At 39.9% G+C, this 71,917-nt stretch overlaps 1 protein-coding gene, 1 long non-coding RNA gene and 2 pseudogenes across 4 annotated transcripts; 2 read left to right on the forward strand and 2 right to left on the reverse strand.

The window, feature by feature from the left end:
* Positions 1-2,971: 2,971 nt before the first annotated feature.
* LOC139440276 (uncharacterized) lies at positions 2,972-16,978 on the reverse strand. 2 transcript variants are annotated; one of them, XR_011650365.1, is made up of 4 exons: positions 16,631-16,978; positions 10,552-10,650; positions 5,000-7,328; positions 2,973-4,265 (listed from the first exon to the last, which is right to left on the reverse strand). It is a non-coding gene; the product is annotated as an uncharacterized lncRNA (long non-coding RNA). The 2 variants fall into 2 exon arrangements; XR_011650364.1 differs by having other exon boundaries at positions 2,972-7,328.
* On the reverse strand, positions 9,083-9,610 carry LOC112308890 (GTPase KRas pseudogene; annotated as a pseudogene).
* A 168-nt stretch (positions 16,979-17,146) lies between the features above and the next one.
* Positions 17,147-48,531, forward strand: ZNF286A (zinc finger protein 286A). 2 transcript variants are annotated; one of them, XM_045199179.3, is made up of 6 exons: positions 17,147-17,794; positions 18,709-18,797; positions 22,137-22,251; positions 24,292-24,384; positions 40,746-41,999; positions 48,501-48,531. In XM_045199179.3, exons 1-5 carry the CDS (start codon positions 17,761-17,763, stop codon positions 41,975-41,977), a joined length of 1,563 nt encoding a protein of 520 aa, XP_045055114.1. In that variant the 5' UTR covers positions 17,147-17,760; the 3' UTR covers positions 41,978-41,999; positions 48,501-48,531. The 2 variants fall into 2 exon arrangements, with proteins under 2 accessions (XP_045055114.1, XP_071075388.1); XM_071219287.1 differs by lacking the exon at positions 48,501-48,531 and having other exon boundaries at positions 40,746-45,454.
* A 730-nt stretch (positions 48,532-49,261) lies between these two features.
* LOC112308651 (vesicle transport through interaction with t-SNAREs homolog 1B pseudogene) lies at positions 49,262-50,443 on the forward strand (annotated as a pseudogene).
* The last annotated feature ends 21,474 nt before the right edge of the window (positions 50,444-71,917 follow it).

The raw sequence follows: 71,917 nt of genomic DNA on the forward strand, positions 1-71,917 counted from the left end.
TTTATGTGTGGTCGTTAATAACTGTGAGTTTGCTGTCATTTTTACTGTTCCTATTTTTTATCTTCTTTTTCTTAGGTAAATCCCTTTAACATTTCATATAATAAGGGCTTGGTGATGATGAACTCCTTTAACTTGACCTTATCTGAGAAGCACTTTATCTGCCCTTCCATTCTAAATGATAGCTTTGCTGGATACAGTAATCTTGGATGTAGGTCCTTGCGTTTAATCTTGGGTAATGTAATTATGATGTGCCTTGTTGTGTTCCTCCTTGGGCCCAGCTTCTTTGGGACTCTCTGAGCTTCCTGGACTTCCCGGAAGTCTATTTCCTTTGCCAGATCAGGGAAGTTCTCCTTCATTATTTGTTCAAATAAGTTTTCAATTTTTTGTTCTTCCTCTTCTCCTTCTGGCACCCATATAATTCGGATGTTGGAATGTTTCAAGATGTCCTGGAGGTTCCTAAGCCTCTCCTCATTTTTTTGAATTCTTGTTTCTTCATTCTGTTCTGGTTGCATGTTTCTTTCTTCCTTCTGGTCCAGACCATTGATTTGAGTCCCAGTTTCCTTTACATCACTATTGGTTCCCTGTACATTTTCCTTTGTTTCTCTTGGCATAGGCTTCATTTTTTCATCTAGTTTTTGACCAAATTCAACCAGTTCTGTGAGCGTCTTGATAACCAGTGTTTTGAACTGTGCATCCGATAGGTTGGCTATCTCTTCATCGCTTAGTTGTATTTTTTCTGGAGCTTCGAAGTGTTCTGTCATTTGGGCCTCTTTTTTTTTTTTTTTTTTTTTTTTTTTTTTGTCTTGGCGTGTCTGTTACTTAAAGAGGCAGAGCCTTAGGTGTTCACCAGGGTGGGGTAACGCTGGTTGCTGCGCTGTGATGCTGTATGTGGGAGAGGGGCCGAGAGGGAGCAATGGTGCTTGCTCCACTCTCTGCTGGATTTTCAGTCACTCCCTCCACTACCCACAATCAAATTGGGCCCCTCTGGTGCTGGTTCCCGAGTGGGTGGGCTTGTGCACACTCCAGGTACCCGTGGGTCTCTCCAACAACCTCTCCTGTGAGGCTGGGAGTCTCTCCTGCTGCCGCCCCAACCCCCAGGGGCACTTTCAATCAGAGGTTTGTGGCTTTATTTCCCAGAGCTGGAGCCCTGGGTTGTGCAGTCTGCTTCGCTCCCCGCCACTCGCCCAGTTTATCTGTGTGCGAATGTGGGGCCCCGGGGTGCTACCCACTGCTCTGCCTGCCCCGCTCTCTGCCACTCCGAGTCCGGCCCTCTCGGTTTATCTGCACAAATGTAGGGTTGCAGGGTCTGCTAGTGCTAGGACTGCCTGCCCCGTTCGTCCCACACTCCACCAGTCTCAGTCCCGCCACGGCCACGTGAGTCCTCTCCACCCCGGTGCCCGTCTCCGCCCCTCCTACCGGTCTGGATGAATGTTTATTTTGTATTTCCTTGGTGTGGGACCCCCTTGCCGTTCGATTTTCTGTCAGTTTTGGTTGTGCGAGGAGGCGCAGTGTGTCTACCTACGCCGCCATCTTGGTTCCTGTTGCTTTTGAGTCTCTTTTTGTGCAGCTGCTCTACCTGGTTGTTTCTTTCCACCTTGTCTTCCAGTTCACTAATTCGTTCCTCTGCTTCATCCAGCCTGGTTGTAATTCCTTCTAGTGTGTTTTTTATTTCCAAAATTTTATTTTTTATTCCTTCCTGGTTTTTGTTTAAAGTTTCTATTTCCTTTTTCATATTGTTGTGGTTTTCAATCAGTTCCTTGTAGTTGTGAGTTCCTTAAGCATCCTTAGAACCATTATTTTGAATTCTATATCTGATAGTTTGCTCACCTTCGTTTCATTTAGGTCTTTTAGTGGGGAGTCGTCCATTCTTTTTGATTGCAGGTTCTTTTTTTTCTGTCCCCATTTTAGGTAACTCTTTTTGTTTCTGTGCTTCCTGAAATTCCACTTTGCTAGCTATCTTTGTAGGGTGAACTTCTATGGTAGGAATTCTATGGGACTCAGTGGTATGGTCTCTTTGATCTCCTTGTCTGGATGCTCTAGGTTTGCCCTTTCTTCTGTTTGTGTGGGCTCTCTTGTTGTACTTGGGTTTTTACCTTTTGGTGGTTCCTTTGTTGGTGGGTTCTCTCCCCCAGCAGGTATACTGATATTCACAGCTCCCACCTAATCTTGTATGTGATCAGTGGCAGGGGATAGGTAAAATGGATTAAGACAGCAGGAGAGTATTCTAGGGGATTTAAAGTACAAACAAGTAGAGAAGAGACAGGAGGTCCTTTGGATAAGTAAAGCATTAACCACGATAGTTCTCCCAACTAGCTGCTTTTTATAAAAGGTGAAAGAGAGATAAGACTCTTGTTAGATGGGAGGAGGATTGTGAGCTGAATCCAGAAAACAGAGCGTTTGTGCAAGGTTAGATGATGAGATATAGTGAGAGTAAAGGATAGAAAGTAGGCGTAGTGTGCGAGAGAATAGTTAACCACAACATAATAAAGCTCAGGAATAGAGTGAAGTGGGCTAAGATCCTGGAGGGTTGCTGTGTAGTATGCACAATTGTATGGAACAACAATTATTTACAATAGTACTGGAACAATAATAATATGACAAGAAATATGTGATTTGTATAACAAGAGTAGAAAGTACACAATCAAGAGTAGTGTTATTGGAACACAAGTAAAGTGAAAGAAAGAAAATTAGAATACAATATGAAAGACAGAATAAGGAAAACCAGTCAAACAGTGCAATTAAGCAGAGAAATAAAATGAAGAAAATAAACAGAAAGAAGATAAATAAATACTAATAAAAGAAGTAAATATAATGAAAAAATACAAATAAACAATAAAATGTCAGTTCCATGGGATTGCAAAGTGAAATTTACCTGAGTTTCTCAGTTGTTGGGGTTAGCCCTGTGCTTCCTCTTTGGATCTGCCTCTGGACCTTTCAGAGCTCCAGGTCTTATTGTCTCACTTGGGGAAAGAAAAAAAAAAAAAAAAGCCTCTTGCTGACTTTAAACCCACTGAGCAAGTTCTGCTGGTCTTCCTGGATGCCACTGGAAGAGGGGGGCTGGACTTCTCTTTTCTCCCTTCCTGTGGTTTTGTGAGGATGGGGGCCAGGTCTGGGCTGCAATATTCACAGTTGCCCAGCCTCCAGCCCAGGTCCTCTGTGAGCTGCCAGGCCCCCACTGTCCATCTGCACCAGGCTAGTGCCTTTAATCCACCAATTGTGCCAAGGTCCATGTGTTGCACCTGCTCCTTGCTCTTTGTGAGCCTACCATGGCTGGAGCCCACTCCCAGGTAAGTGGTGCCAGTCAGCCACTGGGAGAGCAGCTTGAAGCAGCCTCCAGTCAAGCGGCTCAAATTAGGTGCTGGGTGGAGCAGTGCGAGCCAGCCACTGTGTGATAGTTCCTTAAAAAGTGGCTGAGAGCCTTTCTTTTTTTGAGTAAAAGCCTCTTGTTTAAGCCCGCCATTCTTAACAAGCATCCAGCTTTTCATACAGTCCCAACTTTCTAACCAGACCAGAGACTATCCAGGTCAGGGTCCAACACAGCCCAACTCTTCTCCTTTCTCACCCGGCTCCCGGCTCCCCGATTTCTCTGGTAATGACCTAGCCGGCTTCCACAGCCCCAGCGGGTGTATACCACCTCTGTGTCTCTCCCACTTCATCTTTATTCCCCCCAGTGACTTCAAGCATCCAGGTCCCTCCTGGTGCCAGGATGCCCTCCCTGCTTTGGTAGGGGAGGGAGCTGATGATCTAACTCTCTTCCAAGTATCCTGTGGCAGGTGCTGGGCTAGGGGCCACAGCAGCCTTGGTTCCTGCACGGATCCTAGGAACCTTAGCATCCCAGCCCAATCTCCTTACCATCTATTTTTCAATGTCCTCTACAATTTTTGGCCTCCAAATTTCATATAAGCTAGGATTCCCTTGGCTGTTCACTCTGTTCCTCAGAAGATCAGCTAGGTGTTCCAGCTGGGCACAGGGAGAACTGGAGTCGGCTCCCACCTACCTCACCACCATCTTCCCCAGTCAAAGTCTTAGTTATTAAAACGATAATTTGAAACCAGTCTTATTTCATGCAAAATAAATTTTATATCCTTACTCATTAAGAATGCCAAATTCTACAGGGTTCAGGTAGGGAGAAAAAAATACAAAGCAAAAAGGAAAATCCTTGTCCTTCTAATATCCACCAAAATTGCATTTCCGTGCCTTAAATCTTTCATTACTTTATGACTTGGTGTGAAATTTTAATTCTTCCTGGGAAATGTCCATTTCTCCTAAAAACAGAAACAAAATAATATCAAAAAAAAGAGAACAGAATTCCAAAAGTAAAACATAAAAAAATAAGAGGGGATAAAAACTAGCCTTAGAATCTTGTCTCCCACCAATTGGTCCCACTAACTGATCACACAGATGATCTTTCTCAGGTCCCAAATAGCATGAAGCCCTAATGGCATAGACATTCCCTCACCCCAGCTGGCTCTAACTGGCACCAGACAACCTTTCCTAGGTCTCAAGTGGCACAAAGCCCCAAATGGCAGAGATACAGGATTCCCAGTGTAAACAAAACAGTTAAAGTCCCCAAGTCCCCAAATGATAAAAAAGTGAGAAACAAAACAAAACCTAAGGCAAAGAATAACTCAACCCAATCACTGAGGTTTCTTTCCTTTCAAAAAGAAATATTCCACACCCTTCTGTGGCCTCTACCACCTTCACAGACCTTCTTACTCACCTGGGGATAACCATAACTCATTTTCTTTTTTTTAAATGGACTTTTCTTTTTTAAATTTTTTAATCATAATTTATTGATTACTGTAATACAGCCGTCCTGATTTTTCCCCCTTGCTCCCCTCCACCTAGCAACCCTTACTCCCTCAGACAATCCCCCCACCATTGTTCACATCCATGGGTCATTACGCCCAAGTTCTCTGGCTACTCCATTTCCTCTGCTGTACTTTACATCCCCATGACTATTCTGTGACTACCTATTTGCACTTCTGAATCCCCTTACCCCTTCAACCATCCTCCCCTTCTCCACTCCCATCTGGCAACCTTCTGGTAACTAACCTTTTCTCTTGCTAATTTCAAGTCTCTTTTTATCTTTAAACTTTGGCACTTTAATTATGATGTGTCTTTGAGTGGGCCTCTTTGCATCCATCATAATTGGAAATCTGTGCTTCCTGGACTTGTATGTCTACTTCTTTCACCAAATTAGGGAAGTTTTCTTTCTCTATTTTTTTCAGATAAATTTCCAATTCCTTGCTCTTTCTCTTCTCCTTCGGGCACCCCTATGAGGCAAATGTTGGACCTCCTGAAGTTGTCCCGGAGGCTGTTGATACTACGTCATTTTTGTTTGTTTAGATTCTTTTTTCTTCTTATTGTTCTATGTGATTGTTTTTTTGCTTCCTTATGTTCTAAATCATTGATTTGATTCTTGGCTTCATCCATACTGTTGTTTCCCTGTAAATTGTTCTTTATTTCAATTAGTGTATCCTTCGTTTCTGACACGGTCTTTTTTATGCTGCTGAGGTCCTTACTAAGTTCCTTGAGCATTCTTATAACCACTGTTTTGAACAGTGCATCTGATAGATTGCTTATTTCCATCTCATTTAGCTCTTTTTCTGGAGTTTTGATCTGTTCTTTCATTTGGGCCATGTTTCTTCATCTCCTCATTTGGCAGCCTGTCTGTGTTTGTTTCTATGTATTAGGTAGAGCTTCTTTGACTCCCTGTCTTGGTAGTGTGCCTTAATGTAGTAGGTATCCTGTAGGGTCCCATAGCACAGCTTCCCCTATCACCCAAGCTGGGTACTCAAGGTGCACCCTTTGTGTTGGCTAAATACACCTTCCTCTTGTATTTGAGCCTTGGTTGCTGTTGGCAGATCAACAGGAGGGATTTACCCAGGCCAGTCAGCTGCAAGGACTGACTGTGACCACTGGCCACCAACCTCTACCCTCTGTGGAGGATCAGCTGTGTAGGGGCAGGGTGGTGGTGCTCTGATGTGGTCTGTAGCTGCCCACTGGGTACACTGGCCCTTGGGCTTCCCAGGTGGTGCAGGCCAAGGTCAGCCCCCACCTGTGTTTTGTCCAGGGCACCCTGCCTGAGCTGTAAAGCAACATGAGATAGCTGCTACTTGTGCTGAGCTTGGAGATTCCCAGGTGAAGCCAAGCTGTGACACTAATCTGCCTGCTGCTAGGGCTCACTGAAGCCAGCTGTTGCTTGTTTGATAGGATTTAGGAGCTAACACCAGCCATTCTTTTGGAAAAGCAGCTTGGGTGGGCTTGTAAATTGGGTGAGGTAGAGCTTCTGTTGATCTCCAATGTAGATAACACAGGGTTAGCCATGTTGATAGAGTCTTAGATATGGCTCCAGCCTACCAGCTCTGTGGGAGAGGGGAGGGCTCAGCAAAGGGACAATGGCCTCTGCTGGCCCCAATGCCAGACACTTCAGTCTCTTCCCTGGTGCTGGAGTTCAGACGGAGCGAGCCTGAGTAGGTAAATCCGTGTGTGGGTTCCCCAAGAACTGCTTAGGGCTTCAGCAGCTTTCTCCACCAACTCAATCCCCACTGTTTTTCACAGCTTGTGGTGACTTATCTTCCTGGCACTGGAATCCTGGGCTGGGGATCCTGATGTGGGTCTGGGACTCTTCGCTCCCTAGATATCCCTCCTGAATTTTTGTCCATGTGGGTGTGGGGCCAGCCCATTCCATGTCCACTCCCCTCCTACCAGTGTGAATGGATGTGGTTTCTTCAATTCTGTAGTTGTCAGACTTCCATTAACTTGATTTCTGACATTCCTGAGCAATGGTTGTTCTATCTCTTAGCTGTAATTTTGATGTGTGTGAAGAGGTGAGCCATGTCTGCCTATGTTGCCATCTTGACCGTAAGCCACAATTTTTCATAACTCACTTTCAATCCTTGTCCTTTTTAACGATGGAACAGACCACCCTCAAACTCAGTATCTGGCAGCTATAAGTCCTTAAATCTGCAAACATGTTAATAAAGGAAAGGAACATTTTTCACTCTGCATTTGGGCCTGCTCTCTTCTTCCAAAATAGAAATTTCGTATCTCTTTCTAGTACAGGTCCAGCTTTCCTTTAGAGCATCAACTACAGCAGCAGGGTTCAAATTCTCCTCAGGAGGTGCCCATTTTATTTGTGTGTGGTGGATCCAAGGCTTAATTCCCATGAGCTGCAGAGAAGAAAGAGTTGTCAGTAGGGCATCATAGGGGCCAGTCCATTGCTCGGTGAACTGCCGTTCAAGTCCTTGAGTCTTCCAAGTCTTTAGTAAGACTCAGTCCCCCAGTTGGAATGGGTGTAAGGGCTCATCAGATGGTAGGTGGACCTACAATGAGCAAATTTGTGCAAAATGGTTAGTGTTTGCCGTAAATGTTGTGCATATTGCTTAATTTTCCACCCATGCTCCAAATCTGGGCAGGGAGGCATTCCCAGAACCGAGATTTGGAAGGGTCTCTCATAAAGTATTTCAAAAGGGCTTAACTTAAGCCCACTTCTGGGTGTTACCCTAATCTGGAGCAAAGCAATGGGAAGTGCCTGGTCCCATTTCAAATGCATTTCCTGACATATTTTTGCCAGGGTATTCTTTGTTGTGTGAATCATTCACAAATGGATTCTACCAATAACTGATAACAATATACCAATATAGCAAAATTATTCACTACGCATCAAATCCATACTAGATGGCAACTATTATAGTAGGCCTTGGAGAGAGAACAGTAACAATGACATCAAGGCAAACGATGAACCATTAATGGTTCTTTTTCCTATAAAAGACTATCAGAAAATTCAGTCTATGCCTTTGTGTAACAATGTTCTAATATTAGACAAAGAAAAGTATTATTCAGTAAGTCAAGGTTTTTATGAATGTTACTTCACTGTGACTTTAGTAATTTGAGGGATGGGATAGTTCTATTATTACTCTGACATAACTTAGGACCATAATCCACTCAGTAGAGAAAACACCCAGTGTGTCTAAAGTTCAAAGCCATGGCATCCAGTCAGGTTCACTGGAGAGTTACACATGATGCAAAAGGTTATTAGAAAAATATAATGACACATATTTTCTGCCATCCTACAAAAATAAGAAAACCACTATCGTTGCAATAACTTATTCTCATAGTAATCACAAATCACAGTATTTTAAAAATCCTGTATGATTTCTCCTTGTGTTCAGTCCAAGTCACAGAAAAGAATTCTCTCTCTTTCAAGTTTGGGCTCCTCCTTCACTCGATTTACCATGGAAAGTGACTCTGACCTGACCTGTATCTATATTCTTCAGCAGTTCCAAAGGTGGAGAAACCTCAATTCAAATGGCTAACTTTCAAAGTTTGTAAGTAAACTAGATAGTCCACTGGAACACCATTCCCGCAGGGAAGCATATTTACAAAACAGTATTTGATTTCCATAGCAAATATAGCCAGAAGGGTATTTACAGCCAAGTTATAACACATATTTTGAAGTTTCCCCCAGAAAAGAGCATGACCAAAGAGCATGATCACTGGTGTTGCCAGTTTATGGCCCATTTAAAATGATCCAGAAGTGGACGCTTAAAACAAACATATGTCTAAATGCAAAGTTATGCATGGTTCGGGGACCAACACAGAACACCGACTGGAAATAATAACACTCCCTTACATAAACTTACTTGACTCTTTTTTTTGCTGCAAAACATTTAAATTTGTTTACAATTTTAAAATAGTATAGGAACAACCAATAAACATGAGACATTATATTTCTGTTTCTCAGATTCAAGTAAGGAAGTAATCAAAGGCATGCACCAAAAACCCCAAGAAAGAAATCTCAGGTATTCAGTTTCTTTTCTTTTCTTTTTCCCCCCACAGTCATTGTTAGTTCAAAAACCAAAATTCAGAGGATACTGGCACTTAAAGGAAAAAAAATCTTCCACTGTCATTTTAAAATACACATTCAAAATAAAAGCTAGCAGGTTGGGTGGTGCAGAAAGAAAATTAGGTAATGCTAAAACAAATACTAATAATTTAATGTAATATACAAAAAATTACCACTTTTACTTAAGCATACCTTTTAAAAATGTACAAATTGTATTTACATAATCATATACTATGTCTTTGATTTTTTTTTTTTACTATCTTTGCTCATCTCTTCTTCATGTTTCTGAATTTCCTAATGTATAGAAAGCATTGTCAATACCCTATCTTGTCTTTGCAATGTTTCAATAAAAGGAATCCTGTAAACTCTTCCTAAGTCCAGAGCCTGTTTTGTGTCTTCTGTTTTAGGAGGCAGATCACATTTATTTCCAACCATGGCCATGAGTACATCTTCAGAGTCTTTAACTCTTTTCACTTCTCAATAACAGTGAATATCTTCAAATGATTTAGTATTATTTCAGGCAAACACACAAGGAAAGGGACTCGTGCATGTACTGGTCCCTCCTGTCACTGAGCTCCTCTTGACTTGCTGTGTCGAGAATATCCAAGAAACAGTTACTCTCTGTTATTACTTGTTTCCTTCAGGAATCCGCATTGTAGGATCATATTCATCCACAAAGCAATTCTGAATTAGCTGTATCATCAAGGCACTCTTGCCTAAGCCACCAGCTCCAACTACCACAAGTTTATATTCAGGCATTTTCAGCAGGTCTGGGAGCTGCTGAGGCTCTAACCCCTGCCAGTGCCTTCAGTGCCTCTCCAGAATTTGGCCAATCCTCACCCAGATCCCAGTTCACAGCCCTAAAACTCAGCTGATCCTTCCTCCTTTCCAGAGTCCATTCCCTTCCCAGACTAGTTTCATTTTCACCACCAGGTGTGTTTAAAGCGCAGATGCCCCAGTAGGTGTGCACAGGAACTCCCAACAACTGGAAGCCCCACAGCCCCACTCCCTTGTGGCAGGGGTGGGATTTGACCTGCCACAAGCAGCTAGGGATCTACATTGGGCGCCACTGCCATAACCAAACAACCAGTGAGGTCCCCTTGCCTGCCACCCATAGGCAATAACTCTACAGATAGATTCCGGTGAAAAGGAAAATGTAATTTTTGTTTATATATATACAGTAGATTACTTGATGCCCACCCCACCCCCAAAGCGACTGGAGGAATGAGCAGGCTGCTGGCTAGTGGCCATCGCAGCTTTTCCCACAGCTTTGCCAGCGGGGAACGGGTGCAGGACTTGTCGCCAACCACTTCCCCAGACCTATCCATGCTAATCTCCTCACCCCACCCCGAGATCCCCTTCTTACTGGCCTTGCTCCCAGCACTGGCAGTGTTCCTGGTCAGGCCTGAAGAGCTCAGGGAGGGGCATGGGGCCTGATCCTCCCCAGCTACACTGTGGCTGGAGCCAACTGGCTGGCACTGGCATGGGCTACAGACAGACAACAGCTACCACAGCTTCACAGCTGGGAAGGGGCACAGACTTGCTGGCCCGTGCATCTGGGCTGTGGGCAGTCTGTGGGCAGGCTGCAGCCAAGTGATTTCCCGCCTTGGGGAGGGTCTCAAAGCTTGTCAGCCAGAGCCTAAGGCAAGGCCCTGAGCCTCCCCACCCCACCCCACCCCACCCTCCTATCCCAAGCTCACTGTGCTCCAGGCCTGCCCTGGGGTGATCAAGGAAGTGCTCCAGTAACATCCCCAGGTATCCAGGACACAAGCTCTGGGCCCAGGAACTCCAGTCTGTGTCTGTCCAGAGGGGAGAGAATCAGAGAGAGAGAGTGAGTGGTATTTCTGCGTGCTCTCCTTTGAAAGGATCTCCTCAGAATCTCCACCATGGCAGAAGTGGATGGGAGGGTATGTTCCTCCCATTTAATCACCTGCCTGGCTTTTGTCACCAGAGTAGCGTGCCCCTTTTTTCGTGTGTTATGCGAGTGGCATCCTGGCGCCCGGGGTGACACACATGCGCCATCTTCCATGCATCTTCACCCTTCGCCATTTCTGGGGAGATGTTCCCCCCAGTTACAAAATAACACGTGATGCAGTCAGCAAATTCCAAAACAAAGCTACAGGACAAACACTGTAAGGTTTTCACAAAAACATTGCAAGGAAGAAATTTTCCTCAAGATGGCAGAGTAGGTCAATGCTGTGCTTACCACCCCCAGTACTGCATCAAAATCACAGCTAAACTGCAGAACAACGCCCCTGGAGGACAGCCTGAAGACTGGCTCAACAGAAGTCCTATGACTAAGGATATTCAAATGAAGCTGCAATGATCCTAGTAGGAGGTTTGGAGAAGAGGGAAGGGGCAGGCCCCACACTCAGTGTGGCAGTTAAGAAATGGTGGGGAAGGTTAGTATCTGGGCTGCAGAGGTTTCCAATAGAAGAGCAAGGAGAGGCCCCAGCCCGTCTGGACACCCTCAGCACAGGGTCCCAGTGACAGAGAGAGCACTCCCCATGCTTTCTGGCTGTGAAAACAGGCAGGGACTGCAGCTGAGTGAAAGGGAGGGCTGTTTGCTGGAGTCCCAGGTGCTCCCCTTAAGGGGCCAGTGCACAGATTACTCACTGACACTCACTTGCTCTGAGCTCCAGCACTGGATCAAGAGCTTGAACGCCAGCAACTTAAACAGAGGACCTGCATTGTCAGGCTTCACAGCACAGGCAGGAGGAGCAGCCTTCTCCGAGAGAGAAGTGCGGGCAGAAGCCACTGTTTTCTTCTTCACCCTCCCCCACCCAGCTTGTTACCTGTCAATAATTTCTTCCCATGTAAATGGGTGAAATGCTCCATTCAAAACCCGAGCTTCCATTAATACACAAATAAATAAAAGGAATCATGGTCCATATTTACAAGGGAATATTACTCCACCAGAAAAACGAATGAAACCTTGCCATTCACAACAAGGTGGACAGATGGACCTAAAGAGTATTATGCTAAGTGACATAAGTCAGACAGAGAAAAGCAAGCACCATATGGGTCACTTACATGTAGAAGGTAAAATAGAAAATAAATGCACAAGGAGAACAGAAACAAATTCATTGACACAGAGAACTAATTCATGATTACCAGATTGGGGTTGGGGGTGGGGAAATGGATGAAAAAGGTGAAGGACTTGAGAAGTAATGAAGAAAGTGCCCATTATAAGATTAGTCAAGGAGATGCAAAGTGTAGCCTAAGGAATGGAGCCACTAGTATTGTAAACACTGTGTGTGGTATTTCAAGCCCAGAAGGAAATAGCCTGTTTTCAAGTGATTTCAATTTGATTTCAAGGAAAGACTCTGTCAACCATGAATTGAATATCCAGTGAAACTATCCTTCATGTATGAAGAGGAAACACAGACATTTTCAAGTGAATGGAAACTAAAAGAATTTGTCGCTTAGCAGACCTACCCATAAAGAATAGCTGAAATGCTCTTTCAACAAAAAAAGAAATGATGATGGATGGAATAATCATGGAGCATCAGGAAGGCAGAACAATGTAAGAGCAGCAATATGGCCAGACGCAAGAGACTGTACTTCTCATGAGTTTTACAAGTTTATAAAATACGTCTTCTGTCTGTTATGACATTTTTATCCTGAATCTAATTTTATTAATAAAACATTGTTATCTGGTCATTCTTTTAGTGCATATTCATCTGGTATGTCTTTTAGTGTCACCTGTGTTGTTTGGTTAACGATGTATCTTTGTAAAGAACGTGTTGCTGCGTCCAGCGATTTTGTTTGGATTGGTTTGGTTTGTTTGTTTGTAATTCATTTAGAGATTGTCTGACTTTGATGTGTGGGCTTGACATTTATTGTGATAAATGATATAACAGGTCTTAGTCTGTTTTCCCTTTACCATTCTTTCTTCTTCCTGCATTTTTCTTGTTGTTTCTTGTTTTCCTGTTGTCTGGGTTTCCACTGAATAATTAGGTCTTTTCTTCTGGTTTGAATGTTATACACCCTATGTTTATTCTCATGATACTCGTACCTAACTTATTAAAAGACACACCTATGTTTTCTCCCTGCCTCCCCCATCCATCTACTAAACTTGTGAATACGTACATCCTCCCTCTGATAAAGACAACTTAGCCATGCTCACTGTCTCATTACTACTTCCCACTGGCATCCCCAAAGGCATCATTAAGTTTTTAGTTGGATTTCAAGTTTTAAGTTTTAAGTTGGATTTATGTACATGCAACTGATGTTACCCTGTCTCTCTACCTCTGCTCCTTATTATTAAGATCATAAACTCTTTACTAGATTATTTCTTACCCTTATTTCTTTATATCTTGAAGCATCATTCTGATTATTCCTCCAAAGGACTTCTAAAAGTATTTTGTAAGCATGCACAAGACTATTTTGCCTCATTTATAAGCTACTTACGTAAAATATAAAGCTCTAGATTCAAAGTTCTATGTTTTACAATTTGAAAATAACATTTTCTTCTTGTACTCAGTATTACTATTGACAAATCAGATTCATTTATTCAATTTTTATTTACTGAGGCACCCAAAATGCTAAGCATTGTTTTTGACACTGGGGATTGAGTTTTGAACTATGTTTCTTCTGACAGGTTTTAGAATTTTTTGTTATTTATTATTTTTTAATCCCCACCTGAGGATATGTTTATTGATTTTAGACAGAGAGGAATGGAAAGAGAGAGAGAGAGAGACATCGATCAGTTACCTCCCGTATGCTCCCCAACCAGGAATCAAACTCACAAACTTTTGGTTCACGGGGCAATGCTCCAACCAACTGAGCTACCTGGCCAAGGCTTGTATTTGTTTTTGGAGGCAGTCACCTACCTGTGACTGCTGGTTGATCTGTGAGTTGGATCCAGGCAATTGGAGGCTAGTCATCCCCTGTCATCTCCTGAGAATGTATGTTTTCTGCCCACCATTCCCACACTAGCAGCCATTTCAAGGATGCAGCCTTGAGAATGTTTCATTGAGACAATCTGAACGGAATGTGTGACTGAACCCAGTTAAGGACTCTATATAAACCTTTAAGATTCTAGTGGAAATGTGCAGAGATTTACCCATCTCTCAGCCAACCAAGAAAAGCCATGTGTGTAAGTTCCCTTCCTTATTAAAGTTGCCACCTACTGATCTGGATTGTTCTGCTCTGTCTTCAGTCTCTCACTGCCACCCATAGGTGGGAGCCAGGTTCCAAATTCACCCAGGGAACTCTCAAGACTGTGAACCAACACTTACATTGTTGGATTTTATCATTTGTGGTGTCTTTTCATTTCGTTTCTGTTTGACTTTATAGGAGCACTTTCAATCTAAGTTCTTTAACTTTTCTTTATTTCTCCATAATTCTTGGTTATTGTTTCCTAAAATATTTTCTCCTGTTTATTCTTTATTTCATTCCAGGACTGTCATATTAATATCTAGTATGTCTCCATATTGCTTCACATTCCTTTTACATTTTTTACCTTTTTCAAATTCCCTCCTGATATCTGATTAAACAGTAGTGTTTTTGACTGATAGTCTGGCTTTCAAATTCACTATTCAGTTTTACACATTCTGCTATTCAATGAAGTATTAAATGATTTATTTCAACCATTATATTTTTCATACAGTGTTTTTATAAGTTGTTGCTTAATGTCTCTTATGTCCTCCTTTCTCTCTTTTAAGACAACTTAACAGTGTGCGAATTGACTGTGGGAGTAGGGAGGGGGTGGGATGGATGGAGAAAGGCAAAGGGGGAAAATTTTGGATGACTGTAATAGAGTAACAATCAAAAAATCTGAAAATAAAAAATAATACATATTATTCACCTGTTATAAATTGTTCGGTTTATTTTTATTTAATATCAGTAGAATTCTTCTGATATTTTTTTCCTTGTGAGCCCATATTCCCTACACCCAAGTTATAAGCTGTGATGTGTGGAGGGAAGGGAACCAAAAACTTCAAGGTATTTCCTGTCCTTCCTTTGACTTACCAGGAAGGGCACCAGCTCTGGGTGAAACATTTGTATGTATGTGGGGAGAGGAGGAGAGACTTGGGGAGATTTTCGTTTTCAAAGCAGAGAATCTATGGTGTTAAGATTTGGCATGCCACCCCCTTTACCATCCTCTTTCTACCAGGTGATTTTATCCCCTCAGGGAACATCTCCATCACTATCTCTTTTTTGCAGGGACCATCAGACTCACTGCAGGTATGTGTGCATATGCGTGTATCAGAGTGGGAGAAAGGTGAATAAAACCCTTTGAAATGGGTCCACTTTTATCTATTAGTATCTACTCCTCTCCCAGCCAGGCTCTAAGGCTACACTGCAATGCTGCTAGAGTGGGAAAGATGTACCTAAGGCAATGCAGGGATGAACAGAAAGTAACACAACAAAACGCTAAAAAAAAACAACCCCGCACTCCCTATAGCGCTTCCCCACAGTCCCTTTGTGGCATCTAGGAGTCTTCCATTGTGGTTGTCATTCTCTTACAAACCACACTCATACACACACACCCTAGGACAAACTGTAGCCATGTGTTCCAGAGTTTCCAATGAATTTTTCAATAGTTTTGCAATCCAACAACCTCGCCCTTTTAGAGGATCTCCAGGTTCGGTTTGGGGAAAGGAGGTGGCAACTTAAGTTAGGATACTGTATTAGTTATCTTTTTCTACATAATTACTACTATACACTTAGTGGCTGAAAAAAAGCACACATTTATTATCTCACAGTATCTGTGAGCAAAGGTCTGGGCACAGCTTAACTGGGTCCACTGAAGCTGGCTATCAAGGTCAACCAGGATTGGGTTCTCATGTGAAGGCTCTAGCAGGAATGATCCACTTCCAATCCTATGTGGGTTGTTGACAGGGTTTAGGCTTTTGCTGGCTGTTTGCTGAAGCCCACCCACAGCTCCTTGCCATGTGGGCCTCCCAAGTGTCACCACTTCCTTCATCAAAGCCAGCAAGAAGTCTCCTAGCAAAACAAATACTAGAATATGTCACCTTTGCTGTGTTCTATTGTTAGAAGTGAGTGCCAGATGCACACTGGCTGGGTAGCTCAGTCAGAGCATCACACTGGGTAAAAAAACAAATCCATGTCTGTCTGTTTCTCTCGCTCGCTCTCTCTCTACCCCAACCCCTTCCCCTCTAAAATCAATACTTAAAATTTTTTTTTTTAAATGAGTCAAAGATCCTACCCACACTCAATGGGATGGGAGCACAGGGTGAAATTAAACAAGGGTGTGAATACCAGGAGGCTCACATAATGGGAGCTGGATAAGGGGTGGCATCTCATGAGAACTAAAAATCATCTTTACCCAAATTTTTTGAAATTACAGGGTTTTAGGCAGTAAAGTAACATTATATTCTTGTTGGATAATGACCACTGGCCAGAAAGTGTGGAGAATAGATTGGTGAGAAAGAAAACTTGAGTCAGAGAATCAGTTAGTGAAATGATGGTGGCCAGAAATAAGATAATGCTAGTATGAGAATAGAGGAAGCTGGACACATCGGAGTCATTTGAGAAATAATAAATAGGGCTTGGTGATAGACAGACAGTGAAACAGAGAACAGTTGAGGATATTCTCATTCTTGCTTTTAAAATAGGTTTGTGAAGAGGAAGAGCAGTTGAAACACTTTGAGTCTGAGGTGGGTAGGTTTGTCCACTAACAGGATGAGAGACTAACTATGCTCCTTTGGGACAACCACCTCTTTTGTTTAATTTCAATTAACGGTTATGCCTGCTTGAAAGAATCTTTTGCTCAAGTTTTTTGAAACTGGTTGAATCTTTCCAACTTACCTTTTTCATACGTGAATTTGCAGTGTTACAGTAGTCCATTGACGGAGGCATTAACATCGATTTGCGTATACAACCCCGAGGTTCCTAAAAACACACCTTTCACCTCACTTGAAGGCAAAGGAGTTTGGGGAGGTTAAAAATAAAGAAAAGCCACAGCCTCCTCTAATATATCTTACATTTAGATGAATTTAGGTTGAATTCCTCAGCAGCCCTGAGCACTGGTCTGTAGTCCCCACGTGCAGAGAAGCGCGGGTACTCGCAACGACCCCGCTCCAAGTCTCCGACGGTAGCACTCTCTCTGGTGCTGTGGATCTCAAACGGAGGACGAAGCACAAACTCTCGCGAGAAGGAAAGAGAGGGCTGCTAGATCGCATCCCCCAATTGTGCCACGTGTGCTCCCACCTGCCGAGAAACGGAGTTTGGCAATTCCCAGAGACTTCTGGGAATCGTAGTTCTAGGGCTTTGGGAGGCTCTCCACACTTGCCCCCTCCTTCTTACGCATGCGCGACTCCAAGCTAGCCGGAGAAGTTCGTAGCCTTTGTCAAGCCTGGATGGGAGGTGAGTTGGTCCTTCTGAGGCCGCTTTTCTCCGATTGGCTTCGGTGGTAGCCCCGGGGCATCGATCAGAGCCGAATCGGGGCTGGAGTGTGTGTTGGTGAAAGGGGCCTCGAGGGCAGATCATGAGCCCCATCCCCTCCGGCCTGAATCCCTCCTGCGGGGGCCGCCTCCCTGGGACTCGGGTGCGAGCGCGGTGCCTGCGGAGCACGAAGGGCGGGGCGCGGGGCAGTCGCGGGCTGTGCGGAGAGCCCCGAACCCGGCGGGATTTTTCTACGCGCCTTGCACCTCCGCGGCAGCCCCAGCACCATCTCTCCCAGCAGCTCGGTCCCCTCAGGTACAGCTCCAAGCGGCAGGAACAGGCATCTGAGGATCCAGTCTCAGGGATGCTGTCCCCGGACTTCCAGGTGCCACCCTCGTAGGACCGAGAAAGAAACTGGACCCAACCTGATCCAAGCCTTTCCGCAGATCCCCCAGAGGGAAGGCAGAAGGAGGACTGGGAGGCCCCTGTCCAGACAGGTCTGAACTGAGGGGGCAGGGAAATCAGAATCTTCAGAACCAGGCGGATTGGTGATCATGGAGAGAGATCTGGCCGAAATGCCGAAGAGAGGTGAGAGTTACTAAAGTGTTGACTCGTGTTGTGGCAGGGTGAAATTCTTCTTCCTGAAGAGGAATCATTGTTGCCTCAGGGAGGTGGCTCTTGGCAGACAGCCCTGCCGGTCTCTTTGGCTGGGACATGGATGGGCTCCTTGAGTGAGAAGGGAGAGCTTGGTATGGGAGCATCCCCCTTTACACTGCAGCTGGGTACCCAGTGATCCTTCAAAGTCACTCCAAAATGGGAGCGAAATGTTAGCTTCTAAGGCAGGAGGAACGACTCAATTACTGTTCCTCACACGTTCTTTTTGTCAAACTATCAGTGAGGCTGAGAATTTACCTTATTGGTTGGCCAAAAAAACCCATTTTCCCACGTCTGTTATTTCACTTGGCACAATAATCTTATGATTTCAGTAGTGCAAGTACTTTAGTTTTGCGTAGTAGAAAACAGGCATAGAAGTTAGTAACTGACTAGCCTAGTCTTTCTTGAAGTTTGGTCTGTGACCTCATGTCAGAATTACCCCTGGGTGCTTATTAGATTTCTGGATTGCACCTCAGACTTAATTAATAATATTTAGAAGTGGGATCCAGTAATCTACGTTTTAAGTAAGCTTACAGGGTGTTTTTTGAGAACTGAGCCTACTTTTCTTATATTAATTTAATGTAGATTAAGCTTGGAAATAAATTGACTTATTCTAATTTCTAGGTTAGAGTACTGCCTATGAGTAGGTGTTGTGATTATAACAACAGTGAATTTAATTAAGTCCCCAAGTAGCAACATTCCTGGACATTCTTGAGGATCCATTTGGGCTTCCTTCAAGTTGCAGTGTTTGTAGGGAGCATCATTAGTATGGTGGAGTGATTTTTACCTTGTAAATCTGAATCACAAGATAGATTTAGATCTCATAATGACTGCTTTCTTGCCCTTAGCTCTGTCTTCCCAGGATTCTTCCTTTTCCCAAGAGAAGAGCACAGAAAAGGGAGAAGTGGCAGCTCTGCGCCTCACAGCCAGATCCCAGGTGAGTGGGAGTCTGTTGAAATTCCACCTTATTTCTCAGAGCACAAATGCACTCCCTTCTCTCTGATGTCCGCCAGGGCCCATCTGGAGAGCTGAGTTCTAATTCTAAGACTACTCAGGAGGCTAATGGACTCACTGGAAAATTTGTAACAGGCATGTAAGGAGCAGTTCTTTAGACTATTATGCTGATTTCTGAGCTTGGTGACTTAGGAAACTATTTTAAAAGAAAATGGGACATATCTTAAAATTTATGTTTCTCTAGGGGAAACAACATACACATGACTGTTAAGTAAGACTTTGAGAAAGCACCTTTCATGCTGAAGTGAATTATGAAAATAATAAATACTCAAAAGTTCAAAGGAGTGCTTAAAAGGGAAAGCCTATGGGAGGCTTAATTTAAAGAGTCAAAATCCAGCTCTTTAAGATGGTGAATGCTGAAGTTTAGAATTGAAGCAACTGACTTTCCAATCTGTCCTACAAGAGCAAATATTAAGAATTTTTTAATTTAAGTTCTGGTTGTACTATATGGGTGGTTAATATATTATTCACTTAACTATTTGTATGTTTGAAATTTTTATTAAAAGAAGTTGGGTAAGAGAAAAGGGTTCTCCGTGATGTATGTGGCATGCTACAACCCAAAGATTCCTGAATTAGCCTTTTTCTTTGCTACTGTGATCCCAAGTATAAAAAGTACACATTGAACATCGGTACCATTTGTAAAAGGGACTTCTCAGGACCCTTCTATACTTGCTTGTCTTCATGTTTCTCAGCTACATTACACTAGTGTTGAAGACTTTATTAGTCAAGAAGCTTAAGTTGCAGCTGATAAAAGCTCAATTCAAACTGACGTAAGTAAAAAAAGGTATTTATAGACAAACATAACTGAAACATCCAGGTCTGACTAGAAATAGTTCTCAATAGTAACATTAAAACCTATTTCCCCCATGTCACTGACCTTTTCTTTTCTCTCTATGGGTTTTCCTCTTAAGCAGGTTTTTCTCCTAGCACTGGCCCGTATCGAATCTAGGCTTCCATCTTCCCACATTGAAGATCAGAGACAAAAGACAGCTTCCCTCCCAGTCATTCCAGCAAAAATCCAGGGATTAAGTCTTTAATGGGTATCAGGCCCATTCTTGGGCTGGTTATTGTCCAGATCTGAGTGTATTTCTCTAATTGGGCAGACCTGTGGAACATACCTGCACATACACACATAGAAACGCACACACCACCCATGAGTCAGAGATGGAATTAATACTATCTGAACTACACTGGCCAGGCACGGCAGCAGAATACAAGTGCCAGAGACACTTTGATTCAAGACTGTTAGAGCCTCAGGGTAAATTAAAACCTTTTATGGAAATTTTAAAAAATTTTCTTTGTCCTTTTTGCATTTCATTAGATTTGGTGTGATGCTAATATTACGACGACTTTATTAGATTGGCCTGGACTACTTTTTGTTGACTTTTTAAAAATATTGAAGTTTTAGTTTTTGGTTATTGTAACCAAGTGAACAGCACAGATGTAGATAAATATGAAATATTTAGATAAATATGAAATATGAAAGATAAATATTACTTCCCCCCCAAACTCAGTCCCCTGCTTCTCCCTGAGGATAACAGTTTGATGTATATTCTTCCGTATGCTTTTGCTGAACTCGCACTACTGTATTCAGACATGTGATATTTCCTTTAATTTCTCCAACCCCCTGTCCCTAATTTTGGGGTGTTTTTAATGGTGTCTTTGTGTAAACAGAATTTGGCTTTTTTTCAGTTTTTAAAGGGAAACTAACTCATTCACATTAATATGATTCCTTGTATGTTTCAAATTTTTCTTGTCAGGTTATTTTTATAATTCTGTTTACTATGCTTTCTTTCTTTGTATTTTTTCTGCCTTTTGTGCAATGGTTTGCATTTTCATTCTGTTTTTTTCCTGCTAGTGGCCAAAGTTAATTTCTGTTGAGTGTCAGTTCAGCTGTAGATATGCAGATTGTAAGATCACAGCCATTTTTCCTCAAAATTTCTTGCCTACTTAGTGGCTATGTAGTAATTTACATTTTATTTTCCACGGATGATTCTTGTATTTTTTTAAGTCAGATTATTTCCATTTTGGGAAACTGTTTTTGAAATAATTTAAGGCTTAAAGGAATGTTATAAATGTTAAAAAGATTTTTTGTATACTCTCCATTCATATTCTCTAAAAGTTAACATTTTACCTTACTTTATTCTTGTTTTCCAGAATCAGGAAATTAGCATTGCTATAGTACTATTTTTCTTGTCCTTTCCTTAATTTCTGGTTTTATCCTGTAGTTCTTTGATTTTTTTCTCTAACTTGACTTGTGCGCTTTGTTCATTTACTTGCATTATTTTTTAATGAAATGGAAGTGTTTAAAGCTATAATATTACCTCTGAGTACAGTTTTAGCAATTTGGCATTGGTTTTGCCTTTTATTTTATTATTTTGATATTCTGATATGTTTTAAATAATCAGTTATTGCTTTGTTCTATTTCTGTTTGGGGATTTATTTAAATTTACTTTGTTACTTTTGCAAATGCTTCATGAATGTTTAAATAGGTGTTTTCTATCCAGTTATAACATTTGATATATATTCATTTCAACAACCTTAGAATATTATTCCCATTCTCCATGGTTTTATTTTAAAAGGCATGTAAAATTTATATGTATCTGCCTCCTTACAGTTTTGTATTTCTTTCTTGTCTTCTGTAAACCTAATTCTATGATATTTACACATAAACATGTGTGAGTTTTACCTGTCCCCTTAATCAGTTTGTTGTCATCATTTTTCAATTAGTGCTTTTGGCCTTGAATTAACTCCGAGCATGATTGGATGTGGCACTCAGTGTCAGTCTTTTCATTCCGTGACTTCTCCACTCACAGGGCTCGTACTGCAAGTCATCTTCTGGTCCGCTAGACTGACTCTACAAGTTTTTAGTGAGGACTCACAAGGAAAGTTATACAGACATGTCTTTTTTCCTCCTCTGCCTGTATTTTGTTTACTTTGTCAAACTACATTGTTGAGTCATTGGTTCATGTTTTAACTCTTTATTCTCCAGAAATATTATAGTGTCTCAGTGTAGAAACCATAGTTGTATTTCTTTTGGTTCTCATATTGAACGTAGCACAGCATGCCTGGCACGTAACTGACAGCCAGTGACTAAATATAGAATATTTAGAATCTGAATACTATTAGAACACTTGTCATTTTCCCTTTTGAATGTATTTAATCCCTCTTCTCCAGGGCCACCAGCAACAGGGTGGAGGCGGGGGTGAAAGGGATGCTGTTGAGTGAAAGATGGTAAACGAAAGTATGTTTTGTGTCTTAGGCATCCATGACATTCAAGGATGTGGCCATGGACTTCACCCCAGAGGAGTGGGGGAAGCTGGATCCTGCACAGAGGGATGTGATGCTGGAGAATTACAGGAACCTGGTCTCACTGTGTAAGGATGGGTTCTTTCTGTGACTCTGCAGTCTGCTAATGGGGACATACTACTTTATTGGGAGTAAAATAACTTAACAGAGTCTTCACTTTTCTATTCAGGAGTCATAAAGTATTAATCTCTTTGGTCCCAGAGAAAATCTATTGCTGTTCTAGTTCTTGGTGAACTGTCTGTGCTTGTTTTGTATTAGGATTCTTTGAATTCAAGTGACAGAAACCTAATTCTCGCTAGCTCAAAGAGGAAAAAATCTTTCTTTTCATTGATTTAAAAAAAATATTTATTGTAAGTTAAATAAATTTATCTATTTTTAAAGAGAGAGAAGCTTTCTCCCAACTAGCTTCTGGAATTGAGTAACAGTTGATGGCCTTGATCTTGCCTGATTGTTTTCAGATGGTTCTATGTCAGTTTTCCCCTTACTCCTAAGGTACAGTCTTTAGCCCTAAGGAGAGGAAATTACTTTTAAGGTATTTCTCTTCTTAGAGGTTTTGTTTGGCCTTATGGGTTTTCAACTAAAAGCCCACATTAACAGTTTATATTGATATGGAATAAAGTACAACCTCGGTTTCTAGAAATCTAGTTTCTAAAATCTCTCTTCAGCATTTTATCCCCCTAACTACTGTGTTCTACTGGCTAGCTTTATGTTGTGATTTTCATATGTACAGCTCAGGACTCAAAAAAATTAAATGGTATTTGCATACAGATTTTAGTGGTCTTTCTCTATAAGTACTTCCTGTACTGGCTGTGTTTCTTAAAGCACAGTGATTTGATAGAACCAAATTGCAGCCTCTCCCTGCAGCAGTGAGACTTTTGCTGTTTACTTGTACTGTACTGCCCACACCATGACCTGGCAATACCAAGGTGCATGTGAATACTGCATATGTTTGCTTCTGTCAAGTACCGTAGCACAAAAGTAAGGTATGGCCCATTTATGCCTTCAAAATGTGGTTTTATGAAGTTCATTTAGGTTATTTACTTGTCTTTCCACAAAAGAGTTAATCTGTTAGCATGTTGATAGGAGGTGGGAAAAAATGGGGTGTTTTTGATCTGATTAAGCTCACTCTTAGCTGAGCATTGTGAATCTGGATTAGAAGGTGTGGACTTTATAAATATTTCTGTCTTCCTCCAGTCATAAAGCTGGGCCTAGTGTATATTCCTACCCTTCCCACAGGGGTAAATACTTCTTTTATTTTCCATTCCCTTCTCCCGGCTGCACTGGGTTTCCACCACTGTGCCCAGGTAGCAGTGTGGTCGTCCATCCCCTGGAGGGAAAGGCTTCTGCTAATTAAGAGAGATGGGTCTAGGCAGATGCTAGATTCCATTCCCCAGGGGGAACAAATCTTCATTCAGGGAATCACATATCAGGAATTTATTTTTTTTTAATCACATGGTTTGGCTTTGCCCTGTATTGGCTTTATTCTTAGGAACTCCCCATGTGGCAGAGATGGCCACTAGCAGCTCTATTCTTATATTATCCTTTCAGTTAGAAAACTAAGGAAAAAAAGGTAGTGCTTCTATCCTGGAAGTTTCAGCAAATAGGGTCACAGGTTGATCAGTGAAACACAACTACTAGATCAGGGAAATAGGGTGCTCTGGCCAGTTTGGATCCTGTGACCACCTGCATGTGTATGCACACGTGCATATGTGTGTTTGTATGGGCATGGAAAGTTCTAGTAAATACAGAAGGAAGGAAGAAAAAGCATAGTTCTAGTTACCACAGTCACAACTTGGTGCTGCCACTGAGGTCCTATTTTCTCCAGCTTCTTCCCTAAGCTAGGGATTAATCTTCAGTGTCTTCCCAGAACTTCCTCAGTAAAGAAAGATAAATTCTCTTGTTTTTTGACAGGCAAAAACAGACTCTTGCTGCAGATATTTTAAGCTTCATGGAGAGGCCCATCTTCTCTCACTGCAGATCTTCCTGTAATCCTCTGTTGTCTTTGTATGTCAGGGGTTGGGCACTATGCTCTAGGGTAGATGATTGTGCCTACCACAAATAACCAAGTCCCACTTCTTTCTCTCTTTCTTTTACCTTTTAATGAGCAGGGCTTCCAGTTTCCAAGCCTGAGAACTACAATTTGGAGAGTGGAAAGGACCCATTGATGCTTGAGAAAAAAGTACCCAAAAGCAGCTGTTCAGGTGAGTTAGGTAGATGGGAATCTTTAGAAATAAAACCCCCCGAGGACAATGAAGAATTGTGCATAAGTAAGACTATCACAAGTGCCTACATGCTTTTACTTTTAAAATATTTTAAATTATATAGCAATTTAAATATATACGAAAGTCAAGAAAAAATATATACATATGTTTTACATTAAACACATGCTAATATTTTGCTTCATTTGCCTCTTTTTCTTCCTTTTTTCAATGTAAAGTAAATAAAATTATAACTGTACAGGTCTGTGAATTTTCACAAATTGAACATACCCGTGTAACTAGCACCCAAATCAAGAAACAACCTTACCAGCACCCCTAGAAGCACCCTTATGTCCTCTTTAAGTCACCTTTTTTCTTAGAGTAACCTTATCCTAATTTCTAATACCTCAGATTAGTTTTGACTGTTTTTGAACTTTATGTCAACAGAATCGTATTGTATGTATTCTTGTGCCTGGCTTCCTTCACTGAAGATTACTATGAGATACATTCATGTTGTTATGTTTAGTTGTAGTTTGTTCATTCTTATTGTTGTACAGTCTTTCATTACATCATTATACTAGTTTGTCCGTTCTCCTGAGATGGACATTTGGGTAGTTCCAGTATTTAGCTATATGAGTAGTGCTGCTATGTTTGTTCTGTCTTTTAATGAACACATATATGCATTTCTGTTGGATATATACATTAGGTAGAATTCGTGGGTCAGAGGGTAGGTCCATGTTCACTTTTGGTACATACTGTCATAAGGTTTCCAAAGTAATTATACCAATTACATTTCCACTAGCTGATTATGTAAATTCTAGCTGCTCTGCATCCTTATCTGCACTTAATATTGTCTGCCTATTAATTTTAGCCATTCTTACAAGTCTGTAATATCTTTTACTTTCTAAGAAATAAGAAATATTACAGATTTAAAGTCCTTTATTCTTTTTCTCCTAGACATAATCAATTTGTGCAATTGGTATAAAACATCCAAATCTGTGTGTGTGTATGTATGTATATATACACATATATATGTATGAAAATGTATAGATAGTATGGTATACTTTAATATTTCCATTTTTTAATTTAACATTGTGTTTGATATTAATCTATGTTAATACATATGAATTGTATTTATTCTCTTTTCTTTTTTAATTTTTATTGTTACTCTATTACAGTTGTATGCCTTTTCTCCCCATCCCTCCACCACACCCCAGCCGAACCCACCTCCCTCCCTCACGTCCACCCTCCCCCTTGATTTTGTCCATGTGTCCTTTATAGTAGTTCCCGTAACCCCCTCTCCCCACTGTCCCCTCCCCACTCCCCTCTGGTTATTGTTAGATTGTTCTTAACTTCAATGACTCTGGTTATATTTTGTTTGCTTTTTTCTTCTATTGATTATGTTCCAGTTAAAGGTGAGATCATATGGTATTTGTCCCTCACCACCTGGCTTATTTCACTTAGCATAATGCTCTCCAGTTCCATGCATGCTGTTGCAAAGGGTATAAGCTCCTTCTTTCTCTCTGCTGCATAGAATTCCATTGTGTAAATGTACCATAGTTTTTGAATCCACCCATTTGCTGATGGGCACTTAGGTTGCTTCCAGTATTTGGCTATTGTAAATTGTGCTGCCATGAACATTGGGTGCATAGGTTCTTTTGGATTGGTGTTTCAGGGTTCTTAGGGTATAATTCCAGCAGCAGAATTGCTGGGTCAAAGGGCAGTTCCATATTTAGTTTCCTGAGGAAATTCCATACTGTTTTCCACAGTGGCCTCACCAGTCTGCATTCCCACCAACAGTGCACTAGGGTTCCCTTTTCTCCACATCCTCTCCAACATTTGTTTGTGGATTTGTTCATGTTGGCCACTCTGACTGGTGTGAGATGGTACCTCATTGTGGTTTTAATTTGCATCTCTCTGATGGCTAGTGATGCTGAGCATCTTTTCATATGTCTCTGGGCCCTCTGTATGTCTTCCTTGGAGAAGTGTCTGTTCAAGTCCTTTGCCCATTTTTTAATTGGGTTGTTTGTCTTCCTGGAGTGGAGTCGTGTGAGTTCTTGATATATTTTGGAGATAAGGCCCTTGTCTGAGGTATCATTGGCAAATATGTTTTCGCATCCTGTTGGTTCTTTTTTTATTTTAACGCTGTTTTCTTTAGCCCTGCAGAAGCTTTTTATTTTGATGAGGTCCCATTTGTTTATTCTTTCCTTTATGTCCCTTGCTTTAGGGGATGTGTCTGTGAGGATGTTGCTGTGTGGAATGTCTGAGATTTTCCTGCCACTGTTTTCCTCTAGGACTGTTACGGTGTTACGACTTATATTTAAGTCTCTTATCCACCTTGAATTTATTTTTGTGAATGGCGTAAGTTGGTGATCGAGTTTCATTATTTTGCACATAGCTGTCTAGATCTCCCAACACCATTTGTTGAAGAGGCTATTTTTGCCCCATTTTATGCTCCTGCCTCCTTTGTCAAATATTAATTGACCATAAAGACTTGGGTTTATTTCTCGGCCCTCTGTTCTGTTCCATTGGTCTATGTGCCTGTTTTTATGCCAACACCAGGCTGTTTTGATTACAGTGGTCTCATAAGGCAGTTAGACATCAGGTATTGTGATCCCTCCTGCTTTGTTCTTCTTTCTCAAAATTGCTGCAGCTATTCCGGGTGGTTTATGGTTCCATATAAATTTCTGAAATGTTTGTTCTATATCTGTGAAGTATGTCATGGGTACTCTAATAGGGATTTCATTGAATCTATAAATCGCTTTGGGTAGTATGGCCATTTTGATGATGTTAATTCTTCCAATCGTGAGCATGGTACATGCTTCCATGTGTTTGTGTCTTCCTTAATTTCTTTCTTCAGTGTTGTGTAGTTTTCTTAGTACAGGTCTTTTACCTCCTTGGTTAGGTTTATTCCTAGGTAATTTATTTTTCTTGTTGCTATATTAAATGGGATTTTTTCCCGATTTCTGTTTCTACAGTTTCGTTGTTGGTGTACAGGAATGCCTTTGATTTCTGAGTATTGAGTTTGTATCCAGCTGTTTTGCCAAATTCATTTATTAGGTCAAGTAGTTCTTTGGTGGAGTCTATAGGATTTACCATGTACACCATCATGTCACCTGCAAACAGTGACAGTTTCATTTCCTCCTTTCCAATTTGGATGCCTTTTATTGCTTTTTCTTGTCTGATTGCTGTGGCTAGGACTTCCAATACTATGTTGAACAGGAGTGGTGAGAGAGGGCATCCTTGTCTTGTTCCTGATCTTAGTGGGAAAGCTCTAAATTTTTGTCCATTGAGTATGATGTTGGTTGTAGGTCTCTCATATATGGCCTTTATTATGTTGAGGAATGCTCCCTCTATTCCCACCTTGCTGAGTGTTTTAATCATAAATGGGTGCTATACCTTAAAAATGCTTTTTCCGCATCTATTTATATGATCATGTGGTTTTTATCTTTGTTTTTGTTTATGTGGTGTATTATGTTTTTTGACTTGCAAATATTGTACCATCCTTGCATCCCTGGGATGAATCCCACTTGGTCATGGTGTATGATCTTTTTAATGTATTGCTGGACGCAGTTTGCCAATATTTTTTTGAGGATTTTAGCATCTATGTTCATTAGTGATATTGGCCTGAAGTTTTCTTTCTTTGTTATGTCTTTATCTGGTTTTGGGATTAGGATGATGTTGGCTTCATAAAAAGAGTTTGGGAGTCTTCCATCTTCTTGAACTTTTGAAATAATCTGTGGAGGATGGGGGTTAGCTCTTCCTTAAATGCTCAGTAGAATTCTCCTGTGAAACCATCTGGTCCAGGACTTTTGTGTGTCGGAAGCTTTATGATTAATGCTTCAATTTCGTCTGCTGTTATTGGTCTGTTCAGGTTTTCTGCTTCTTCTTCATTCAGTTTTGGAAGATTATATTTTTCTAGAAATGTGTCCATTCCACCTAGGTTTTCAAATTTTTTGGTATACAGTTTTTTGTAGTAATTTCTTACAATCCTTTGTATTTCTGTGGTATCAGTTGTAATCTCTCCTCTTTCATTTCTAATTGTGTTTATTTGGATCCTCTCTCCTTTTTTCTTGATGAGCCTACTTAAAGGCTTGTCGATTTTGTTTATCTTTGCAAAGAAACAGCTCCTGGATTCATTGATCCTTAGAATTGTGCTTTTAGTCTCTATGTCATTTAGTTCTGCTCTGATCTTGGTTATTTCCTTCCTTCTGCTTGCTCTGGGCTGTCTTTGCTGTTGTTCCTCGAGTTCTTGTAGGTGTAGGGTTAGGTTGTTTGTTTGAAATGTTTCTATCTTTTTAAGGTAGGCCTGTATTGCTATGAACTTCCCTCTCAGGACTGCCTTTGCTGTGTCCCATAGGTTTTGGGTTGTTGTGAGTTCCTTTTCATTTGTTTCCAGAAAGTTTCCGATTTCTTCCCTAGTCTCGTTCTTGACCCATTCATTGTTTAATAGCATGCTATTCAATCTCCATGATTTTGAGTGTTTTGGGTTTTTTCCTTTCGGGTTGGTTTCTAGTTTCAGTCCCTTGTGGTCAGAGAAAATGCTTGATATGATTTCAATTTTCTTGAATGTGTTGAGGCTTGCTTTGTATCCTATCATGTGGTCTATCTTTGAAAATGTTCCATGTACACTTGAAAAGAATGTGTATTTTGCTTCTTTGGGATGAAAAGCTCTATATATACAGTTAATTCCATTTCATCTACGGTATTGTTAAGTGACATAATATCCTTGTTGATATTTTGTTTGGAAGATCTGTCCATTTTTGAGAGTGGGGTGTTAAAGTCCCCTACTGTAATTGTGTTGCTGTCAATATCTTTCTTGAAGTCGTCCAAGATTTTCTTTATGTATTTGGGTGCTCCTATGTTGGGTGCATATATATTTACAATGTTTATGTCTTCTTGGTGGATTCTTCCTTTGAGTATTATGAAATGACCTTCTGGGTCTCTCTTTATGGCCCTTCTTTGGAAGTCTATTTTGTCTGATATGAGTATTGCTACCCCTGTTTTTTCCTGTCCGTTTGCTTGGAAAATTTGTTTCCAGCCCTTCACTTTCAGTCTGTGTAGGTCTTTTGTCCTGAGATGGGTCTCTCGTAGACAGCATATGTGTGGGTCATGTTTTCTTATCCATTCAGCTATTCTATGTCTTTTGATTAGAGCACTTAATCCATTTACATTTAAGGTTATTATCGATATGTAGTTATTCATTGCCATTTTTCATACCTGTGTTCCTCTCTCTTTCTCTTTTCCTTCCTTTCCTTAAAGCAGTCCCTTTAGCATCTCTTGCAGAGCTGGTTTGGTGGAGGTGTACTCTTTTAGACTTCTTTTTTCTGGGAAGCTCCTTATTTGGCCTTCTATCTTGATTGAGAGCCTTGCTGGGTAAAGTAGCCTTGGTTGTAGGCCTCTGGTTCTCATTACTTGGAATATTTTTTGCCATTCTCTTCTGGCTTTGAGCGTTTCCATTGAGAAGTCAGTTGCTAACCTTATTGGGGCTCCCTTGTATGTTACTTCTATTTCTCCCTTGCTGCCTTTAAGATCCTCTCTTTGTCTTGGAATTTTGCCATTTTAATTATGATGTGTCTTGCAGTGGGCCTCTTTGGGTTCCTCTTGCTTGGGACTCTCTGTGTTTCCTGGATTTCTGTGACTTTTTCTCTCCTCAGATTAGGGAAATTTTCCATCATTACTTTTTCAAACAGGTTTTCTATCCCTTGCTCTTCTTCTTCTCCTTCTGGTATCCCTATTATACGGATATTATTACGTTTCATGTTGTCCTGCATTTCCCTTAATCCCTCTTCATTCTTTCTGAGCCTCTTTTCCTTTTCTTGCTCTTTCTGGGTGTTTTTTTCTACCTTGTCCTCCAGCTCGCTGATCCAATCCTCTGCCTCATTGAGTCTGCTTTTGATTCCTTCTACTGTGTTCTTCAGTTCTGAAATTGTATTCTTCATTTCCTCTTGGCCCTTGTTGATAATTTCTATTTCCTTTTTCACGTTAATATAGTTTGCAGTGAGTTCATTGTAGTTTCCCTGTAGTTTCTGGTAGTTCTCTGTGAGCTCAGTGAGCTTCCTGATAACCATTGCTTGGAACTCAGTATCTGATAGTTGACTTGCCTCTATTTCAGTTAGCATTCTTTCTGAGGCTTCCTCCTTTCCTTTCATTTGGGGATTGTTTCTTTGTCTTCCCATTGTTTGTGAGACTCTTCTTGTTAGCCTCTGCTTCTTAAATTGATCTGTTCTGACTCCCCTGGGTTTATGTTATGAACTTCTATGGTAGAATGCCAATGGGATTCAGTAATGCCGTCTTCTTAATCTCCTGAGCTCACTGGTCTTGAGCTGATGTTTATGTGTCTAACAGCGTCTAACTCTGGTCTTTTCAGAGCTCCAGGTTTTATTGTCTCACCATCTGATCTTTCAATGTCCTCTATCTTTGGTCTCTGATCTTCATATATGCTGGAGTACCATTGGCTGTTCGCTCTGTTCCTCAGATCAGCTAGGCGTTTCACTGGTACCGAGGGGAAGTAGACTCTGCTCCCACATATCTCACCGCCGTCTTCACACATGAGTCGTATTTATTCATTTTAACTACTATGGAATAAGTCCATTGTGTGAATAAACTGAACAGTTTATTTTTACTTCTTTGCCATTAATAAGAGAATTGCAGTGAATGTCCTTTTATTGACTCCTTATGTTCATCTTAAGAGTTGGTTTAAGATGCATAACAGAATAAGAATAAGTTGGTCTTAATGTATCACATGTTTAGCTTTATTAGAAACTGCCATAGTCCCATCACCATTCTGGCCAACAGTTGACACTATTAGATTTAGTAATTTTTGTCATTCTCATGCCTATGAAATGATATATCATATTTTTAATTATATTTTATTGATTATGCCATTACAGTTGTCCCAAATTTTTCCCCTTTGCCCCCCTCCACCTAGCACCCTCCAGTCCTTCAGGCAGTCCCCACACCTTTGTTCATGTCCATGGGTCATGTATATAAGTTCTTCAGCTTTTCTATTTCCTATACTGTACTTTACAACCCCATGACTGTTCTATAACTAAATTGTGCTTCTTAATCTCTTCACCTTTTTACTTCTTCCCCCAATACCGCCTCCTATCTGCAGCCAACAAATCATTCTATTTATGATTCTGTTTCTGTTCTGCTTGCATAGTTTGTTTTTTAGGTCCCATTGTTGATAGAGATGTATTTATTGCCATTTTATTGTTCTAAGTTTTGATCTTCTTTTTCTTAAGTAAGTCCCTTTATCATTTCAAGTAACGATGGTTTGGTGATGATGAACTCCTTCAGCTTTTTTTTGTGTGTGGGAAGCTCTTTATCTGCCCTTCGATTCTAAATGACAGCTTAGCTAGATAGAGTATTCTAGGTTGTAGGTCCTTGTTTTTCATCACTTTGAATATTTCTTGCCAATTCCTTTTAGCCTGCAAAGTTTCTTTTGAGAAATCAGCTGATAGTCTTATGGGAACTCCCTTGTATATAACTCCCTGCTTTTCTCTTTCTGCTTTTAAGATTCTCTCTTTAACCTTTGGCATTTTGATTATGATGTGTGTTGGTGTGAGCCTCTTTGCATCCATTTTGTTTGGGATTCTGACTTCTTGGACTTGAGTGTCTATTTCCTTCACCAAGTTAGGGAAGTTTTCTTTCCTTATTTTTTCAAATAGGTTTCCAATTTCTTACTCTTTCTCTTCTCTTTCTGGCACCCCTATAAGGCAAATATTGGTATGCTTCAAGTTATCCCAGAAGCTCCTTATAGTATCCTCATTTTTTTGGATTCTTTTTTTCTTCTTGCTATTCCTGGTCAGTTGTTTTTTGCTTCCTTGCATTCCAAATCATTGATTTGATCCTTGGCTTCCTCCACTCTACTCTTGATTCCCTGTAAATTGTTATTTCAATTAGTGTATCCTTTGTTTCTGACTGGATCTTTTTTATGCTGTCAAGGTCCTCACTAAGTTCCTTGAGCATCCTTATAAACAGTGTTTGGAACTCTGCATCTGATAGATTATTTATCTCCATTATGTTTAGTTCTTTTTCTGCAGTTTTGTCCCATTCTTGTATTTTGGCCATGTTTCTTTGTCTCCTCATTTTGGCAGCCTGTCCTGTGTTTATTTCTATATTTTAGGTAGAGCTGCTGTGATTCTCTGTCTTGGTACTGTGGCCTAATGTAATAGGTGTTCTATGGTGTCCAGTGGCACAGCCTCCCCTGTCATCCAAGCTGGGTACTCAAGCTGTGCCCTCTGTGTGGGCTCAGCTTGTAGTTGAGCTTTGGTAGCTATTGGTAGATCAATGGGAGGGATTTACCCAGGCCAGTCAGCTGCAAGGACTGGCTGTGACCACTGACCACCGTGGAGGATCAGCTATGCATGTACCCACTCCACAGAGCCAGACTTACTTCAACGGGGCTCTGGTGGCCGCTTGTGTTCCATCTGGGGCCACTTGATATAAGCTATAAAGCAGTCTGCAGCTGGCTGCTTCTTGTACTGTGCTTGAAGGTGTCCTAGCAAGGCCAACTATGAACCAAGGCCATCTGCTGCTAGTGCATGGTCTAGAGCTTCTTAGCAAGGTATGGGTGCTTGCTGAGGCCAGCTGCTGCTTGTTTGAGAGGATTTGGGAAGATCAGAAGAAGCATTAGCCAAGACAAGTCATTCATATGGAAAGGCCACTGTTAACCACTTGGATAGGCCTGTAAGTTGGGTGGGATGGAGTCTTAGGGAATAAACAAGGTGAGCAAACAGTATGAGCCAGGCTGATGGAGTCTCAGATATGATTCCTCCTGTGCTCTGTGGCTCTGTGTGAGGAGGGCTTAGAAGAGGAACAGTGGCCTCTGCCAGCAGTTCTGTCTTGGAGAAAGCTGTTCCCCAGCTCTCGCCTTGATGCCAGACACTTCAGTTCCTTCCTGTATGCCACTGCTGCCTTTCAAGCTGCTGTCCTGGTGAAGAAGCTCAGCGGGAATGAATCTAAGTAAGTCTCTTTGTGGGCCTTTTAACAGAAATTGTCCTGGAATCCAGAAGTTTCTTCCACTGACTCATCTCCATTGGTTTTTATAGCCAAAATCCACTGACTTATCTTCCGAGCACTGGAACCTTGGGCTGGGGACCTGGTGTGGGGCTGGAACCCCATGCTCCCAAGATATCCCTCCCGATTTTTATTTGCCACACGTAGGTGTGGGACCAGCCCATCCCACGTGTTTGTGTCTCTGCATCCGTGTTTCCACCCCGCCTACCAGTCCAATGGATGTTATATATTTCATACTTTTTAATTTATATTTCTGGTTATGAGTGAATTTGAGTATTTCATACAGGTATTAACTATTTTGGTTTCTTTGTAAGTTATCTCTTGATATCCTTTGCCTGCTTTTTAAAATTGGGCCATTCATATTTTTTTGATTTGTTGGGGTTTTTTATGTTTTAGGTGCTAATAAATGACAGAAGTACCACTATAAATCAGTGAGGAAAAAAAGGTTCTTTATTCAGTGGCTTGTTTTATTTTACTGTGCCTTATGCATACAGAATTTAAAATTTTTAATGTTACCAAATTTATCAATTTTTAATACTTCATGCTCTTTGTGAATTATCTTCCTTATTCCAGTGTTGAAGGTAATCTGTACTTTATTCTAAAATGTTCAAGTTTTGTTTAACAGGTAATTTTTTTTTTGTACATGTAGTGGCATAGGGGACAAATTTTATCTTTTTTTCATGCTTACAGCCAATAGTCTAGCATTATTTATTTTAAAATCTTATCTTTTATCACTGATTTATGTTAATTCTGTGCTAATTTCAGGTCCCATATAAACCTGTGTCTGTTTCTAGGCTGTCTGGTGTACTTGTCTATCTATCTGTTTCAAAATGTACTGTTTTAATTATTTTACTTTATAGTGTGTATATCATAAAGAAAATCTTCCCTTAATTGTCTTTTATTGAATATTGAAAGAGTTTTAAAATCTTCCCCTGTGAGGTGGGTATGTCTGTTTGCCCTGTAGACCTGTTCACTTTTGTGATTTGTCTATTCACCTTCATTATCCTTTTTTTGTGGAAGGTATTGCCATTGTCTTATATAAGCACTCTTCATATATGAGGTATTTATTCTTTGTCATGTTACAGATATTTTTTCTAGTTTTTGCCTTTTAGTTTTGCTGTTGTACAATCTTTTATTTTCTGTGTCTTGATTAATTTTTAGAAACACTCCAAGATTATAGAAATATTTGCTTCTCTTCTAGTATATTTGTCTTTTAATTTTTTCTTTAAATCTTTAAGCCATTTGGAATTGCCTCTTACTTCTCTGACTGTATCTTCACAGCTTTTCTATTCTGAACAATTAAGTTTGGATTGCTCAATGTTTGGTTTGAATCTCCCTTCCCTTTATAACCAGGGATTGTAAACCTGACTGCCTGCATGGGCCAGGGTAATATAATTGAGTGAAGCAAGCAAACTGGAAGAGTATATATCTCAACTGAAAGGGGTAGCCATCACTCCATTAGCTTTAGCTCAAGAGCTAGCTAACTTTTTATGTAAACAGCCAAGTGGTAAATAATTTAGGCTTTGTGGGACATATGTTATCTGCTACAACCATTCAATATGCCATGGTAGGATGAAAACAATTGTAGACAGTTTATAAATGAATGGGTATGGTTGTGTTCCAATAAAATGCTATTTAGAAAAATAGGCAATGGGGTGTACTTTCCAGTCGGTGCTGTACTTGGTTGTTGTCGTTCAGTATGCATCTAGTTTTTTGTGTCTTTCCCAAGAGAAACCCCAAATTTGATTGTTCATGTGAAATCTTTATATTTTTAACTGTTGACAACTAATCTCAAAAATTTGTATGACAGTGTGGGCCAAACAAATGTCTGAGGGCCTGATTGATCCAGCTAGTCACCTGTTTGCAGCCTCATCTGTTCCCATAGCCAAATTACTATCTCTTATCTAGATGAATCCCAAATTTGTATTTCTATCCTAGACCTCTCTTGGGGCTCCTGTTCTGAACATTTATGTAACTATTTGATGTCTCCATTTGCTTATACCAAAGACACTTCAAATACAACATATTTAAAACTGAATGCCTGATATATGCCCAAATTTTCCTCACCCAATGGGATCTTTTTCCCAATAATTGTCTTAATGACACTGTCTTATCAAATTTTACAAGCCATAAGTCTATGAACAGTCTTTTTACACTTCCCTCTCCTTTACCCAGTTCTGCATTGTGTTTGTCTAATTATATTCTATTTCTTCATTGTTAACATGCCTCCATCTCCCTTTTGTTTACCTGGACTATAGTGATAATCTCCCTGATTCCACCTTTGCCTCCACGTACTCTATTCTTTATATCGTTAGAGTGATGTTTTCAAAATACAGACCTAATGATAGCACCTTTTTTCTTAAAACATTTCAATGGCTTCCCATCGCTCTTAAGATAACAGCTAAAATCTCTGATATGTTCAATATCTTTCAAAATCTTTTACTTAATTATTCCAACCTTACCTTATACCTATCCTCCCTCTGTTTTGTACTCTGTCTTAGTGAATCTTCAAAGTTTTGGCATCATAGTACCTAATTTAACTCCAAAAATTATTGGGGACCCCAATTGGCTTTTGTTCATAGGAGTTATATCTAACAATACTTAACTGTCTTAGAAATTAAAACAATTATTTTAAACCATTAGATAATTCATTTTAAAATGCTCATTATAAATCCATTACATGTTAATACTGACAACAATTTTTATAAAAACAGCTATCTTCTACAACAAAATAGATGTTACTGAGAAGAATGGCATTGTTTTACATTATTACAAATCTCTTTAATGTATGGCTTAATAGAAGACAGCTGTATTGTCACATTTGTTTCTGAATGCAGCTTGTTGTGATATATTGTTCTGGTTGACCTGTATGAAATAAATCCATCCTCACACCAAAAAATAGTTGGCAAAGGGGGAATATTTTATAGACTCTTCCTATACTTGTAGGTGTTCAGGGCAAAACTGGGCAAGTGGTAGTTTCTTAAAGATTAGACAACTGTGGCCTCTGAATGCAAATCCATGAGTTTTTCATAGACTTAAATTAAAATCTATTAATATTTTTAAAAATACTAATTCACTGAGTTATGCAGATCTTCCAAATACTGTGTATTCCATTATTAATATTGTGTATTACATTATACAATATTAAAAAAATAACAATTTTTAATATCACCACTGACCTTGTCAGAAAAGTCATTAAGTATTAGGAAGACCGGCTATTGGGCCCTGGAATAGCTATCATACTATCGGTGGCAGTTAAGTTTTACAAAATTCTAATTTTTTCCTGAAAGCTCAACTTTTATGAAGTACTGTCGGTTTTTCTTGAAGTGACAGGCTCACTTTATTCATTTTTAAGAAAATACCTGCCAAATGTCCAAAATGGATAACATAATTTGTCTGTCAGTCATTGTTTCAAGAAAAAAGATGGTGCATGAAGAAAGTGACTAGTTCAGCTCACAACTCAAACTGTCTCGTGAGTGGTTATCTTCAAGACAACCAATATACTGTGATATGGCCAGAATTGTTTTATGAATGTCCAGAACATTAAAAAAGTATGTACTCAAGGCTTGAAGTTTAATAAAATTAATAATGTTTACTCAGACATTTTTAAGTGAAACTGGCTTTTTTCTTAAACCAAGAGTACATGGTGGGAAGAATGCAATAACTACTAATAAGTTTGGTGTCATTGTCCGGAATCATGCTAAGTCATGAGCAGTTTTACCACCATTACTTTTGCAATATCAGTGCAAATACAATGACAATGAAAAAGGTAATATTGAAATATTATTTTGAAAATAGTTTTGGCCCTGTCCAGCGTGGCCTAGTTGGTTGGGCATCGTCCTGCACACTAAAGGGTCATGGTTTTCGATTCCTGGTCAGAGCACATGCCTATGTTGCCGGTATCCCTGTTTGGGGGGTATAAACAAAAGGCAACCAATTGATGTTTCTCTCTCACATCGAAGTTTCTCTCCTCTCTTTTTCCCTCCTTTTCCCTCTCTCTGAAATCTATAAGTGTATCCTCTGGTGAGAATAATTAAAAAAGAAAAAGGAAATAGTGTTTAACTTACAAACACTCCCAGAGGTCCATGGACCATACTTCGAGTTCTCTATCTACTTATATGAACCTTGTATTAATATTTTATGTGTAGCACTTATGCTGTGTCAGTTTTCAGTGCTTTATAAATATTCTCATTTATGGCATATTTAGGTAGGTGTTATTATTGCCCATCTTACAGATAACTGAAGTAGAGAGGTTAAATAACTTGTCCCAGGTACACAGCTCATAAGGGGCAGAGCTGAGATTGAATCTCTGCCTTCTGATTCCAGAGTCCATGCTGTCAGCAGCTATGCTTTTCTTGAGTGTTCTCTCACTTCAGGGCTTCTGTACATATTGTTCCCTCTACCAGAGGCACTCAATTCAGTGTTTTTATACCTATTACTTGGAACACTCACCTGAAACACAGCTGAAGTGAAACTTCTCCTTCCTCAGGGAAGCCTCCCCTCATCCCTCTAGATTCCCATTCTTACATTTTGTCATAGCATCACTTGTTTGTTTCTTAGTACTTACTACAGGTGCAATTTTATATGTATTTGTGAATGTTAGACTAAATTCTCTCTTCATGTGCATAGGGACTGTGTGTGTTTTTCCCAGTGCCCAGAACAGAGCCTAGTGGATGGTAGATATTCAATAGATGATTGTCGAATAAATGGGTAGAAGAGTAGAGAGATGAATGAATAGAATCATTTTGCTGTATGGAATGAGGGACATATCTAAATTAATTTTTTCTAAATGTGTAATCAGTCATGGCACCATTTATTGGAAAAACAAATTATCCTTAGTTCACTGACTAAAATACTGACTGTATATTGTCCTTAATTCCTATATATACTTGACTTTATTTCTGAATTTATATCCTTTGTTTCTGACTGGGTCTTTTTTATTCTGTTGAGGTCCTTACTAAGTTCCTTGAGCATCCTTATAACCAGTGTTTGGAACTCTGCTGGAACTATCTATGGAACTCTGATATCTATCTATGGAACTCTGATAGATTGCTTATCTCCATTTCATTTAGCTCTTTTTCTGGAGTTTTGATCTGTTCTTTCATTTGGGCCATGTTTCTTTGTCTCCTCATTTTGGCAAGCTCCTTGTATTTGTTTATTTGTAATAGGTAGAGCTGCTTTGACCCTGTGTCTTGATAGTGTGGCCTAAAGTAGTAGGTGTCCTGTAGGGTCCCATGATACAGCCTCCCCATCACCTAAGCTGAGTACTCGAGGTGTGCCCTTTGTGTGGGCCAAGTACACCCTCTTGTAGTTAAGCCTTGGTTGCTGTTGGCAGATCAGTGGGATGGATTTACCCAAGCCAATGAGCTGCAAGGACTGGTGGTGACCACTGACCACCGACCTCCACCCTCCATGGAGGATCAGCTGTGCAGGAGCAGAGTGGTGGTGCTCTGACGTGGTCTGCAGCTGTCCACTGGGTACACTGGCCCTTGGGTTTCCCAGGTGGTGCAGGCCAAGTTCAGCCCCCACCTGTGTTTTGTCCAGGGCACTCTGCCTGAACTGTAAAGCAACATGAGATAGCTGCTACTTGTGCTGAGCTTGGAGATTCCCAGGTGAAGCCAAGCTGTGACACTAATCTGCCTGCTGCTAGGACTCACTGAAGCCAGTTATTGCTTATTTGATAGGATTTAGGAGCTAAGACCATTCTTGTGGAAAAGTAGCTTGGGTGGGCCTGTTAGTTGGGTGGGATGGATTCTCTGGAAATCTCTGAGGTGGATTAGTGTTAGCCAGGTTGTTGGAATCTTAGATGTGGCACCAGTCTGCCAGGGTTAGGGCCTAGAAAAGGGTTAATGGCCTCTGGTCGACTTGATGCCAGACACCTCAGTCTCCCTCTGCATACCACTGGTGCCCCTCAAGCCACCACCCCATTGCCAGAGCCCAGAGGGAATCTGAGTTGGTGAGTCCATGTCTTGGTTCTTTAAGAGAAACTGCTTAGGGCTGCAGCAGTTTCTTTCACTGATCCAATCTCCAGTGATTTTTGTAGCCAGAAGTTGTGGAGCCTTATCTTCCTGGCACTGGAACCCTGAGCTGGGGGGCCTGATGTGGGGCTTGGATTCCTCGCTCCCAAGATACCTCTCCTGAATTTTTATCTACCACATGTAGATGTATGAGCAGCTCATTCCACGTGTGCGCCCCTCATAGCAGTCTGGATGGATGTGGTTTCTTTAACTCCGTAGTTGTCAGACTTCCAATCAGCTTGATTTCTGACATTCCTGAATGATGGTTGTTCTATATTTTAGTTCTGATTTTGATGTGGTTGTGTGAAGAGGCTAGCCTTGTCTGCCTATGCTGCCATCTTGACCAAAAGATCCACTGTTCTGTTTTATTGATCTATTTATTCCTTTAAACCATACTCTTTAAATTGTTTTAGCCTTATAGTTTTATATTGGATATAAAAATTCTACTTTATTTATATTAGATATATTTAGAGAAGTCTAACTTCTGTCCCTGCCCTCCTCTGTTCTGTTACTTTCATTTAGGTAACCATTTTTATTAATATTTTTATTTGTGTTGTTGGTTTTGGTAAATATAACCAAATATGTCTATATATTTCTATCTCCCCTTTTTTCTCCACACAACATGTAGCAATCGATACACACTAATTTGTAGTTTGCTGGGTTTTTTAATTTAATATATCCTGAAGATTATAGCAATATGTAGACATCTTTCTTATTTTTTAAAAGTTGCATGGTACTCCGTTGTATGTACATACCATTGTTTATTTAATCAGCACTCTGTAGTAGGATATTTGATATGTTACCAGTTTTTGCTCCCCTAGTTAGTGTAGTAATAAATAGTCTTGTGCGTATATAATCTCATATATTTACCACTGTGTCTTTGGGAGCTCATAGGAGATTTTTGACCAGGGGCATATTATTAAAACATTGTTAGGGAAAATTAAACTGGAAATGGAATGCATAGTTGGATATAAGTAGGATTGGATGACTGAGTATTTATAAGTTATAGCTGTCTTCGTTACTAAGGGGATAACTGCCTGCCTGTGTATTACTGCAGTGGCATTTTAGTACGCTCATTTCCTGCTCACCCAGTGATAGACTTTTTTATCTGCGTCCTTCCATCTTTATTTCTGGTCTTTTTTCCCCCTATTGACTCTCCTGGATATGGTCTGTTTATTTTCTCTTCATTTCCCTCCATTTATCCCTCTTTGTGAATCATCTCATGAGTCAAGTCCACTTATTCATTGAAGGCATGCTTTTCACCTTCATTAACTCTTATGAGCACAGAAAATGAAGGAAATATGCATTTCCTATTTTTTTCAGAGTTGGAAAGTAGACCTGAGAGCAAAGATTCAACTTCAGTGCAAGATTTTTCCAAAGAAGAATCATGCCAAATTGCAATAATAGACAGAATGACCGGGAATAGTGTCTATGACACCAACTTGGAAACAACTCTTGAATGTGAAAATTTGTTAGAGAGTCAGCAAGGAAATCAGGGGAGACACTTGAGAGAAATGTTCACTTACATGAATTCACTCCCTGAAGGAAGAGCTCATGAGCATAATATATATTGGAAAAACTTAAGTCAGAAGTCTGTCCTTCTCACTCAAGACAGAGTTCCAAAAGGAACCTATGCCTTTCATACACTTGAAAAAAGACTGAAGCAAAAATCAAACTTAAGGAAGAAGCAGAGAATCTATAAAGAGAAAAAACCTCATAAATGTAGTGATTGTGGTGAACTCTTCACTTACCATTCAGTGCTTATTCGACACCAGAGAGTTCATACTGGAGAGAAACCCTATAGCTGCAGTGAATGTGGGAAATCTTTTAGCCACAGAGCTAATTTAACTAAACATCAGAGAACTCATACTAGAATTCTCTTTGAGTGCAGTGAATGCAAGAAAGCCTTCACAGAAAGTTCCTCCCTTGCAATACATCAGAGAATTCACATTGGAGAGAGACCTTATGAATGCAGTGAGTGTGGGAAAGGTTTTAATCGCAGTACGCATCTTGTGCAGCATCAGTTGATTCATACTGGAGTGAAGCCTTATGAATGTAATGAATGTGATAAAGCTTTCATTCATTCATCAGCACTCATCAAACATCAAAGAACTCATACTGGAGAGAAGCCCTATAAATGTCAGGAATGTGGGAAAGCTTTTAGCCATTGTTCATCCCTTACTAAACATCAGAGAGTTCATACTGGAGAAAAGCCATATGAATGTAGTGAATGTGGAAAAACCTTTAGTCAGAGCACACATCTTGTTCAGCATCAAAGAATTCATACTGGAGAGAAACCCTATGAGTGTAATGAATGTGGGAAAACCTTTAGCCGGAGTTCAAACTTTGCTAAACATCAGAGAATTCATATTGGAAAGAAACCATACAAATGTAATGAATGTGGAAAAGCCTTTATTCATTCATCAGCTCTTATTCAACATCAGAGAACTCATACTGGAGAGAAACCCTATAGATGTAATGAATGTGGGAAAAGCTTTAAGTGTAGTTCATCCCTCATCAGACATCAAAGAATTCATACAGAAGAGCAACCCTGAAAATTACTAAATGTGAAGAAATGTAAGTTGGTTTTATCACTGTGTTAAATATAGGAGTGCATAAGTGACCCTTAAATGCTGCTTATGGACTAATTTTGTATGCATCTAATTTTACTTGATTAGTATGTATTTTTGAGCCATAAACAAAATGTTCCTTATATCCATTGATTCGGTAATTATGAAAGATACTTTCCAGAGATTTCAGGTTTTGATCCCTAACCCCTCCCCAATACCCTTTTGTGAAATTCAAGAAATCCTTAGTAGTGGGTAGCAATATAATAATTGTGGAATCCAGTTTCTTTCTCTCTTTTTCACATTATAGCCCTGTTATAGCTTTTCACTTTTCAAGGAAATTCTTATTGGGTAGGTTAGGCAGAGGGTTCATATCCTTATCATCAGGAAGACAGAGTTGTTCCTCTTTGAATCCAAAGTAGAAATCTACATTTACAGATATTTTCATTTCTCCAGTGTCGTTTTATATTAGTTATAGAAAGTTAAAGGTTAAAAGTTGAAATATGCTTTGTATTTCCTCTCTTTCCACAAAGGCTATTCTCTAATTTGATTAACAGAAATAGAATGTATTTACAGTGGGCTGTAAGTTACATTTACATGGGTTATGCTGGTCATAGATTTAGATAATTGCTGGGTAGAATTTTATTTTCTACTTGCTTGGAAGTTACCCTGAAGTAGTATGGGTCAGAATCTTAAATGTAGTTTTTGATCAAGTCCCTCTTTTCTTATCCTTGGCATTCATTGAATGAATCCTTGGTTTTCTATGATTACAATATTAGGGAGATTTCATTTATTTACATTATTCTGCTTTCTGTAACCGATGCTTTGTCACTTTGAGAAAAAGTCACTGGGATGTTGAGGGTCTGAAAAGTTGATGGGTTTAATGTGTTAGCATATTTAAGATCCTTGTCCAGAAAAATAACTGAAACAACTATGAGATAGAAAAGGAACTGAAGGAATGAGAGAAATACCTTCCTGTCAGATAGGTTAAATAGTGACTCACTTGCCAATAAGCAGCTTCTCTCTGTGAAAAAGTTGCCATTTCTCTGACCTTCATGTATACCCACAATTTTTGTTCTTATTCTCTCTGTATGTTGGCTAGTCTTTGCTATATCTCAGAGCCATAAAGAAGATTGAAAAGGCATGAAACCACGTGATATATTGACATACTTAAATGGGTGACCAAAGACCAGTAATGTGATTGGAAACACAAAAGCAAAAGTTCAGATAAATATTTAGCAAAACAGTATACAAAAGTTAGGATTTTTATTGTTGTTATTCTATTAATACATATTGAGTGAAAAGATTATAGAGAAAGTAGAGGGAAACAGTAGTTATAGATTTCTTCTTCTAATTCTACCTTTTATGAACATTCAGCATCAGTCCATGTTTTGCTCCCTTCATGTTATCCCTGTGACTTAATTTCTTCCCTGTAGACTTTAGTTCTATTATTGAAGGAAAGTAGAATAAAGTTTTAAAAAGTGGTGGTAGTGGATAGAAAGATCATTAAGGATGGATCTAGTATAAATCCAGCAATGATTGAAATCCAACAATATGAAAGAAATGGGGCGAAAAGGACTTGGAAAAGGTTTTGTAAGAATTTTTAAAAACACATTGAAAGGGGTGAAGATGGTTGGGAGGGCTCAAGGTCTGCAAGATCAGGGTAGGAGAATGGCTGATGAACAAAATAAAGGGAAGGGAGCTCAGCCCTTTTCATCACCTTAATCAATAATGGTCTAAAGCAGAAATTGACAAACTGTGGCCTGGACCTGTAGACCAAGTATATCTACTGCTATTTCTGTAAGTAATGATTAATTGGAGTTCAACCACACTCATTCATTTACATGTTGTGTTCTATACTGTTATGGCAGAGTTGAGGAGTTGCAGCAGAGAGTGTATATATGTCCTGAAAAGCCTAAGGTACTTGCTGTTTCTTAATGTGCCAAATGCTTGAGTGACAGTAAGTGCATCATTTGGGGGCCAAAATATGACTAATAAAATAACACCAGCATGGGCTTTTCAAAGCTCGATTTTAATTCTGCCACCTCTTTTAGCAATTCTGTGACCTTGGAAGGCTACTTATTTTCTGAGCCTCAGTTTTTTATCTGCAAAATGGGAATAAATTATCCCTCATAAGGTTGTTGTGAGGACTAAATATGACAATGCAGGTAAAGGACCTGGTACACAATAAATTATATAGAGTCTCTTCCCTTCCCCCTCCCCATTCCCCTCCTTCTTCCTCCCTTCCTCTCTCTCTTAATGTATGTATACACACATATTTTAATGAAGTGTTTTCTTAGTTCATTTGGACTGCTATAACAAAAAAATATCTTAGACTGAGTGGCTTATACACAACATTTAACATTTTCACAGTTCTGGAGAGTAGGGAGTCTAAGATCAAGGCCCCAGCAGATTCATTCATTGTCTGATGAGGGGACTCATGGTTCAAAGACAGCCATCTTTTCTCTGTATACTCACATTCTGAAAGGGCAAGGGAGCTTTGTGGCCTCTTTTATGAGGTTACTGACCCTGTTCATGAGAGTTCTGCCATCATGACCTAATCACCTTTTAAAGGCCCCGCCTCCTAATACCATCACATTGGGATCAGGGTTCAACCTGAATTCGGGGGGGAACACAAACATTCTTGTAATCTAGTTGCAGTTTAAGTGGTGTTAAATGATTTGCTCTGTTAGTTTTACTGAGAACTTTGGCCCTTTACATTTCAGCATTTGTTCTTTTTATACGTGGTGTTCAATCTATGGGTTTGTATGTTGACCTGAATCCTGGTAGTTTTAGCAGTCTGCTTTTCAAATGTTTTTGGTTACCTATAAACCAAATTTGACTGTTCTTATTGCCTAACTGTCAATAAAGATGTTTATATATTTACTGTCAGAAACTTTTGTAAATGCTCTTAAATTCTCCTAATTTAAGCATATTTTAAGAGGTAAAAAAAAAAAAGACCAACCATAAAATACTCTGATATCATTCAGGAAACCAATCACATTTCTAATTATTCATCTGGCCTTCACAACTTCTTGTGACATAGATTGGGGAATACCCTCCACAACCCATGTATCTGTGAGAAGGTTAAAGAGTAGAAGAAGGATATTTCTATGAAAGAGTCCTTGGGCCAAGTACAGGCACCACTCAGGGGAAATAGGGGAACAAAGGAGGGAAGAATGAACTTCATATAAAACATACAGTTAAAACTAGGCAAGATAGGGTAAAAAACTGATGTAGTGTAAATTTTAAATTACATATGGCTTTCAGGAGGACAGTATAATGTCACTGAAAAGTACAAAGTGTTGGCATAAGAATACCAAACATTCAAATTGTTGGCAATTAACTAGTTCAGTTATCTATTAAAAGTCTCATAATCGTTGTATTTTCTCAAATGAGTTTTCACTTTTTAAAAAAATATATTACAGCAAGACTCGGGTTGGAAGCTCTTTGTCTCTACTTTCTCCCTTTCCTTACCCAATTCTTTTCTAGGCCTCAACCAGACAGTCTTGGAATCCAGAGCCAAATGAGCTGTCCCTCACCATAGGTATTGTTGGCAAGGCAAAAGTTGTGTTCTGTGGTAATAATGTATAATGTGATACCTATGGATTACCTTGTACTTCTAATTAATGTCATCTGAAAATTACATATTTTCACTGAATTGTTCTGTACATTTTTTACACTGTAACCCATTATTTTTTAACTTCTCTTCATCCATAAACCAGATAATTTGCCCTTAGACTGAGCTGACTATACATAAAATGTACAGTCCATTCACCCATAAACACATTATCATCATGTCAGAAAGTTCACATATCTGAGAAACCTAAGGGGTGAAACCCGACACTCCGACATTGCTAGATCGAGGACTGGTTACCTCCATCTCTGCTGTGGTTTCCTCTGTATTAGCTGTATTTTCATCAGTCTCCTCCAGTGATGTTAAATCCCTCTACTGGCAGTTGCAGGCTAGTATGGTTCTTAACATTTGCAATCTCAAGAATACTTCTTTGTAAATAGTTCCAGCAAAATCTCTTAAGACTACTTCCCAACTCTGCTTGAGTAATGCTGATCATTGAACCATTTACTGCCTTGAATTAGGGTCCTCATTGACCAGGCCTGACTCCATGTAAAACCCTGGAGGAAGGGAGGGTAAAGTCCACCCCTAAAAGAAGTCCAGGGTTGCTGGGCAAATAAAATAATCATGTCAACTGTAATTGAATGGCAAACTTCAGCATAAATACAAATATCCAATCTCCTCAAAAAAAGAAAAGGAAGAAAAAACTTTTCCAAAGATCAGTGACAAACTGATAGAAGGCCAAAACCTAAGAAAATATTCACAACATTGGCACAACAGGGTCTCTGGGGGGATTACAAGAGATGACATGTGAAAATGCTTTGTAAAGCATGTTGCAGAGTTATGATAATTTTCTTCAGTGTCATGCTCTGATATTGTACAATATATGTACAAAAAGTACATACCTCTCACCCGAGTGCCAATTCTTAACACTTAACTTGTGCTACCTGTCCACTGTGGGTTGGCAAGGAGTCTTTGCTCAATAGTTATATTCCCAATGTAGTACAGAACAGCCACTGTCTTAAAACATTACTTTTGCCATACCAAAGCCATGATTATTTTATGTATAGTTGACTCAATTCCCAATCTTATGATCCATGCATCTCATGTTGTAGTGACTTAAACTTACTGGTCTATCCAGGACTCTTAGTTTGTGAAAACCCATTTCAGGCAATCTTAAACAAAAAGGTTACCATGATTAAAGAGCATAAGTTTTGGATATGAGTGCATTTAAGTGTTCAAAAGATGTCATAAGGTCATTCTCTTACTAGCTTGACTCTTTTCCTCCAAATTGGTTTTATTTTCAGGCAGGCATAATGGCAGAGATAGTCACTGGCAGCTTTGACTTGAGTTATGCTGACAGCTGTTCATTCCAGAGTAAAGAGTATTTCATTGTCCATAGTGCTATTGAGAGTTGCAGGATGGATTCTGATTAAATCACTTGCACCCCATACCCATCCTTGAACCAACACTGTGGCCAAGGGAATTGGGTACTCAGAGAACATTAGAAAAGAAGGAGTGAAGAGAAAACATGCTGAGCAGCAAAAAAACAAAACAAAATAAAACAAAACTGAGAATTTATGCCTACCCAGTCAAGGGATATAGACTGTACTTACTAAGGTCTTACAGAATGAAGGCATGCCTTCTATAGACCTGGAAAGCAGTAGAGCAAGAAAACAAATAATGTGACCATGAATTACTTATTCATCCATCTTCAGGAGTTCTAGTTTCTCAGATTTATAGCAACCCAAAAGGGTAAGAACTTGCCTCTTTATTCCTAGGGATCTCATTTCAAAGTTTCATGTGCACATGAACATAAACATTGAAACAAGGTCTGTCAAGCTCTCCAGAAAAGGACAAATTTGAGTGGATTCTAGCCCCTCTATTAGTTTCTAAGTCCTTAATTCCATCTCCTTTACATTTAGAGCCAGGTATATGTAGCAACTCAGTTTCAGTCCCATTCTGTCATCTGTGATAGACATAAGGGAAAGTAGGAAAGGGAAATTCTCTGAAGTCTACCTGATGGTGGGGGAGTTTGGCCACATCAGTGCCCAAATATCCTGAAGTAGTAGGAGTCCTGTGAGGAGATAAACATGTGAGAAAGAGAAGGTGGTATGTGAATTTTTTCCCCTGCAGTAAGATTAGAGAAAGATTACGAAATTAGCAAACCACTACAATGTCATCTGCCTTGGCCTTCTCACTGGAACACCAATTCTTGATGCTTGTTTGTTTCACCTATTCATTGTGGATTGGCAGAAAGGTTCTCATTGTCATAGTCACTCAGAGACCCAAGCTGGTGAAGCAGCACCATCTCAAATATTGCTTCCACCGTGGTATAAGGAAAGGAAAGATCTAGAGTGTCTTGCCTTACACAATTCACTTCACAATTTTATGCACCAAAACAAGTCACATGCACCCATCCGTGTTTTTATTGGATGCTGGTCACATAGGCACCTTCTCTCTAAAATGTACCCAAACTGCAGAATTCCAGAAGGAAAGCGGGTGTTTAGCAAAAACCACATTGTTTGTACAGTTTAGGCACAATGACCATTCTTTATCAGTTCTGGGAATGGGAAACATCCAAAGTCAAAGTTCTTAGAAGCCATGTTCAACCTTGTCAGCAGGTCTTTCTAAAGATAGCAGTCGTAGGCTTGCTGTATTAACTCTTTTATGCACAATTTTTTTTTGCCATTACTGTTCCAAAATAGTCTCTCAACCACTCATATTAATCACAACACTTTGCTAACTAAAATAATTAACTAGGACATATGTGATTGAGAACTCATACACAAGCAATTTAGCAGATGGGCAAACATCACAAATGCATAATATGACAGTCGCAGACATCCCTTTTACACTTAACATGGCAAAAGTGAACACATATATTTGTATGTATACATGTATATGCATACTTATTTTCTCTACCTCTATCTACAGAATGGGGCTAGAATCAAATGCCTGAGTTGCAATAAGCTGAGATCTTCATTTCCGATACCATCCTCCACTAAAAGGAGCCAGAGTTCCTCAGAGAAATGACTGATTGCAAGTAATTGCAGTTGCAGTAAGAGCCTGAGACATCTTGTTCCAGAAAATAAGATAGTACTCAAAAAATAATTAGGGTAGGTCACAAAGGCAAAGAAACCAGCTTGAAGTAGACCTCACTGACCAAAGCTGGAACAACTTGAGCACCAAAACAATTAAGGCAGTAATGAATTATTAAAACATTGAAAAAGAGTAGTATATGAGTTCACATTGATAATGAGAAGAAAATAAATAAGGAAGAATAGAGGGCCCTTGCTTACAGCAGCAGAATACTGGATGCAAACTGGTAAAAATGATGCTGGAAAATTACCATTTTGTGGCCATCACAGTAAAGATTCTGGCAAGAATCATCCATGGATGATAAACCTAAGGGGAAATTTTAATGAGAAACGGGGTATGTGCAAGTATTAAAGTATCTTCATAGATTGCTTGTTACAATTGGCAATTGTCGGGGAAAAAATAATTATGTAATGATTTTTAAATAATTATATAATAATATTATATAGGGAACACCTTGATTGCATGATCAAACTTAACATAATGAACAAGGGGCAGGTGACCATTGTGTGCCTTAGATTTGATCCCATGAGAAAGACACAACATAATGTGATATTAGGGAGTGCATAACTAGAATTTAGTCACTAGGAAACATTCAACAAACCCCAAAATGAGGACTATTAAAAACAAAAGGACTGCATTCTTCAAAAATGTTAACGTCATGAGGCTGTGGCAGTGGCTGACCGGCAAGGTAGCTGCAGGCCCAGGGACCTGCATCACTGCTGCTGCTGCTTAAGCGCAGCCTGTATGGTGGCCCCCTCCACCTCCTCCTCTGAGCAATTTGAGAAACTGCAGGAAATTTTCCGCGCATCCATGCAGACCTATGAGGAGTGCCAGAGCAGCTCATGGGGACTGGAGGGACAAAAGAGAAGAAGAAATTGATCATAGATTTTGATGAAAAGTAACAGGAAGAAAATGGAATGCTGGAAGAGATGGAAGAGGAACTACTTATGCACCCCTATCTCTCTATAGCCCCATGTCTAAGCTTCAAACCTACCAGAAGGACCTTGCCAAACGCCACTGGAATGTGAGAAGCACACCTTTGACCGCCACACCTGCAGAACTCTGGCACATACACTGTAGAGAATGAACATATGACTCAGCTACTCTCTCAAAGGGCATTGCCTTTGCAAGGCACTGACAGCCTGAGCCAGACCACCGAGAGTACTTAGCATTTTCATTGGATGGCCACAGAGGCTGGCCAAATTGACTCAGAAATCATAGAAGAGCTAGGGAAGCAACATGACTAGTTGGAACGTACCAAGAATAGACTAGTATACACATGTGAAAACTTGATCAAAAGTCAGAAGGTTCTTCAGTCAATGTCCATAAAAGTGACAACCAAAAGCTGCTAAGTATGTTAAGTAACTGTCATCTTACTGGAGCTAACTGTCCTGGCAGGCCTACTTTATAACAGATTCTTCCACAAGTACTGAACTTCCTGCAGGGAAGAGTTTGTCGACTAAAACTTCAACCGTGTGAATGAATGGTGTTACAAATGTGGAATAAGCATATTGTTGCTGTGAGCTAATGGTTCAAGGATGCACTGTGTAGCCAGACTGTGGGAAGAAGGAAGGAAGACAGAAAACCAGTTAAATGTGAAGGAACAACAAGACCAGGTGATATACCAAGGTAATAAATGCTGTTTATGAGTTTCTTAAATTAAAAAAAAAAGTAATGTCTTAAAAGACAAAGACTGAATACCTGTCCTACATGAAAAGAGAATAAAGAGACAAGAGAACTAAATACAAATATGATCCTTGACTGAATCCTATATGAGAAGGAAAATACTATAAAGGTCACTATTGGTTCAATTTTTCAAAATTGTAACACAAGCAGTAGAGTGGATAAAAGTATTTCATTAATGTTAAATTTATTGAAGTTCATAACTATCATGGTTATGTAAAATAATATTCATATTGAGAAATGCACATTGAAGTATTTAGGGGTATAAACATATAATGTATTCAATTTTTCCTCAAAAGATTGAGAAAATATATGTGTATATAGAGATAGAGCAAATGGTAAAACAATAAAATTCTAACAATAAGTGAATCTAATAGGAACGTAGATATCTATCAATACACGTATTCTGTAAGTTTCAAGTTATTTTCAAATAAAACAATTTTAAGAAAACAGATACATTATATGATCCTAAGTTAGAGCCATTCTATAACATAAAAATGAGAGGCAAAGGTATACATAATACAAATATGTTGTGACTCTTTTTTTCTATTTTACTTAAAACCTATCTAAGTATCCAAAGCTTATCCATTAAGAAAAACTTTTTTTTTTACCCCAGAGCATTGTCCTAATATGCCAAGTTGCAGGTTTTATCCCTAGTCAGGATACATACAAGAAACAACTAATGAATGCATAAATAAGTGAACCAACAAATCACTCTCAATTTCTCTCTCCCTTTCACACTTAACTGAAAAAAGTACAAGAATTTATATCAAGAATTTTTTAAAACTTCTCAAAATCATTTAGGAAGATTAACAGCACATAGAAAATGCAAAATAAAATTAACCCTAAAAACAGTATATAAGGAATTTTAATAAACACATATAACAATGTGCTCAGGCATTTTAATAATTAAAATATCCAAATAAATAAAGATGAAATACCATCATGTATTAACCAGAATAACTAAAATGAGAAAGTAGTTTTTTGGATTCAAGATGGTGGCGAGATAGGTGGGAGCGGAGTCTACTTCCCCTCGTCACCAGTGAAACACCTAGCTGATCTGAGGAACAGAGCGAACAGCCAACGATATTCCAGCATATATGAAGATCGGAGACCAAAGAGAGGACATTGAAAGATCTGATGGTAAGAAGAGTGCTTAAGGATGATAAGGTCCCTGGAACCAGCACAGGGGACCAGGGCGGCTGAAGCCCCCGGCCCGGGTGCAGGGTCTGCTGCAGGATTCGTCGGAGAGATCCAGGCTGGGCTGTGTGAGAGGCCAGGTGCTTGTTTGGACCCGGGGGGCTTGAATAGGAAGAATTTTTCAAAAAGAAAAAAAAGAGAGAAAATAGACGCATTCAGCGGCTAGTTAGAGAACTCTCGGCAGCAGCCGAGGCCTCTGGCGCCCCTCCCCCCTCAGCCCGTGGACTGTGAACGCTGGAAAAGCAGCCCTAGCGCTCACCTGAGGCCCGGCTGGTGCATACCCAGATTAGCGGACTGGGCGCCCACAACTGAAACTCCGGGTGAGTGAGTGCCCTGATAAGTGGCCCGGCTGCCTGGGTGCCAGACCCAAAGTGCCCCAGTGGGCGCGTACCCCAATCAGTGACCTGGGGCCCACACCTGAAACCCCGGGTGGGCACGCGCCCTGATAAGGGGCCTGTCTGCCTGGGCCCATAGACACAAAGCACCTGGGTGGACGCGCACACCTGAAACCCCTGCTAGGCGCCCACACCTGAAACCTCGGGTGAGTGCACAACCGGATCAGTGACTGGCTGCCCTGGTGCACTGACCCAAAGCGGTGGATCAGCAGCGCAACCCAGGTGCAAAGCTGCGATCAACCTCGCAACCCAGTCAACGCCCTGGCTGCCTGTGGGTGACCACACCTAAAAGCACCGGTTCTGAATAACTCCTACCTAGCCCCTGTGCACAGAGCCCTGCAGGGCCTACTGGCTCTCTAGGAGGAAGGCAGAACACCCAGCAGAAGGGAGCTGCAGGGCTAGGGGAGACTGCATTCCCCGGAAACACTCTACCCAGTAGGGGGCTGAACTACCCCGTAGGAGCACAGAGAGCCCCTGGCATCTAAGACACCAAAAAGCAAGAAAGTGGAGTGTGAGTTGCCCCTACTTGGTGCAACTCAAGGACAGCACAACTGGTGAACTAAAGGCCTAGTGGGGAGCAGAAGGACGCGGAGGAACTGGACTGGAGGCTGAACAACAGCGAAGAGTGTGGCTCAGGAAGGGAGAAAAGTGAAACCAATCCCTCCAACCACCCCCTCCCGTTTCACAGACAGGAAGACCTGCAGAACTAACCTGACCGGTTTAAAGCCAGCAGAAGACTATTTTTTTTTTCTTTCCTCCTTTTCCCCTGAATTCCTTCTTCCTTTCTGTCCTTCTTTCTTTTTTTATTCCTTCTTCCTTCAATCCTTTACCTTTTTTAGTCCTTCTTCCTGCCTTCTTTTATTTATTTTTTTGTTTTAATTTTTGTTAAAATCCCTTCTTCTTATCTTTCCTGCAATCTTCTTTATTCCTTCTTCCTTCCTTCCTTTCCTTTTCTATTCCCTTTTTCCCTCCTTCCCTTATCCTTTTTTTATGTTCTTTTTTTCCCTTTTTTCTCTTTTTCCGACAGGTGACACAATAAAACCTGGAGTGCCAAAAAGACTAGAGTTAGACCATGTTAGACCCATAAATGTCAGCTCAAGACCAGTGAGCACAGGACATTAAGGAGAGAACACCACTGAATCCAATTGGCATTCTACCATAGAAGTTCATAACATAAACCCAGGGAATCAGAACAGATCAATTTAAGAAGCAGAGGCTAACAAGAAGAGTCTCACAAACAATGGGAAGACAAAGAAACAATCCCCAAATGAAAGGAAAGGAGGAAGCCTCAGAAAGAATGCTAACTGAAATAGAGGCAAGTCAACTATCAGATACTGAGTTCCAAGCAATGGTTATCAGGAAGCTCACTGAGCTCACAGAGAACTACCAGAAACTACAGGGAAACTACAATGAACTCACTGCAAACTATATTAACGTGAAAAAGGAAATAGAAATTATCAACAAGGGCCAAGAGGAAATGAAGAATACAATTTCAGAACTGAAGAACACAGTAGAAGGAATCAAAAGCAGACTCAATGAGGCAGAGGATTGGATCAGTGAGCTGGAGGACAAGGTAGAAAAAAACACCCAGAAAGAGCAAGAAAAGGAAAAGAGGCTCAGAAAGAATGAAGAGGGATTAAGGGAAATGCAGGACAACATGAAACGTAATAATATCCGTATAATAGGGATACCAGAAGGAGAAGAAGAAGAGCAAGGGATAGAAAACCTGTTTGAAAAAGTAATGATGGAAAATTTCCCTAATCTGAGGAGAGAAAAAGTCACAGAAATCCAGGAAACACAGAGAGTCCCAAGCAAGAGGAACCCAAAGAGGCCCACTGCAAGACACATCATAATTAAAATGGCAAAATTCCAAGACAAAGAGAGGATCTTAAAGGCAGCAAGGGAGAAATAGAAGTAACATACAAGGGAGCCCCAATAAGGTTAGCAACTGACTTCTCAATGGAAATGCTCAAAGCCAGAAGAGAATGGTAAAAAATATTCCAAGTAATGAGAACCAGAGGCCTGCAACCAAGGCTACTTTACCCAGCAAGGCTCTCAATCAAGATAGAAGGCCAAATAAGGAGCTTCCCAGAAAAAAGAAGTCTAAAAGAGTACACCTCCACCAAACCAGCTCTGCAAGAGATGCTAAAGGGACTGCTTTAAGGAAAGGAAGGAAAAGAGAAAGAGAGAGGAACACAGGTATGAAAAATGGCAATGAATAACTACATATCGATAATAACCTTAAATGTAAATGGATTAAGTGCTCTAATCAAAAGACATAGAATAGCTGAATGGATAAGAAAACATGACCCACACATATGCTGTCTACGAGAGACCCATCTCAGGACAAAAGACCTACACAGACTGAAAGTGAAGGGCTGGAAACAAATTTTCCAAGCAAACGGACAGGAAAAAACAGGGGTAGCAATACTCATATCAGACAAAATAGACTTCCAAAGAAGGGCCATAAAGAGAGACCCAGAAGGTCATTTCATAATACTCAAAGGAAGAATCCACCAAGAAGACATAAACATTGTAAATATATATGCACCCAACATAGGAGCACCCAAATACATAAAGAAAATCTTGGACGACTTCAAGAAAGATATTGACAGCAACACAATTACAGTAGGGGACTTTAACACCCCACTCTCAAAAATGGACAGATCTTCCAAACAAAATATCAACAAGGATATTGTGTCACTTAACAATACCCTAGATGAAATGGAATTAACTGTATATATAGAGCTTTTCATCCCAAAGAAGCAAAATACACATTCTTTTCAAGTGTACATGGAACAGTTTCAAAGATAGACCACATGATAGGATACAAAGCAAGCCTCAACACATTCAAGAAAATTGAAATTGTATCAAGTATTTTCTCTGACCACAAGGGACTGAAACTAGAAACCAACCCGAAAGGAAAAAACCCAAAACACTCAAAATCATGGAGATTGAATAGCATGCTATTAAACAATGAATGGGTCAAGAACGAGATTAGGGAAGAAATCAAAAACTTTCTGGAAACAAATGAAAATGAACTCACAACAACCCAACACCTATGGGACACAGCAAAGGCAGTCCTGAGAGGGAAGTTCATAGCAATACAGGCCTACCTTAAAAAGATAGAAACATTTCAAACAAACAACCTAACCCTACACCTACAAGAACTCGAGGAACAACAGCAAAGACAGCCCAGAGCAAGCAGAAGGAAGGAAATAACCAAGATCAGAGCAGAACTAAATGACATAGAGACTAAAAGCACAATTCTACGGATCAATGAATCCAGGAGCTGGTTCTTTGAAAAGATAAACAAAATCGACAAGCCTTTAAGTAGGCTCATCAAGAAAGAAAGAGAGAGGATCCAAATAAACACAATTAGAAATGAAAGAGGAGAGATTACAACTGACACCACAGAAATACAAAGGATTGTAAGAAGTTACGACGAAAAACTGTATGCTAACAAATTTTAAAACCTAGGTGAAATGGACACATTTCTAGAAAAATATAATCTTCCAAAACTAAATGAAGAAGAAGCAGAAAACCTGAACAGACGAATAACAGCAGACGAATTGAAGCAGTCATCAAAAAACTCCCAACACACAAAAGCCCTGGAACAGATAGTTTCACAGGAAAATTCTACTGAGCATTTAAGGAGGAGCTAACCCCTATCCTTCACAGACTATTCAAAAAAATCCAAAATGAGGGAAGACTCCCAAACTCTTTTTATGAAGCCAACATCATCCTAATCCCAAGACACAACGAAGAAAGAAAACTTCAGGCCAATATCGCTGATGAACATAGACGCTAAAATTCTCAACAAAATATTCGCAAACCGCATCCAGCAATATATTAAAAAGATCATCCACCATGACCAAGTGGGATTCATCCCAGGGATGCAAGGATGGTACAATATTCGCAAATCAATAAACATAATACACCACATCAATAACTGCAAAGACAAAAATCACATGATCATATCAATAGATGCGGAAAGGGGAGAACCAAGATGGCGGCGTAGGTAGACACACTGCGCCTCCTCGCACAACCAGAACTGACAGAGAATCGAACAGCAAGGGGGACCAACACCAAGAAAATAGAAAATAACCATTCATCCAGACTGGTAGGAGGGGTGGAGACGGGCACCGGGGTGGAAAGGACTCGCGTGGCTGTGGCGGGACTGAGACTGGCGGAGTGTGGGACAAATGGCGCAGGCAGTCCGAGCACTAGCAGACCCTGCGGCCCCACATCTGCGCAGATAAACCCAGAGGGCCGGACTCAGAGTGGCGGAGAGTGGGGCAGGCAGAGTGGCGGGTAGCACCCCGCGGCACCACATTCGCCCACAGATAAACTGGACGAACTGCGGGCAGAGAAGCAGACTGTGCAACCCAGGGCTCCAGCTCCGGGAAATAAAGCCTCAAACCTCTGACTGAAAGTGCCCCTGGGGGTTGGAGCAGCAGCAGGAGAGACTCCCAGCCTCACAGAAGAGGTTGTTGAGGAGACCCACAGGGGCCTAGAGTGTACACAGGCCCACTTACTCGGGAACCAGCACCAGAGTGGCCCAGTTTGATTGTGGGTAGCGGAGTGAAGGATTGAAATCCGGAGGAGAGTGAGGCTGGCGCCATTGCTCCCACTCAGCCCCTCCCCCTCGTGCAGCGTCACAGCTCAGCGACCAGCGTTACCCCGCCTCGGTGAACACCTAAGGCTCCGCCCCTTAAAGAAACAGACACGCCAAGACAAAAAAAAAAAAAAAATGGCCCAAATGACAGAACACTTCAAAGCTCCAGAAAAAATACAACTAAGCGACGAAGAGATAGCCAACCTATCAGATGCACAGTTCAAAGCACTGGATATCAATATGCTCACAGACTTGGTTGAATCTATTCGAAAAACAGATGAAAAAATGAAGCCTATGCTAAGAGAAACAAAGGAAAATGTACAGGGAACCAATAGTGATGAGAAGGAAACTGGGACTCAAATCAACAGTGTGCACCAGAAGGAAGAAACAAACATCCAAACAGAAAAGAATGAAGAAACAAGAACTTGGAAAAATGAGGAGAGGCTTAGGAACCTCCAGGACACCTTGAAACGTTCCAACATCCGAATTATAGGGGTGCCAGAAGGAGAAGAGGAAGAACAAAAAATTGAAAACTTATTTGAACAAATAATGAAGGAGAACTTCCCTAATCTGGCAAAGGAAATAGACTTCCGGGAAGTCCAGGAAGTTCAGAGAGTCCCAAAGAAGCTGGACCCAAGGAGGAACACGCCAAGGCACATCATAATTACATTACCCAAGATTAAACGCAAGGATCTACATCCAAGATTACTGTATCCAGCAAAGCTATCACTTAGAATGGAAGGGAAGATAAAGTGCTTCTCAGATAAGGTCAAGTTAAAGAAGCTCATCATCACCAAGCCCTTATTATATGAAATGTTAAAGGGAGTTACCTAAGAAAAAGAAGATCAAAAATAGGAACAGTAAAAATGACAGCAAACTCACAGTTATTAACGGCCACACATAAAACAAAAACGAGAGCAAACTAGGCAAACAACTAGAACATGAGGGTTGTCATTAAGGGAGTGGGAGAGGGAGAGAGGGGGAAAGGTACAGAGAATAAGTAGCATAGATGATAGGTGGAAAATAGACAGGGGGAGGGTAAAAATAGTGTAGGAAATGTAGAAACCAAAGAACTTATAAGTATGACCTATGGACATGAACTATAGGCGGGGAATGTGGGAGGGAGGGGGGTGGGCAGGATGGAGTGGATTGGGGGTAAATGGGACAACTGTAATAGCATAATCAATAAATATATTTAAAAAAAAAAAAGAAAAAAAATAGATGCGGAAAAAGCATTTGATAAGATACAGCACCCATTTCTGATAAAAACACTCAGCAAAGTGGGAATAGAGGGAGCATTCCTCAACATAATAAAGGCCATATATGAGAGACCTACAACCAACATCATACTCAATGGACAAAAACTTAGAGCTTTCCTACTAAGATCAGGAGCAAGACAAGGATACCCTCTCTCACCACTCCTATTCAACATAGTATTGGAAGTCCTAGCCACAGCAATCAGACAAGAAAAAGAAATAAAAGATATCCAAATTGGAAAGGAAGAAATGAAACTGTCACTGTTTGCAGATGACATGATAGTGTACATGGAAAATCCTATAGACTCCACCCAAAAACTACTCGACCTAATAAATGAATTTGGCAAAACAGCTGGATACAAAGTCAATACTAAGAAATCAAAGGCATTCCTGTACACCAACAACGAAACTGCAGAAACAGAAATCTGGAAAAAAGAATCCCATTTGATATAGCAACAAGAAAAATAAATTACCTAGGAATAAACCTAACCAAGGAGGTAAAAGACCTGTACTAAGAAAACTACACAACACTGAAGAAAGAAATTAAGGAAGACACAAACAAATGGAAGCATGTACCATGCTCATGGATTGGAAGAATTAACATTATCAAAATGGCCATACTACCCAAAGCAATTTATAGATTCAATGAAATCCCTATTAGAGTACCCATGACATATTTCACAGATATAGAACAAACATTTCAGAAATTTATATGGAACCATAAACCACCCGGAATAGCTGCAGCAATTTTGAGAAAGAAGAACAAAGCAGGAGGGATCACAATACCCAATATCAAACTGTATTACAAGGCCACTGTAATCAAAACAGCCTGGTACTGGCATAAGAACAGGCACATAGACCAGTGGAACAGAACAGAGAGCCCAGAAATAAACCCATGTCTCTACAGTCAATTAATATTTGACAAAGGAGGCAGGAACATAAAATGGAGCAAAAACAGCCTCTTCAACAGATGGTGTTGGCAGATCTGGACAGCTACGTGCAAAAAAATGAAACTCGATCGCCAACTCATGCCATATACAAAAATAAACTCAAGATGGATAAAAGACTTAAATATAAGTCATAACACCATAAAAGTCCTAGAGGAAAACTTTGGCAGGAAAATCTCAGACATTCCATGCAGCAGCATCCTCACAGACACATCCCCTAAAGCAAGGGACATAAAGGAAAGAATAAACAAATGGGACCTCATCAAAATAAAAAGCTTCTGCATGGTTAAAGAAAACAGCACTAAAATACAAAGAGAACCAACAGTATGGGAAAACATATTTGCCAATGATACCTCAGACAAGGGTCTGATCTCCAAAATATATAAAGAACTGACATGACTGCACTCCAGGAAGACAACCCAATTTAAAAAATGGGCAAAGGACTTGAACAGACACTTATGCAAGGAAGACATACAGAGGGCCCAGAGACATATGAAAAGATGCTCAGCATCACTAGCCATCAGAGAGATGCAAATTAAAACCACAATGAGGTACCATCTCACACCAGTCAGAGTGGCCAACATAAACAAATCCACAAACAAATGTTGGAGAGGATGTGGAGAAAAGGGAACCATAGTGCACTGTTGGTGGGAATGCAGACTGGTGAGGCCACTGTGGAAAACAGTATGGAATTTCCTCAGGAAACTAAAAATGGAACTGCCCTTTGACCCAGTAATTCCGCTGCTGGGATTATACCCTAAGAACACTGAAACGCCAATCCAAAAGAACCTGTGCACCCCAATGTTCATAGCAGCATAATTTACAATAGCCAAGTACTGGAAGCAACCGAAGTGCCCATCAGCAAACGAGTGGATCCAAAAACTATGGTATATTTACAGAATGGAATTCTACGCAGCAGAGAGAATGAAGGAGCTTATACCCTTTGTGACAGCATGGATGGAACTGGAGAGCATTATGCTAAGTGAAATAAGCCAGACGGTGAGGGACAAATATCATATGATCTCACCTTTAACTAGAACATAATCAATAGAAGAAAAAAGCAAAGAAAATATAATGAGAGACATTGAAGTTAAGAACAATCTAACAATGGGCAGGGGGAGTGGGGACGGGGCAGTGAGGAGAGGGGATTACAGGAACTACTATAAAGGACACATGGACCAAATCAAGGGGAGGGTGGAGGTGGGGGAGGGAGGTGGGTTCAGCTGGGGTGTGGTGGAGGGATGGGGAGAAAAGGCATACAACTGTAATTGAGTAACAATAAAAATTTGAAACAAATAAAATGAGAAAGTAAAGATTACTCTATACAGCAAGGCTGTCATTTATACTTGAAAGCAAAAAAACAACAAAAAACAAAAACAAAAAGAGCATCTCAGACAAAACAAAACAAATAAAAAAACAAGGTCATTACCACCAAACCACCATTGCAAGAAATGTTAAAGGAGATGCTTGAAGAAGAAGAAGAAGAAGAAGAAGAAGAAGAAGAAGAAGAAGAAGAAGAAGAAGAAGAAGAAGAAACAGAGAGAAGTATAGGCATAAAGAATAAAAATGGCAATAAATAAATGCCTATCAATAATAACCTTAAATGTAAATGTATGAAGTGGTCCATTCGAAAGACATAGGTCAGCAGAATGGATAAGAAAACATGACACATGCCCCAACTAGTGTAGCTTGGTTGGGCATCATCCCACAAACCAAAAGGTTGCCAGTTTGATTCTAGTCAGGGCGTATTGACTGGGTTGCAGTTTGGTGACTGGTCAGGGTGCCTAGAAAAGGCAACCAGTCAATGTTCCCCTCATATCAATGTTTCTCTCTCTCAATCCCTTTCCCTTTCTCTAAAATAAGAAATAAGAATTTGAAAAAATGACCCATAGGTATGCTATCTACAAGAGACCCACCTCAGAACAAAAGATTAACACAGGCTGAAAGTGGAGGAATGGAAAAAATATTCCTTGCAAATGATAAAAAAAAGTAGCAGTACTTATATCTGAGAAAATAGACATCAAAACAAAGGCCATGGCAAGAGACAAGTAAGGTCACTACATAATTCTAAATGGATTGACCGAACAAGAGGATATAACCCTGGTAAACATATAGGCACCCAATGTTGGAGCACCAGATTGGAAGAACTAACATCATCACAATGTCCATACTACCCAAAACAATTTATAGATTCAATGCAGTACTTATTAAAGTACCAACGACATATTTCACAGATATAGAACAAACATTATGAAAATTTATATAGAACCATAAACAACCCTGAATAGCTGCTGCAATTTTGAGAAAGAAGAACAAAGTAGGAGAGATCACAATACCTGATATCAAACTGTATTATAAGGCCATGGTAATCAAAACAGCCTGGTACTGGCATAAGAACAGACACATAGATCAATGGAACAGAATAGAGAGCTCAGAAATAAACCTAAGCCTCTATGGTCAGTTAATATTTGACAAAGGGGACAGAAGCATAAAATGGAGTAAAAATAGCCTCTTCAACAAATGCTGTTGGGACATCTGGACAGCTATATGCAAAAAATGAATCTTGACCACAAACTTACACCATACATAAAAATAAACTCAAGGTGGATAAAAGACTTAAATATAAGTCGTGACACCATAAAAGTACTACAGGAGAACATAGGCAGGAAAATCACAGATATTCCTCACAGCAATATTTTCACCGATATGTCTCCTAAAGCAAGGGACCTAAAGGAAAGAATAAACAAGTGGGATCTCATCAAAATAAAAAGCTTCTGCATGGCTAAAGAAAACAGCATTAAAATGAAAAGAGAATCAATTGTATGGGAAAACATATTTGCCAATGATACCTCAGATAAGAGTTTGATCTCCAAAATATATACAGAAATCACACAACTCCACTCTAGGGAGACAAAAAAAAAATTAAAAAAACAATTGAAAAATGGGCAAAGGACTTGAACAGACACTTCTCCAAGGAGAACATGCAAAGGGTCCAGAGACATATGAAAAACGCTCAGCATCACTAGCCATCAGAGAGATGCAAATTAAAACCACAATGAGATACCATTTCATACCAGTGAAAATGGCCATCACAAACAAAGCAACAAACAACAAGTGTTGGAAAGGATGTGGAAAAAAAGGGACCTTAGTGCACTGTTGGTGGGAATGCAGACTCGTGAAGCCACTGTGGAAAACAGTATGGAATGTCCTCAGAAAACAAAAAATGGAACTGCCTTTTGACCCAGCAATTCCACAGCTGGGATTATATCCTAAGAACCCTGAAACGCCAATCCATAAAGACCTATGCACCCCAATGTTCATAGCAGCACAATTTACAATAGTCAAGTGCTGGAAGCAACCTAAGTGTCCATCAGTAAATGAATGGATCAAAAAAATATGGTACATTTACATGATGGAATACTGCACAGCAGAAAGAAAGAAGGGGCTCCTTCCCTTTGTGACAGTGTGGATGGAACTGGACAGCATTATGCTAAGTGAACTAAGCCAGGTGGTGTAATATAAATATCATATGATCTCACCTTTAAGTGGAACCTAATCAACAAAACAAACAAGCAAACAAATTATAGCCAGTGACATTGAAATTAAGAACAAACAAACAGTAACCAGAGGGGAAGTGGGAGGGGATAATGGGGGGGAAAGAGTGAAGGGTTTTGAGGAACAACTATAAAAGACATATGGACAAAACCAAAAAGGGGGTGGAATCAGGGCAGGGAGATGGGGATGGCTGGGGTCAGGCGGGGAGTAGTAGGGGGAAAATGCAGACAACTGTACTTGAACAACAATAAAATTAAAAAATGAAAAAAATAATAAAGTGTTGGTAGACTTTAAAGGAGAGATTAGCAGCAATACAGCTACAGTAGGGGACTTTAACACCCGACTAACATTAATGTATTGATCCTCCAGACCAAAAATAGCAACAAGGAAACAGCAATTTTAAACAATAAACAACATACTAGATCAGAAGGATTTAATTGATGTTTACAGAACATTTTATCCCAAAGCAGCAGAATATACATTCTTCTCAAGTGCACATGGAGCATTTTCAAAGATAGACCTCATATTAGGACACAAAAGATGTCTTAACAAATTCAAGAAGACTGAAATCATATCAAGCATCTTCTTGGATCACAATGGCATGAAACTATAAATCAACTACAATAAAAAATTCAAAAACATACAAACATATGGAGGCTAAATAGCATGTTATTAAACAATGAACAGATTACCAGTGAGATCAAGGAAGAAATTTAAAAAACCATCTGGAAACAGATGAAAATGAACACACAACAACCCAAAATCTATGGGACACCGTGAAAGCAGTCCAGAGAGGGAAGCTTATAGCATTACAGGCCTACCTCAAGAAGCAAGAAAAATAGCAAATAAGCAATCTAATGCTACACCTAAAGGTATTTAGAAAAACAACAAGGAAAGTGCAGGTTAAGTAGAAGGAAGAACATAATAAATATCACAATAGAAATAAATTATATAGAGACTAAAAAACATACAAAAGATCAAGGAAACCAAGAGATGGTTCTTTGAAAAGATAAACAATTGATGAACCTTTAGCCAGACTCATCAAGAAATAAAGAGGACCCAAATAAATACAATCAGAAATGAAAGAGGCAAAGTAACAAGGAACATCACAGAAATACAAAGGATTGTAAGAAAACACTATGAACAACAAATTAGACCACCTGGGTGAAATGGACAAATTCCTAGAAACATAATCTTCCAAAACTCAATCAGGAAGAATCAGAAAACCTGAATAGACTGAACAACTAATGAAATTGGAACAGTAATCAAAAAATCTCCCAGCAAACAAAAGTCCTGAACCAGATGGCTTCAAAGGTGAATTTCACCAAACATTCAAGGAAGAACTAACACTTCTCCTCCTCACACTATTCCAAAAAAATCAAGAGGAGGGAGTCTCCCAAGCCATTTTATGAGGACACCATTATCCTAATTCCAAAACAAGATAAAGACACCACAAAGAAAGAGAATTATAGGCCAATATTCCTGATAAACATAGATGCTGAATCCTCGACAAAATATTAGCAAATCAGATCCAGCAATGCATTAAAAAGATCACACATGGTGGAGGACCAAGATGGCAGCGTAGGTAGATACACTGCGCCTCCTCACACAACCAGAACTGACAGAATATCGAACAGCAAGAAAGTCCGACACCAAGGGATAAAAAATAAACATTCATCCAGACGAGTAGGAGGGGCGGAGAGGACTTGCGTTGCCGTGGCGGGACCGAGACTGGCGGAGTGTGGGACGAACAGGGCAGGCAGTCCGACCACTAGCAGACCCTGCGGTCCTACATTTGCACACAGATAACTGAGAGGGCGGGACTCAGAGTGGTGGAGAACCGGGCAGGCAGAGTGGCGGTAGCACTGGTGGCCCCACATTCGCGCATAGATAAACCCCGACCAACGGCGGGGAGCTAAGCCCACAGCATAACCCAGGGCTCCAGCGCAGGGAAATAAAGCCTCAAACCTCTGATTGAAAACACCCCTGGGGGTTGGGGCGGCAGAAGGAGAAACTCCCAGCCTCACAGAAGAGGTCGTTGGAGAGATCCACGGGGGCTGGGGGCATGCACAAGCCCACTCACTTGGAAACCAGCACCAGAGGGGCCCAATTTGATTGTGGGTAGCAGCGGGAGTGACTGAAATCCGGCAGAGAGTGGATCGGGCGCTATTGTTCCCTCTCAGCCCCTCCCCAACGTGCAGCGTCACAGCACAGCGACCAGCGTTACCCCGCCCCCAGTGAACACCTAAGGCTCCGCCCCTTTAACAGAAGCACCAAGACAAAAAAAAAAAAAAATGGCCCAATGACAGAACACTTCAAAGCTCCAGAAATAATTCAACTAAGCAGAGAACAGATAGCCAACCTATCAGATGTACAGTTCAAAACACTGGTAATCAAGAAGCTCACAGAATTGGTTGAATTTGGTTGCAAATTAGATGAAAAAATGAAGGCTATGCTAAGAGAGACAAAGGAAAATGTACAGGGAACCAATAGTGATGCGAAGGAAACTGGGACTCAAATCAACAGTGTGCACCAGAAGGAAGAAAGAAACATCCAACCAGAAAAGAATGAAGAAACAAGAATTCGGAAAAATGAGGAGAGGCTTAGGAACCTCCAGGACATCTTGAAACGTCCCAACATCCGAATTATAGGGGTGCCAGAAGGAGAAGAGGAAGAACAAAAAATTGAAAACTTACTTGAACAAATAATGAAGGGGAACTTCCCTAATCTGGCAAAGGAAATAGACTTCCAGGAAGTCCAGGAAGCTCAGAGAGTCCCAAAGAAGCTGGACCCAAGGAGGAACACACCAAGGCACATCATAATTACATTAGCCAAGATTAAAGAGAAGAGAATCTCAGAAGCAGCAAGAGAAAAGAACACAGTTACCTACAAAGGAGTTCCCAGAAGATTGTCAGCTGATTTCTCCAAAGAGACCTTACAGGCAAGAAGGGACTGGCAAGAAGTATTCCAAGTCATGAAAGGCAAGGACCTACATCCAAGATTGCTCTATCCAGCAAAGCTATCGTTTAGAATGGAAGGGCAGATAAAGTGCTTCTCAGATAAGGTCAAGTTAAAGGAGTTCATCATCACCAAGCCCTTATTATATGAAATGTTACAGGGACTTATCTAAGAAAAAGAAGATTAAAAATATGAACAGTAAAAATGACAGCAAACTGACAGTTATTAACAACCACACCTAAAACAAAAACAAAAGCAAACTAAGCCAACAACTAGAACAGGAACAGAACCACAGAAATGGAGATCACATGGAGGGTTATCAACAGGGGAGTGGGAGGGGGAGAGAGGGGGCAAGGTACAGAGAATAAGTAGCATAAATGATAGATGGAAAATAGGGGGAGGGTAAGAATAGTATAGGAAATGTAGAAGCCAAAGAACCTATAAGTATGACCCATGGACATGAACTATAGGGGGGAATGTGGGAGGGAGGGGGTGGGCAGGATGGAGTGGAGTGGGGGGGAGGGGACAACTGTAATAGCATAATCAATAAATATATTTTTTTAAAAATCACACACCATGATCAATAGTGATTTATCACAGGGATGCAAAGTTGGTGCTATATTTGCAAATCAATAAAGGTAATACATCACATAATCAAACTGAAGGAAAAATATCACATGATCATATCAATAGATGCAGGAAAGGCATTTACTAAAAACCAGCACCCATTTATGATTAAAAAAGTCTCAGCAGAGTGGGACTACAGGGATCATGCTTCAACACAAATAAAGGCCATATATGAAAAACTTACAGCCACTACCATACTCAGTGAGCAAAAACTGAAAGCATTTCCCATAAGATCAGGAACAAGACAGGGATGTCTGCTTTCACTCTTATTCAACATAGTCCTGGAAGTCTAGCCACAGCAATCAAAGAGATGAAATAAAATGCATCCAAATTGGAAAGGAGGAAGTAAAACTGTCATTCACAAATGACATGATTTTGTACATAGGAAACCCTAAAGATTCCACCTAAAAACTAGTAGATTTAATAAATGAATTCAACAAAATAGCAGAATACAAAATTAATATCCAGAAACTGGTGGCACTTTTATATGAAGTCTAGAAAGAGGAACTAAAACAACAATCCCATTTACCATTGCAACAAGGAAAAAACCCCAACAATGTACCTAGGAATAATGTTAACTAAGGTGGTAAAAGACCTGTACTTGGAAAACTATAGGTCATTAAAGAAAGAAATAGAGACACAATTGGAAGTATACACATGTCCATGGATTGGAAGGATTAACATCATTAAAATATTAATTCTACCCACTAACATTTTACCAGTTCTACCAATTAACATTTAACATACTACCCAAAGCAGTCTACAGGTTCAACACAATTCCTATTAAAATACCAGTGGCATATTTCATAGACCTAGAACAAATACTCCAAAAATTCATATGAAACCCCAAAAGATCCCAAATAGCCTCAACACTCTTGAAAAGAAGAACAACGTTGGAGGGATCACAATACCAAATACCAAACTGTATCACAAAGCCATTGTAATCAAAACAGCCTGGTACTGGTACAAAAACAGGCAAATAGATCAAGGAAGAGAACAGAGAGCCCAGAAATCAACCCATATCGTAATGGTCAACTAATATTTGACAAAGGAGGCAAGAGGACACAAGGGAGTAAAAACAGTCTCTTCAATAAATACTGTTGGGAAAATTGGACTGGTACATGCAAAAAAAATTAAAATAGACCAACTTATAGCATACACACAAATAAACTCAAAATGGGTTAAAGTTTAACTTACATTTAGTAAATGTAAATGTAAACTTACATTTAATGGGTTAAAGACTTAAATGTAAGTCATGAAACTGTAAAAATCCTAGAAGAAAATATAAGCAGTAAAATCTCAGACATCTCACATAGCAATATTTTTGCTGATGCATGTCCTCAGGCAAAGAAAACAAACAAAAAAATAAACAAATAGAACTACGTAAAATAAAAAGCTTCTGCACAGCAAAAGAAACCATGAAAAGTGAAAAGAGAACCCACTGTATGGGAGAACATACTCACCAATGTACATCTGATAGGAGTTAATTTCCAAAATATATAAAGAACTTATACAACTCAACACCAGGAAGGAAAAAAAACCCATTTGAAAAATGGGCAAAGGACCTGAAAAGACTTCTCCAAAGAGGATATATAAATGGCCAATAAACATATGAAAAAATGCTCATCATATCATCAGAGAGATGCAAATTTATACCACAATGAGATACCACCTCACACCTGCCAGATTGGCTACCATAAGTAAATCAGCAAACAACAAGTTCTGGCAAGGATTTGGAGAAAAGGGAACCCTGATGCACCATGGGTGGGAATGCAGACTGGTGCAGCAACTGTGGAAAACAGCATGGAATTTCCTCAAAAAACTAAAAATGGGACTGCCATTTGGCCTGGTGATCCCACTTCTGGGAATATATTCTAAGGATCCCAAAACACCAATCAGAAAGAATATATGCACCCTATGTTCATAGCAGCATTATTTACAATAGTCAAGATCTGTAAACGCCTGAGTGCCAATCAATAGATGAGTGGATATAAAAGATACTGTACCTTTACACAATGGGATACTTCATGGCTGTAAAAAAGACAGAACTCTTATCCTTTGTGACAGCATGGATGGACCTGGAAAATATTATGCTAAGTGAAATAAGCCCGTCAAAGAAAGACTAGTATCATATGGTCTCACTCATATGTGGAATCTTATGAACAAAATAAACTGACAAACAAAATAAGACCAGAGGCATGGATACATAGAACAGCCTGACAGATCTCAAAGAAGGAGTAGCAGGGACTGGAAAAATTAGCCAAAGAACATATATGCATGTATGCCAGGCTCATGGACACAGACAACGATGTGGTGAAGGCTGGGTAGAAGGGAGCCAAGAGGAGGAAAATTGTAGGACATCTGTAATATTGCCAATAATAAAAATTAAATAAGGATAAAAAATAAAATGAGAAACTAATCTTATGTTACTTTTAAGTAGTTCCCAGTATTGTGCAGAAGGAATGACTATGACTATCATGGTTTCTACTGTGGCCAGCAAGACAAGAAGAGATGTAATCATTAGAACTCTCTTAAACTGGTGGTTGAATAGCGTATTGGTCAAACATCTTTGGAAAACTTTTTAGTGACATGTTTTAAATTTGAACATGCGCAGTAGTTATGACCAAGCTATTTTATATATACTTGTAGGTCCATACTTAACTAAAATATCTGTGCATGTGAACCAGAAGAAACTAAAAAGAAGGGTAGTAATTGCATTATTGCTAATAGCCCCAAACTGGAAATAAACCAAATGCCCATCAATAGCAGAATTGATCAATGTGGTATATTCATACAAAGAATACCGCAGAGCCACAAGAATGAATGAATTTCTCCATGATGGAGCAGTTACAAAATAGATGAATGTCACAGATATAATGCTAAGGGGGAAAAGCCAGACACAAAATAATTCCTACTATATGGTTCTAAATACCCATGTTTACATGTAACAGGTGATACTAATCTGCATTGTTAAAAACTAGATTGTTAACTTTGGTAAAATGTAATGGGTAGTGATGGGGGATTAACAGCAGCTGAGCTCCTGGGTTGCTAGTTCTGTTTTATTTGATTTTCTTGAAATGTGTTGTAGTTAAAAGGGTGTATTCAGCCCTGGCTGGTGTGGTTCAGTGGACTGAGCGCCAGCCTGCAAACCAAAAGGTTCCCCGGGTTGATCCCCAATCAAAGTACATGCCTGGGTTGCCAGCCAAGTCCCCAGCTTGGGGTGTGTGAGAGGTAATCAATCATGCTGATACTTCTCTTCCTTTCTTTCTCCTTCCTTTCCCCTCTCTCTAAAGAAAAGTAAATAAATAAAATCTTTTTTTTTAAAGGGTGTATTCACTTTGTGATAAATCATTGAGTAGTAGAGTTGTGATTTCTGTGTTTTTTGGTGTGTATGTTAAACTTCAATAAATAAATTTGAATATGTTTTTGCTATTAAGACAAAAGTGTAAATTAAATAAGACTTTGCAGTCTTAGTATTATTTCCATCTGATGAAAAATAGTCACCAGAAAAATGTAAACTTAAACACTTCAACTATATCACTTATATTTACAAATATATGTAATTTTTATAGATCCGCAACTATCTGATTTAATGTCATTTAAGTGTAGAAAAGCACAATTATATTTACGGTTAGCTGAATCTGTAATCTATTAGATGAAAGCTGAACTAGTTATCCATGTCTATCAAACTTCTTTCATGAAAAGTCTGATCCATGACAGTCGATAGAGACTTCAGAAAAGTCATTTCTTCATCTATGTAAAACATCACATTTCTTAGGAGCATAGCCCATCAAACTCTCACTTCAAGTGTTTTGTGCATTACTTTCTATGATTTTGTTATCAAAAAAGAATTTTATGCCCCAGTATTGCAAAGAGGAATAAGTATGACTATCATGGTCACCCCTGTGACCATCAAAACAAGACACATGATTCCCAAGATCCCGGCAATAAGCCTTCTTGGATGTAATGGGAAGGAAATCTGCCATCAACCAAAAAGTCATGGATCCTCTGTTGGGGAGGCGGGGCTACTGTCTGAAAAAGAGACCTGCTCTAGGAATTGTGGGGGCTGTGTAACAGTCTCTGCAAAGCTGTCTCTGTGTCTGATGCTTAAAGTCTGCAGGCAGTAAACAAAGGGAGATCACAAACAAGCTAGGATCCCATGAGCACAAGCTAGGACCTCATAAAGGTGAACTGAAACCTGTGTCCATTCTTGATGCCTCTGACCTTGATGACTGAAGTGTCCTGCAGAAGTCAGGAACCTTTGTCATGGAGCTGAACATACACTTGTAATCCAGGAATCAGAGAAACTGAAGGAAAAATTCAGGGAAGGCAAAGCAACTGTAGGTCGAGATTCTACTCCATGCCAGTGAGTTGTCAGCAGATGAGCAGCAATCGCATGTGTATGTGTGCTCGTGCTACAAAATATAATTATTTGATTTTATTATCAGTTCTAGGGTTTTTTTATCCTCACCCGAGGACATGTTTATTGATTTTAGAGAGAGAGAGGAAAGGAGAGAGAAAAACATCAATGTGAGAGAGAAGCATGGATCATTTGCCTCCCGTACGTGCCCCATACGTACCCCAACCAGGGATTGAAACCAGACCAAGGATCAAACTGCAACCTTTTGCTGTACAGGATGATGCTTCGACCAACTGAGCCACCTGGCCAGGGTTATCAGTTCTAGATCTTAAAGTTAAGCAGGTTCCTTTGGAAATTATGTACTGTGTATAAGCTAACTACAGAGCAACAAAATTTTGATAATGACAAGTCTATCACAAGTATAATTCAATGCAATTAAATACATAGTGTTAAATTTTCATAATCTTAAAGATAAGGGATTAATATAATTTAGCTGATAAGTAAAACTAGAAGCTTAGGTTAACTAAGACCTCACTGAAGAGTGGGAACTGGTTGCCAGGAGAACCCACCATGTGATTAGAGCATTGGAACTTTCAGTCCAAGAGGGTCTCAAGGTTAAATCAATAACCAATGACCAGTGATTTAATCAACCATGCCTCTGTAATGAAGACTATAAAAACCCAAAAGGATAAGGTTCACAGAGTTTCCAGGTTGGTGAATATGTGGAAATTTGGGGAAGGTAGTACACCTGCAGTGGGCATGGAAGCTCCATACACTTTCCCCATACCTTGCCCTATGCATTCCTTCCATCTGGCTATTTCTGAGTCATATCCTTTTATAATAAAATAGTGATTTCATATGTAAAATGCTTCTTTGAGTCTGTGAGTCTCTCTAGCAAATTAATTGAACCCAAAGGGTGGGGAGGGGAGCATTAAAAAACCTCTGATCTACAGCAGGTGGGTCATAAGTACAGATTACAGGCTGAACTTGCAATTGTGGTCTGAAGTGGGAGGTGGCAGTCTTGTAGGAATGATCCCTTAACCTCTAGGGTTTGAACTGTCTCTGGGTAGACAGTGTCAGAATCGAATTAAATTATAGGACACCCAGCTGGTGTCAAGAATTACGTGGATGTGTGGGAGGTAAAACCACACACATCAGAATTGGTGGTCAAAAACATACCAAGTCTTACCAAAAATAGAATGCATGTCAATAAAATTCAGGGAGAAATGTCTGGTTTTCTTTAAACTAACATTATCAAGCCAGTCTGATCTGTTCACAGATCCATCTTGATTACACACACTTGAATTCTCATATAAAAATACCTCTAAACTAGTGTTTATATGAGAAGTTTTAGTTTTGTTTTCCTTAAAAGGAAATGCAGCCTTTTGCTGCATTCAGAGTATTAGAAGTTTAGTTCCTTTCTTCTCTAGGAATCTGAGAGTTTCCTTATATTAGATTTATAGAAACCATTATTCTCTAGAAATTAATCAGAACCTTTTTACCTTAAGAGTCTTTATAACCTAATTTATTAAACCCTTCCAACTGTAGGAAAATATTTAAAAAGCACACAAATACTATGTCTCATTTACACAGATACACAGACAACTTGCAGCTTCATTTCACCAACCTTAACCACAGGTCAAAGTAAACAGT

Source organism: Desmodus rotundus, chromosome 9 (assembly GCF_022682495.2).
Source record: "Desmodus rotundus isolate HL8 chromosome 9, HLdesRot8A.1, whole genome shotgun sequence".
Classification (NCBI taxonomy): Eukaryota; Metazoa; Chordata; class Mammalia; order Chiroptera; family Phyllostomidae; genus Desmodus; species Desmodus rotundus.

Bases quoted from the DNA above. Each gene is read 5' to 3' on its own strand.
- ZNF286A (XM_045199179.3), top strand. From the start codon at position 17,761: ATGGAGAGAGATCTGGCCGAAATGCCGAAGAGAG. The intron at 17,795-18,708 runs GTGAGAGTTACT...TCTTGCCCTTAG, and splicing joins GGCCGAAATGCCGAAGAGAG to CTCTGTCTTCCCAGGATTCT. The intron at 24,385-40,745 runs GTGAGTTAGGTA...TATTTTTTTCAG, and splicing joins ACCCAAAAGCAGCTGTTCAG to AGTTGGAAAGTAGACCTGAG.